The 67628-nt window shown below is 43.5% G+C and overlaps 2 protein-coding genes across 2 annotated transcripts; one reads left to right on the top strand and one right to left on the bottom strand.

Annotated features, from left to right (window-relative positions):
* The first annotated feature begins 16305 nt into the window (after window positions 1-16305).
* On the top strand, window positions 16306-45671 carry SPDEF (SAM pointed domain containing ETS transcription factor). Its single transcript, XM_056845255.1, has 6 exons — window positions 16306-16395; window positions 40161-40652; window positions 43485-43682; window positions 44639-44686; window positions 44946-45086; window positions 45493-45671. Exons 2-6 carry the CDS (start codon window positions 40187-40189, stop codon window positions 45669-45671), a joined length of 1032 nt encoding a protein of 343 aa, XP_056701233.1. The 5' UTR covers window positions 16306-16395; window positions 40161-40186.
* A 10514-nt stretch (window positions 45672-56185) lies between these two features.
* On the bottom strand, window positions 56186-66768 carry PACSIN1 (protein kinase C and casein kinase substrate in neurons 1). Its single transcript, XM_056844329.1, has 9 exons — window positions 66638-66768; window positions 65016-65172; window positions 63336-63571; window positions 62469-62624; window positions 60766-60941; window positions 58806-58926; window positions 58585-58709; window positions 58194-58387; window positions 56186-56329 (listed from the first exon to the last, which is right to left on the bottom strand). Exons 1-9 carry the CDS (start codon window positions 66698-66700, stop codon window positions 56220-56222), a joined length of 1338 nt encoding a protein of 445 aa, XP_056700307.1. The 5' UTR covers window positions 66701-66768; the 3' UTR covers window positions 56186-56219.
* Between the last annotated feature and the right edge of the window lie 860 nt (window positions 66769-67628).

The following is a 67628-nucleotide window of genomic DNA, read 5'->3' as shown; positions in this document are numbered from 1 at the left end:
TGGGGTTGGACTAGATGACCCTGGTGGCCCCTTCCTACTCTGTGATTCTATGATTTTACTGGGCAATTGAATCTAATGAACTGAAGTTGAGGGAAGGGACAACACATTTCTTGCTCACAATGGCACCCAAATTTGATTGTTTTAATTTCATTTCCTGTTCAGATTCCACAGAAGCTGGCAGCGCCATAGGGTGTGATCAGTTAAACACATTCAGTTCCCATTAATGTAAATTAAATCGATTCATTTGGCTAATTGTTCCTGAATACTGCCAAAAAACAATTTTGCAGGTGTTTCCTGGTTTCCAATATGCTGATATTACTCTGTCGAAATACAGTTGGTATTGTTTTAATGTATTTAATCTGTTTTGGATTTTTTTTTGTTAAACTCATATTGTAATTTTTAAAAATTCTTGTTTTATACTTTGCTTTGTATGCACTTCTGGATCCACAAAAATCTAACAAATAAAACAACAAAGGTATAGAGAGTAATGTTAAGGGCTCTAGATATTTAATGAGAAATGGCCTACGTGAATGACAGAATGGGATCTTTGATGGAGCTGGCCGTTTTTGGAGAAGAATCTGATGATGTATTGACAGTTTTCAGATATTAAACAATATGTTTAAAAAGAGAACAATTGCTTACAATGAGTTAAGCTACTGGAAGGTATATGGAATCTTAAGAAAAATATTTATAACGGCGAGAGAAGTTCAGCAATGAAGCAAGCTGCTGTGGGAGACTGAAGGTTTTTGCATTCCTTAGTATTTTTCAAAGAAAACCTGGTTAACAATTTGTCAGGATGGTTTATAAATTTGATATTATGGCAAGATACTGGATTAAATGATCCATACGAGTAACTCTGTGCATGACAGTGGCCTACAAAGGTTAGCAACTTCTCCTAAGACCATTATATTGCCCCAGTTAGTGTCTTAGCTCCTGCAGAGATAGAATCACAGGTATTAACCTGCCAACATCCCCTGTTACCATAGCCTTGTTTCCAGATTAGTTTATGTTAGCTACCTCAGGAAATCTTCCAGCAGCAATTTACGTAGGCAGCCAGGAAGAGGGTGTTTATTTTATGCAGTAGATTTTCTCCATCATACCCTATCATAAGTTTCCACGTTTAGAGACACACCTACATTTCTATTTGTAAACTATGATAAAGTTAGTTTTTGTTAGACTGTTTGCCAGTGGAGGAGATGAGAATTACACTCACAAAGAGTGGTGCTTCTTACATGCTGATTCCTATTAAGAATATCAGAGTTTATCTGGGATAGTAGAGAGAGTCCCCTACCTTAACATCAATTGTGGGGGTATTGAGCTTCGTATATAGTGGGATTTTGATGTGCCTCTTTGAGAACTCTTGCCCAGACCTCTACATAGCATTGGCAGACCAGTTAACAGTGCAATCCTAAACAGGGTTACACCCTTCCTAGTCCATTGAAGTAATTGCTTGGGATTGCACTGTAAATTGACTGGTCAGATATTGTCAATTGATCACCTATTATTCGGCCATGATCAAGTATTCATTGAAACCACTGCATCATGGTGTTCGGTTGTTAGGGGACTGCTTGCTCCCTAGCCCTGTAGCAGTCAGAAAGAGGCATAGCAAAGCTTCTCCATCTGGCCATAACTGCAGGCATCTCTAAGACAGGAACAGGAACACAAGCAATCATCAGTGGCAAAGGCCAATTGCAGTACCATTTTAAAAGTTAATTTCATAGTTTCCCAATTACAGGTTAACTTGTTTGTTTTTATAATTAGTGTATGTCTCAAACCTGTCAATGAATAAAGAACTTTTTTGTTGTTCTAATAAAAGTTAATGCTTTAAAAAAAAACACTTGGCTCTTATTGGCAACATTTAAAGGGTCAATCGATTAACTCATTTTTGACCAGGCAAATGTCCTGCCCAAATTCTGCCACATCATTATTTTGCTACACAGGCTACAGCGAAATGTTTGCACAGACAACTTGTTTGCTTAACTGGTCTTTTCTTCTCTTCAGTAGGAAAAAATGCTTTTGAGTGTATAAAGATAGGTTGCAGGGCTAAAACTTAAAGTCTAGTTATGAACTCCTTTTAAAAGAAAAGGAGCATCTTCCCAAACTATAGGTCTGGGAAGTTATTATGTATACACTGAGCCTAATTTGTTTCTTTGAAATATTCACAACCCATGCTTTCAATTAAAAACATTTCCAAGGCAGCTAAGGTAGAAGTATAAAGAATGATACAAGAGGAATGCTGCAAAGAACATTAGCGCTCCAGGTCTGTATTTCTGCCTTAGGCTAACTGTGCAAAAAGGCATACAGAAGAACACTCACCAAGGCAGAGGATACAATATGAATATGCAAACTGACAAAGTCGTATCCATGAAAAATGGATAATCAAAATATATCTTCTACAACTTTTACATTAAATCAAACGAAGAAGCTGCCTTGAGAGTGCATTTCTGCTTACAGTGTATCCCTTCAGCAACTGGATAGTTTCAGCTTGACTGTTCAGTTTGAGAATTACTTTCTGAATGGATTACAGAAACAAAAAGTCAACGAACAGGTTCTAGTAAGTACGTAAAGATGTTTTTAGTGGACTCTTAAAGGGCCTCACGTCTGGATGTTCATCCTGCTACATATGAAGTAGAACAGGAGTGTCAAACATAAGGCCCGAGGACCGGATCCGGTCCCATGAGAGCTCTTATCCGGCCTGCAAGGCAGCCAACCCTCCACGCCCCCGCTCTTGATCTGGGCTGAGGAGGCATGGCCCGGTCTGACCAAGTCACATTTATGTCATATCCAGCCCTTGTAACAATTGAGTGAGACACCCCAGAAACAGAATCTTCATGAGGAAGAATCCAATTTGAAATGGGTTAGTGGACCAGACAAAGTTGGTGTCAGAGATGACATGCTCAGGTAGCTGCCAGGGACCCAGTGTTCCAGGAGGGCACACAGACCATACAATCACCTCTACTGTCACACACCCCTTCTGTGTGTGCAAGTGGCAAAGAAGGCTGATCCACCATTGCCCCAGGTGGAGGCACCATGGAGCAAGGGAGCTCACTAAAGGGCATCTCACCAGACAGGCCTGCAGAAATATTTCTGGTCCCTTTAAATGAAGCTTGATGTGTGGAAAGGGGCAGCTGAGGTAAATTGCAGCACCTGCTTAATAACATCCCATTAAGCCTCTATTAAAGGAACAGGGCACATTTTCTCCAGGCAATTGGCAAAACATGGAACTGGCCCAAGGCTCAGCCTCCTGTTCAAGTTGATTCTTTTATGGGGTTAATCCCGGGGCTGCCAAGAGCCACCATGCCCCACATGACCCTGATCCAAAACAAATATCATAACAAAATAAATAACTTGACTTTCTTTTACAGTGAACAGAATAATAATTTTTACCTCAGCAGAATTGTTACCTGGGAATAAGCCCCATTGAATTAAGTGAGACATCAGCCTCTCTCAGTCGGTACTACATTGAAAAAGGCTTTAAAAATATTTCTTCTAACCCCCTCCCCCCAAAAGTAGACCCACAGGATGCTTGGCAGGGGAAGAAAAACTGGGGAGATGTGCAAAGATCTCACTAGGTCTTCATCGAAGAGTTTGTTTTCAGCACAGGCTGAGTTCTGGAAGAAAAATACTTCTGGGGATGCACAGAATACCTTTGCCTCAACATGAACAAACTGCGGCCTCCTTTCTTCCCACACACTTTAATAATGCAGCAGCATACTTAAAGATGCAGAGGAAGCAGAGGGATCACTGGGATAATAGTTTTTAAACTCTCTGTAAAAATGTGGATAGGGTAACTACAGGCTGTTTACCTTTCATAAGAATAAAAGGATAAAAAAAAAAGAATAAAAAAAGAAAAAAGACTTCCTGGATCACACCAGAGGATTCTCTAGTCCAATGTCCTATTTTCAATGCTAGCTAGCCAGCCAGATGCTTCTGGGGATCCCATCAGCAGGAAATAAAGGCAACAGACACCCCAAACAGTTGCCCCCAACTGCATTCAAGAGTATAACGCCCCTGAACATGAAAGTTCTATTTGATCATCATAGCCAATGGCCACTCATGGGCCTTTTGCACCTCTATGAATCTGTCTAATCCCCTTTTAAAGCCTTTCTTAACCAGGGGATGTCGCCTCATAGTAGTTTATTCAATGAATTAATTATGCAGTATGTTTTATAAATGGAAACTAAGGCATTCACCTAAGGCAGCCACTACTTATAACCTCTAATTCAGATTAATACAGATCACAATACTTGTAATGTGTGTGGGGGTGGTGGTCACCCTTTTACAACTTTGATAGATTCTTGGGAAATATTAACTTGACACAGAGGTTTTCTGTTCTACTGTTAAGTATGTTTTAACTCCTCAGCCAGGGTTGGCATGAGAATCAATAAGGCTGGAAGGGGGGGAACACACTCAGAAGAATTAGACGGTGGGGGAGACGGCAATGAAGGCATACCATATTTGTTCATGGGTTTAGGAATAACTCACAATAGGAAAATATTTCCTTCAGCTTTGCAGTTCAAAACGTTGGCAGCCATGGAGAGCTTTCTTTAAAATTGTGGCTACAAAGGGTGGCAAACAGCACCAACTAGGAAGAGCATCTATTTCCTTTGCTCTGCCTTGCTGTGCCCCTAGTGGCTGCAGTGCAGAACTGCACTAAAAGTAAAATAAACTGATATGCATTTATGGAATGCAGAATAATTCTAGCTTCACTGGGCCATCAAGCTGAATTGGGCCCCAGGAATTTTGTACCCCCGGTCCATTGGCAGTCATGGCTAATCTGGGTGACCTTGGGCTAGTCACAGCTCTCTCAGCCCCACCTCCCTCACAAGGTGCCTTTTGTGAGGAGAGGAAGGGAAGGAGCTTTGAGTCTCTTGAAAGGTAGAGAAAAGCAGGGTATGAAAGCCAACTTCTTCTTCTCCCCTCCCATCAGGTTCTACCCCCATATCTCCAGGAATGTCCAAACCTAAAGTTAGCAACCTTTGGGCTTGCTCCAGAGAGGTCATGGGCCTATCAGGCTCAGCTGAAGAATTCACTAAGCCTGATAAATCTCGTCTAACAAAACTTGAAGAGCAATGAACATTTGCAGTGGGTAACAATTTGTACTGATTTACAGACCAATTTGTATTGGCATCAGTATAAACAACTAGTCATGTGCATTGGTTCCTATTACAATGCTGAGATGGCAACTCAGTTGTTTTGGTGCTGAATAAGTCTGTGGCCCAGTTTAACCTTCATATGTGTTCCTTGTTTTTCTTTTCAAGGGGTGAAGTGGAACAATGTAACACAGATGGGCAGACTAGGTATGGGTGAAGGTATACTGTCCCACATACAGTAAGATGGGACTGGTAGAAGAAGCAGCTTTATTTTGTCATTTGTAAGTTCATCATGGGTGACTGGGGAGCTAGGCCATTTATGCATGGGAGGTTTTGCCTTGGATTTGCTGATCTCTAGATGCACATTTTCCCCATCGTAATTCTCAAAACTCAAAAACAAGCCCCCATGCAGAGTTCTGAGAATTCGGATGGGGAAAATGTGCATCTAGAGAGCGGCAAATCCAAGGCATAAATGGCCCTAGTTACCCCTACGGGGACAATAGGAAATGTCTATGCCATTCAGGACACTTGTTTTCAACCTACCATTATTGAAAGAACAGCTTGTTCCTTTGGACCATAACAAAATTTTGCCTCCAGCACTCAGAAGCCACAACTCTCATACACCTTTTGCCATGCATATAAAGCATGACTTGGGTTTATAAAGCACTTCTGAAAATGCGAAAAGAAAAAAGCCACCCGCAGTGTCAAAGGAGGTAATTTAGGAAAAATTGTTCCTCTCTGATAAGATAACATTGATACATTTCAAAAGGGAAGCGTAACCCCCTTAAGTCATTGATAGCACGGGAATGTACATGAAGTGCTTGTGCCAATGCTTGTGAAATGTTAATGTGTAGGCTTCCTTTAATTTTACTAGTAAAACAGTGTTTTGATTGTGTGCTTATCTCTGTTGTGGGTTTCCATTGGAAAGAGACTAGTGAAGAAAATGGGGACCTTTCCCCTTCGGATCAACCAGATGAAGAGGAAGTTTTTTTTGTAAGAGCTTTGGGCTGCTAAGTGGCACTTTAACATTCTAAAACAAACAGAGCTTGCAATTTCCTCTTTGATAACCGAATTGCACTTATTCAGTACTACATTGGCAAATCCATAGATTTGCCTCATTTGGAAACTAGAGATGCTCTGCTGCTTTTCCATGAGATAGGAAGGTAGTTTTTGCTTGGTCTTTCTGAAAATCTCTTTTAGAAGGGGTCTGGCTTTACTTTGCTTTACTAGGCGCATTTCATCATTGTAGAGAAGGTGTAGAATACTACAGTTCTGATCAAACATAGACCAGAAGAGGTAATAAAGGCATAAAGATTGCATACTGGATGAGACCAATTGCCTGTGTAGTTCATGTATTGTACTGTTCAACAGCTGCCAACCAAATTGAATGAGATACATTCATAAATAGGTGAAAACATTCATCTCCTGTTGTCTGTTATATATAACTTGTCTCCAGAATCTCTGAATATGGAAGATGTAGTTCTGGAAATCATGGTTAATGACCATTGACTTTCATTCAATTATATATCTAACCTAGCAGTCCCTACAATATCCTGTGACAATGAATTCAAAGGCTGACAGCCCATTCCTGAGCAGCGCCGGTGGCTTGACCCAAAGGCCTTTGGAGGCCAATGAAGGCCTCCGCCGGCGCAAAGGCCCACAACGCCGGCGCCCGGAAGGCGCACTCAGGCATTAGTGGCCCCAGTGCCCGCGTGCAGGTCTGGACGCCACGGCAGCGCTGGGCCCAGACACCATTGGAGCCTCCCGACGGCATCCGGCCGCCAGCACAGGCTGCGGTGGCGCCCCAGGAGGCATTCCGGTGCCCCGGGAGGCGTTTTGGCTCAGGAACGCCCCCTTTTTTTGCCGAGGGTTGCACGGTTGTTTTGCGCAGTGTAGAGGTTTCGATGGTGCCAAAACCTCCTTAGGAGGCAATACCGCTGGGTTGCCTCCTAAGCCCAGTGCAGGCATTCCTCTCAGGAATGTGCTGTAAGTATCTATTCACTGAAATGGTATCTGCTTGGTCTGAATACTGCAGTCTATTTCCTTGTATCTCTTCATGTATTTTAAAATTTATTTTTACCTTCCTATATTTTGAGAATTGATTATTTCCTTCCCCTACTTTATCTATTTATGGTCTTATAAGTCTGTATTATTTTTCTGCCTACAGTCAGTCAACAAGTGAAAAGTCCCAGCTTTTTAACCCTTCCTTTCTATAGAAGATATAATTTTAGTTGTCATCATTTTAGTTGTTATTTCTCAGGCAAAAAGTATCAACAGCTTATTGTAGAACTTTTATGCCCTCCTCCCCCCTTTTTAGATTGCTTTTAATCTGTTCTCACTTCTCAGGCCATACTAGTGAAAAGATTCTCATCCTATGTTTTCTCAGAAGTTCTCAGTGAGGAATTTGGTCAAAAACTTTTTAAAAATCCAAGTACAATCTATTGATAGAATCTGTAGCCCTTTTCAGGTGTTACAGTTTTGGTGCTCCAACCTTGCGTAATGGGAGGCAGCTGGCTGAGGCCTTTAAAAGCCAGTTCAAGAATGGTTAGGAGTGGTCGGGAAGGAGATGGGGCAGCAGGCAGTCATAGGGGTGCAGGAAGCAGGAGGGTAGCTGGTGGGGAAAGGGGACTGATTGGCTGGTGACCAGAAGGGGAAGTAGGGGGTGGGACTCACATGGATGTAGGATTTAGATGCAATTCTTCTACTAGAATAGAGGGTTGGGGCCCATGGACTGTAGGAAGGGGCTGTGACAAATGGACTATGGATGCTGAGTTGGGGGTGGACATTAAGAGAAGGTGCAGGGCAAACATGTATGTATATTTACTCTGTGTGATGGTACACTGGATTGGTCTGGGAGGATCACAATAGGGTGACCCCTCCTGGATACTGCAAGGGGATCCCCTGGTTTGAGCCCACATGGAACATCACAGGAGGAAACCAATTCTTTTGGGATTCTCTGTTTTTCATCTTACTACCTCCTACCAAACAGCAGGTAATAGGTTAAGGGACATGATGAACTCATAACCCAGAAAAATACTCCTTTATTTTGTTGGTTGCCTTCTGGTATTTGGTTGGGATATTATCCAGTGAAAGATGGGCATGATGCTCCTGCCCCCAGTGGCTGCCGCAGAAAGTAGCACCTGCTCCAAGTACATTCTTTCCCCACACTAACTGGAATGCACATGAATATAGGCATGTTAGGTTTTCTACACCTTACATTCAGTAAGCCACTTAGCCAGAATTGTGTAATACACAAGAATGCACAAATGTTGCAGCATGGGGTCTGTAATCCTGGTCTCATCCAGGTCATCCACAATGGCAGGAGTCCTCTGGGCAGTGGTTGGAACAGCCTCTCGGATGTCTGTAATTTGGAATAACACATTATAGTATTGACAACCTCTAAAAGAGCAACTGAGGTGAGAGGGATCATGATGAAGAAGTGAGCTGTGGCTCACAAAACCTCATACCCTGCCAGAAATTTTGTTAGTCTTTAAGGTACTACCAGACTCTTGCTCTTTTCTACTGAGGTGAGAGGGGGTGGTATACAACAGCCCAGGACAAGAACAACTCTCACCCAGATTTGCAAGCATCGAATGACAGATGTCTGTTTGGTGTATTGTCACCAGATTGTTTCTAAAAACAATCCTCTGATACACTCATCTCTTCCATGGATGGCCTTGGCATCTCTTCCACCATCTGTAGATACAGGCTTCTGGCTACATGCTTTGGTCTAATGCTTGCCTCCCCTCTGAGTATGTGGTGGAACTCATTATAAAATGGGCAAGCCGCCAGTGCATTACTGGATCAGTTGTTATATGCTACAACCTGCTTGTATTCCTGTTGCATGGCTTTTGTTTTAGTGCCACACTCCGCTGTAGAGCACTTGTGCCCCCTGGCCACCATTTGCTCAGAGATTTGTTCAAGTATATCAATATTCTGGTGAGAAGTGCCAAGCACCTCCTGCATCTTCTTCTCATTCCACAGCAAGAGCAGATGCATTGTCTACTTGTGCCAAGACATGCTGCATTCTTGCCTTGTCCTGCCATATAGCCTTGAACGAAACCTCCATTGGAACCCGCACTGAAAAGAGAAACCAAGAAGTGGCACTTTTCTGCAGCTTGTAAAGCACGGTTCCCCCCAGATCAAAATTGCCACTTGCTACCAGAGTGATTTTGATTCGATATTGAAGTTTGCACCCCACAACAATTGGCTGAACAGTCAATACGAGATGATTCTCTCATCAGTGGTAGGTTGTTCTAAGCGCATGTGCAAGAATCACTATTTTCCACCAAAGGAGAATGTGAAGCAATGGAAACAAAATGGCACCCTAACTTGTGTCAACAAGTGCAGCAACCCAGAAAACATTTCCATTAATATAAAAATTTGCAAGAAACTCATGGTGGAAAAATGAACTACACAAAAACATAGCTACATAGTGCTGTAATATCAATTGTAGGATGTAACGGTAAATCAATAAAAAATAAGCATGGGGGATAAACGGCACTTTCAGGAATTTATCCTTAAACACAACTCTTAGTTTTCAAAAGAGATGATTACATGGCCTAGGACTGTACAGAAGTTGTTTTGACACTACACGGCAATTGAATGATGGCGGGGGGAGGGTTGCCCAAACACAGTAGTGCTATTCTGCTGGAAAAATTTTAAAAACCTCTTCAGAAACAACGTCCATGGGGATGGGTGGATGAGAAGGACTGCTCCCTAGTTTTGGTGACACACGCTGGTGCCAAAAAAGGCGGGGAAATGGTGGGGCGCCCAAACAGTGGGTGGAGGAAAGGCGAGGGGGCAGGAGGGGAGGGATAGGAGGGAGGGTGTGGATTGATGGTGGGCATTGATGGGTAGAAGAAAAATCCAATTGGAGCATTATGCATGAGGAGAAACAGCCACTTTGTATTGTCTTGAAAAAAAATATTGCGGTTAAAAAATGGTCTAGAGAAAAGAACACAGAAAATCAAAGAACCAAATTAATTTATGCGAGAAGAAATTTGCTTAAGGTACATAAAAATCTTATGACCTGACAGTGTATATATATAAGGAAGTATATCCTCATAATTTATTGAATAATGATTCTTTAAACTGATAGCTTCATTTGTCCCTGGCACTGATCCAAGAATCTACGCATATGAACTCATAGATTTTATGTCCTTTCAGATTCGGTACCTGGACCAAAAATTTATAGGCCAAACTGCCAAACAGTTTTAAAGCTTGAGTGAGTTTAAAATACGCTTGGGGGATTTGGCAGATAATGTGAAGCTGCTTAGTTGAAAAGGGCACAAAATAATATGGCTCTGGATTTGAATGTTAAAAGTTTTGCTTTTTGGTGCTTTTGTCCATGGCTACATCTAAGTAGGGAAGTACTCCATTTAGTATCATGAAGCTCACTTGGTGATCTCTGATCTCTGTTATCTGGAGAGCAGTTGTAATTCCAGGTCATCTCTAGCCCTCACTTGGAGGTTGGCTGGAAGAAATGGCTGATTGGTAGGTGGAGTCAATGGCATTATACCCCTCTGAAGTCCCTTCCCTTCTCAAACTCCACTCTCCCCAGGTTCTAGCTCCAAATCTTCAGGTATTTTCTAACCTGGAGCTGGCAACCTTCCCTTCTTCCCACCAAACAGCCAACCTACCTTTATCTGCCCCTTTGTCTTCAGCTCCCCGCCCCCTCGCAGCCTCTACCTAGGAAAACTGTGGCCCAATTGTGTGGTGCTGGCTACTGGGCCAGGCCCACTTGCATGGTAGGGACTTGTGGGGTGGCACCTCACTTTCCTCCGTATCCCCCTCCCCACATTATTTCCTCTTTCCCTCCTCCTGGCAAGTCACCCAGGCCTAGGGTTGCCAATACAGTATTGCAACTGATCTCCAGACAACAGAGATCTGTCTCCCTGGAGAGAATAGCTGCTTTGGAGGGTGGACTCTATGGCATTATATTCAGCTAAGGCAACTGATCTCCAGACAACAGAGATCTGTCTCCCTGGAGAGAATAGCTGCTTTGGAGGGTGGACTCTATGGCATTATATTCATCTAAGGCAACTGATCTCCAGACAACAGAGATCTGTCTCCCTGGAGAGAATAGCTGCTTTGGAGGGTGGACTCTATGGCATTATATTCAGCTAAGGCTTCTCCCCTCCTCAAACTCTGCCCTCCTCAGACTCCACCACAAAATCTCCAGGAATTTCCCAACCTGGAGCTGGCAACCCTCAAAGGCCAAAATAGGCTTGGAAAGGACTCTGTCACCTCCTCTTTGCTTTTAGTGACAGAACCAAGCCTTGGAATGCTGTGGTTGCCTAGCAACAGCCACTGAGGGACTCCTATTGCTTAAAGTAACTGACACCCCTTTACTCATTTTTTTTTAAAAAAACCAATGTATATATTTTTTAGATTTTACAATTTCTAGAAAACCTGGGACCCTTTTCACATTTGTAAAAAGATCTGTGTTGCCTGTTTCACAGCTCCAGTCACCAGATTTAAGCATCCAAAAATTTGACCAACTTTTTCTGATCCATTTTCCAAGGAAATATACTTTTATATGAAGTATATTTTGCCTATAAATAACTACAATCACAAGTTTGAAAGAGACTGTGGCTCAGTGGTAGAGCATCTCCGTGGCATGCAGACGATCCTAGATTCAATAACCAGCACATCCAGCTAAATGGATCAGGTGGTAGGTGATGTGAAAGACCTCCACCTGAGACACTGAAGACCTGCCTGTCTGCATAGACAATACTGACCTTGATGGACCAAGGTAAAGTTGCCAACCTCCAGATGGTGACTGGAGATCTCTTGCAATTACAACTGATCCCCAGGCAATAAAGATCAGTTCACCTGGAGAAAATGGCTTCGGAAGGTGGACTCTATGGCTTTATACTGCATTGAAGTCCCTTCCCTCCTCAAACCCCACCCTCCTCAGTCTCCACCCCTGAAATTTCCAGGTATTTCCCACCCTGGAGCTGCCTGCCAACCCCAACTAAGGGTCTGATTCAGCATAAGGCAGCTTCGTGTGTTCATATTTGTACCACAAAAATTACATTTGGGAGATGGGTTGGGTTATGTTTATGACTGCATGTAAAAAGGCCTGCTTTTGTTAACATTTTGCTGTCTTGCTTGTATGTGATAAAGTTCATTTAATGGCAAAAGACTTCTGCATGTATGAATATAAAATGTATAAGGAATGAATACCTAATGACAACATGAACCTCAAAAAATGTGAAACGTTGAAATCCAGCCTCTGTGCGCTAGTATAATTAGGGCATTGCACAGTTTCCTTGAGAGGAAAAAATCAGTCTCTGATGGTCAAATCAGGTAGTTAATGAGTTCTAAAGATATGAGAATTATTGAAAAGAGGATCATTAAAAACTCCCTTTAGCTGGTTTTAATTCCATTGATGATTCGTATATTTATTGTGTTCATTCTACCTAAAGGCCTGTGATGTAATGTCTGTAAATAATGCCCTAAATAGTTGTTGACAGGCAGTGTAAAAGGCATGGAGGCCAGCTAGGAAGGGGGGAATGTGGTTGTATGAGAAGTGGAGTGACTGGGGGGGGGGTGCTCTGAGTAAAGAGGAAATAACTGAGAGTGGATATATATTAGTGAGGCGGAATCAGGGCTCAACTAGACATGATGCTGTTCCTGGATTCACCCCAGGGATGTGCCTCCATATTCTAGTGCTGAGGAAAGCCATTTAAGAGCACGGTTGGGATCCAATTCTCGTCGGGACCACCGCAGCACAGGGGGAGGGGGGGCTCCTGCCTCCCCATGTTGTTTTTCTGACTTGAAATGGTCCTGCGTGTGTGTGTTGGGGGGTCTGAGAATGCAGGGCCACTCCTCCCCCATCCCAACCAGAAAGGGGCCCCTGTGGTGCTCTTAAATGGCTTTCCCCCTCCGCTAGAAAATGGAGGCACATCTAGGATTGCCAGGTCCTTCTTTGCCACCGGCTTTTGACAAGCTCTACCAATTAGGGAGACAATGACTTTCTCAACAGGGCACTAGGTGATATCATTAATGCCATGAAAATATCAAGATTAGTTTACCTTAATTTGTTCTGGTAGGCGAATCACCAGAAGGGTATTATGCCAGTGTTCTAGAAGGTGTCTTCTAGGCACAGTTTAAGGTGATGTATTTGATGTATAAAGCCATTAATTGGTTGCCTTGACCTGACAAAGCTAGGAGATTATTGTGTCTTATTGCATTCTTCAAACTGACAGTGCATTTCTGAGTAGAGCAACTCTGCACACTATATTCATAATACAAAACCAGGCAGAAGTTGCGGTTTTTTATTTTAGTAGTTCTGCTGTAGTTGTAAAATTCCCTTCCTCTGTTATCCACAGAAGACTTTGTGTTCTCCACATGTTAGTTTGGTTTAGCTTTTACTGGCAGTGTTTTTTAAAACAAGAAATACTTCAATCTTTTAAGAGTTTTGTCCGAATATTAATTTTTTAGGTTTTGTTACTGTGTTTGAATTTTGCATCTGTATCTGTCTTTTTCCTCCCTGGAGGTCATAGAAACTTTTGAGGCAGGGAGATTTAGATCAGGGAAACAATATGCAAAGAAACAGTTAAACATCCCATTCATCAGTTCTGCTTCCCTGATCAAATTAGCAGTCCCATGCAGCTGTTTTGAAGTAAAAAAAAAAAAAAGTGTGATATCCTAGACTTTGGGGTAATCCTAATTATTTTGGTCAATATTTCAACAGTTAGAGCTTGGAGAGGTTGCAAATTTGGATGTTGCAAAGCTATGATCAAATCTGCGGGGTTGGCATTTGAGAGGAAATGTTGTCACCTTATGAATTGTTTCATTATTTCCTATTTCTCATTATGGTTACTATTTTTGAAATCATGTGTGAATTTTAGGAGCATGTTCCTGAACCCTCAACACAAGGAGGAGTTGGGAAGCACCTGATATGCTTCAGCAGGCGGAGCAGTGAGCCAGATATCATGACACTGCCTCCTTTGTGATGCATTTGGGGGGCTGAAGGCCATATAAGAGAGGGCATGTGACCCGTCCCCTTTTCTTTTTGACCCCAATAAGGGAGACAGGGGATAGAAGTTTCAGAGGGTAGCCATGTTGGTCTGCAATGGAACAGCTAGATTGGAGTCCAGTAGCACCTTAGAAACCAACAAAATTTTGGGGGTATAAGCTTTGGGGGAGGGGGGGTTGATCAAGCAGCAAGCTGCCCCCCCTTGTGGCAACAGCAGTGTGGGTCAAGTTGCTTAAATGGTGTGCAGAACAGCTCAGGTGAGCACCCTGGGGCATCATTTGGATGGTGAAGGGTTAATCTTCAGACCAGGACTGGGGCTTTGGTGCCTTCATGGTCCTGGGACAGGAAGCCCTTGAGGGGTGTCATTATCCTGGACCCATACACCCTGACACTAGGGGGACAGGTAGTGGCTCACACTGGGACATCATGAAGGTGTGGCAAGGAGGACCCTGAGACGTACAGATGTGATGGCTCAAGACTTGGAGCCAGGGTGGCCTCCCCACAGATCCCCTTTGATCAATATAAACAAATAAAATAAATAAATTTGGCCCTTGGCTTTCCTTATTTCATGTTTGCATGCAATGTTGGTTTTCTTAGGTATGAATGCAAATAGTGTATTCTAGCTGAGTATGAAAACTCTCACTTTCAGTGAGAATTAAGCACATGCTTAATGCTTTCATGCATGCTTAATACTTTCATCCTAAAGCACAGTTTGACTTCAATGGACTTAGCAGGGTGTAACGTTGCTTAGGATGGCACTGCACATTTCTCACATTGAAACCAATGGGACATAAAGATGCTTAACTCTGGCTAGATCTTGTCTAGGTTCAGATCTTTCGCCAGCAACCACCTCTCAGCATAACCTACCTTGGAATTGTCGTGAGGACGAAAGTGAGAGGCTATGTATACTGTCCTGAGTACTTTGGAGAAAGGGTGGCATACAAGTATAATAAGCAACCAGGCAACATACGCTTAATTCCAGTTTTACAGAGAATATTATGTGAAATATCACACGATCCGTGTGATGAGAAAGTGCAATTTTGACTCATTGCAGTGGTTTCCCTTTCCATGAGAGGTGCTGTCAGTGTTCAGTTAACAGAAAGCCTCAGTCACACCACTTCTGAGTTTCTGCTCTGATGCCTAGTAGGCATTCACCCATCTAGAATTGCTCCTATTAAAATATGTCCTGTAACAAAGCCAGTGGAATGGGATAGTGAAGTGCACAAGAATCATGAAACATGAATTTCCCATGTGGTGCTGAGCAGTCTGTATCAGTAGGACACAGAATGCCCTGTTCCCCAAGAAATGACTCAGGACTCTCTCATATTGGCCTTCCAAACCTCTGCCTCGAGAGCTCTTCCTCCTAGTGCTGTTTCCCCTGAACCTTTCCTTGCTGGTCCTTATCCTAACCACCATGTTTCCTTATAATACTGTGCATCCATACAAGCCGGTGCCATGGGAGCCGCAACTGGGGTTCTAGCAGCCACCACAACCAGCAGAGTAGAGGCCCTCAGGATAGTGGGTAAGGGAGTGGTCGGTTTTGCCCCACAGTTCCAGTAATATTGCCCTAATAGGAGAGCAGTGCCTGCTTTGTGGTGTGTGCATGCATACATGGAGGAGGTTCAAAAGCTGGACACCCTCACAAGTTCTTTCTCTGTGACAATGCTATGCCAAGGAACTGTTGGTGCAGCTGGAATGATCAAAAGGTACACTGTGGTGTGGAGAAAGGGCAAACTGCTGGGGCATGAGGGTTTGTTTGCTTGGCTTGTATTTTGGATTATCCCTGAAAGGGTTAACCTCAGGCTGGGATATTCAAACACCTCCAACTGAGGTAAGCACACAGCATGTTTGTTCAGGTAAATAAGGAAGGAATTAGATATAATGGGCAAAGGAGCCTTTAACTGAACACAGTGCATTCCTAGTGTGAGCTGCACAGCTACCCTGTACATAACTAGCGTTAGAATTCTGTGCACTGAATGCATTTCTTCACATATTCATCACCCTGAGCCTAGCTGCTCCAAACACAGTGGTGGCTTCTATGCATGCCACAGTCCATGGGACAACGTTTGGTGGCACCCCCACCCAAAGGTTTAGTGTGCCTTTGATCACCTGGCCCTTTGCACACTGTGCTTTGTTTTAGAGGCAGGGATATACCCCAGTCCCAGCTGTCTTTCTCCATCAGCCAGTTGGGCATTTACATCCCCATTTCTCTTTATGGCCAGTGGAAGCACTTAAGATTGGCAGGGGCATTTTCCTAACCACTTTGCTGGATTGATGCTGCTGCTAACCGACACATCTCTGCACACCTAAAGGGTAAGTGTAAATGTTTTTAACTGGTACACTTAAAAACCCAGACTCTTCCACCAGCAGAGCTTTTGTTCTGTTCTAGGAAGGCCAGTGCTTTTTTTGTGACAGCACTCACTAGTACTGGGTACTAGCACATTTGGGGGGGGGGCTGTCTTAGAGGGGAAAATGGGTGGAAATCAATGCAACCTTATATATGAGTGCTGGCACCTAAAAAACACCAAAGCAATAAGAAGGGCAATGGCTTTTAATCTTTCCCAGCTGTTATTTTCTTTCTGGCTCTATGAACAGTCCATTCACTGTCAGTGGGTGCCAGCTGGCAGAGTACTTACGATTTTCCACCTGTGCAGTTGGGTGGGGTGGGGGGAGAATCCTTACTGAAGTGTCCAGGAGGCTTTTCGGTAACTTTTCCATATGGGTGATTCTCTCACGATTGTTACTTTGCTGGTGTGGCGTGGCGGCATCTTTGAAAAGAATCCCTTTTAGTATTGGCACAAATGTACAGGTCGGTCAGCTTAAAGCAACGTGTCTCGGTTGACAAGTGTTGTTTTTAAGGAGATACCACGTGATGTGGAAACCTTAGATTTGCTGCAGCTGTTTCAGGCATGTTTCAGACAACGCTTGATCTGAATGTCCTTAAGTGACAAGCACGCGTGTGTGAACTCACTTGTTCACACTGGTGATTCCTACACTCAGAAATTTAGTATGAAGTAGAACTTTGAAATGCCGTAGTACAGGGAGAAAGTGGTACCGCAGGGGGAAAGTAGTATCCTTTTGCATGGAAGTTCTGTCATGTGGACTCTGCTAGCTGCACTGACTAGGATTTTCACAGTCTGTACAGTAATAGAGGACGGGATCAACACACTGGAGACCTGAATCAAAGCAGCATAGACCCTTTTTATGATCAACACATAACTGGGAGTGTGGGGACTAGAAAAATATCTATATATGACCATTCTGTATTTTCATTCTTTTTTTCCCAGCAGACTAGTAGCCTCTTGCACTGCGTTTTACGCCCTCACCCCTGAGTGAAAGGCAGATTGGCACTAGGTCTGAATTGTGTGTGTGTGTACATGGTTATGCTTGGTTAGTGAAACACAAATGACACCTCACCTGCCAAATCCCTTCAGGACCATTTCTCATGGGCAGGATTCTCAGCAGGGAAAGCAACTTCCCAGGAGAGGGAAGAAGATTTATAAGCAGGGGCTTCCCACCATTTTTAGGGGAACACCAAGCTCTGCTGCTCAGCTGGCCCATTGTGCTCAACCAATGCTTAGACAGCTCCCGGCACTGTTCCCATCATAGTGGGGATCAATAGAGGGCAGGTGGAAAGAGGGCAGGCTGACCGCGAGCCATGAGGACCTGCACGCCAAGGGTTATGAACATCAAAGCCAGCTTAGCATAGGGGCCATCACCACCCAGGCATTTCAGCCGAGATCTAGGTAAACGCATCAGTTTCCTCCAAATATTTAGAGGTAGTCTTGTTGAAGCTGGCTATTTCAGGGCATTTCTTTAGAGGGAGCAGTGGGAGTTGGTGACCAACACAAGATGGAAGAAGGAAGAGGGAAAGAGAAGGAGGAGAACATGTGCAGGGATGTTCCTACAGCCTTCTAAATGGAATATCTCCCTGGATATATTCTCCACTTCTTTTCAGGTAACATTCCTTATATTTGATACGTTATTTGATTATATTTGATATGATATTGGGAATGAATTTTGACCCAGAATACTATATATGAGACATGCTTCTGTAATGAGGGGAACACACACAAAAATGAGTCATTGAATGATCTGATGTGTCCCCCCCCCCACTTGTTTAGAGCCATTGAGAGCCAAAGAGGAAGTTCTTATCACAGTGCCAGGGTGGATCTTCTTCTTGCATACTTCTGTAACATAGTCTGTGAGAGTCATAATGACTTTCTGATTTCCTCCACAATGTTGAGCAAGGTGGATAATATACAATATATAACCCTGATAAACTGCAATCGAAATGGTATGGTGGATTACTGTATCTGTGCTGGAAGCAATAACAGCGTGAGTAGCTGTTTGTTGCTGGCAGCCTGTCTGTGGCAATTGTATAATAAAAAAAAACTTCCGTCTATAGTGCTGGGACTCTGCACAGGAAAAGCAACATTCATGCCCGGTGATTAGCCACATGACCGAATGATTTCCCACTTATTGCATTGCGGAGCTGGAGAAACATCAAGTTTTGAGTAAAAAAACAAAAAACGAGTTCTTGTTGGCTTGTAAGAAGAAGTATTTGGAATCTAAGCCCTTCCATTATTTTTCTTCTCCCTGAAAATTTGGCTCCGTCTTTCTCAGTTCCCCATCTGCAAAATGGGGACAACACTGCCCCCTACCTATAAATGAGGGATGCCGGGGGGGGGGGGGGAAACATACCGTGCTTCTGGGATGCCCTCCATTGGTTTGATGCTGGAAATCTGCTGAGTTATGTCTCAAAAGTTCTTTTGGGAATTATGAGCAAATGGAAGCCAAATATGAAGCAATGGCAAGGACAAAGAGGCTAAATTAGATCTACCAATTCAAAATGTACCCTAACATTGGGCCTTGACATCTTAGGTCCTATAATAGCAATAGCCCCGCAGAATAGTATGCTTGCAAGCTGAGACAAGAGCAGGCCAGATATGGATGACTTCAAGGTTTTTTATGTGCCTGTGAATCTCATAATCTGTCTTGGTTCAGTCCCATTTCGCAGTCTCAGAGCTTTTCTCCTTGCTGGGTTTTTCTCAAGTGGAATAGGAAATGTCTTCCACAGTGGAAAAGTGCTGTTCCATAAGGGAGCTGACTTCAGCCTCTACTTACAAAAGGGAACATGCTTGGGAATGCCCTGAAAAGGTGCTTGGATCAGAACCAGGGACAGTTCTCAAAGGCTTCAGTACCCCTGTTTTTGCAGTATTCTGAGGAGATCGGATCAGGCAAACATTCTCTATTGTGTTAATCAACTGTGAGAGATCTTAAATATGGCATATATGATGGGCTGGTCACTCTAAAACATGAATGCAAAGAGACAAAAAAACAAAACTTTTGCCTAATACTGCATTTGAATTTTAATGGAAAGTGTTCAGCTTCGTACAAGTGTATATTGTGTATGTTGGCCTAAAATATGTTGAACTTGACCAATTTGATAGATCAGATTTTTTTCATGGGATAAAAATTCTGTGTGCCTGAATCTTCACACACCATTGGGGCTAAAGAAGCAGTAGTTGTAATTTTATTTTGGAGGTGGGAAGGCCATCCAGGAGTATTGTCTTTGAAACTTTCTTGTTATTAAATCCATCTCATTACCAAAACAATGTTTTTCATGAGCTCAGGTTCAAAATCATCCTAAAAAAATTAGGTATGAGTCTTTTAAATAGACTGGTGGATTAAGGGCACCTGTCCTATAATGCTGATGCCAAATATTCAACTCTTAAATTCAAATACTCAGTCTAGCCTTAATAATATGCCCCAAGCAGAAACATAGAAATAGGTAAAATAAACAGGCATACTGATAGTCTCACCTGCCTATCTCTAGTTCCACGTTCCTTAGCTTTATTTGGTTCCAAGTATCTTTCCTGCCCAGCCTGGCAGCCCCCAATAAAAAAAGCGCACTGTATTGCCTTCTCCTTCTCAGCAGATGTTTGACTGGCAAAGCAAATAGGTCTTCTGTTAGGCAACCAACCTGCTAGACTTTGACAGTTTCTGTTTCCAAGTATTTAAAATAAAGGCGACTTTTCTTCTTGGCTTGTGTTAGCTATGAGTAGCAAATAAGGCAGGAATGCTGGTGGGAGTCCAGGAGGACCACTATCTATTGTCTCCCCTTCCCCGTGTTGTCAGAGAGAGTTAGCAGACATTAGGCAACAGGGCCAGCCATATCTGTTCATTAACTAATGTATGGCTATCGAAAATAAAGTCCCATATTCTGATCAAATAGAGGGAGGGGCTTTGGTAGAGCATCTGCTTGGCATGCAGAAGGTTCCTGGTTCAATCTCCAGATAAAGGATCTGGTAGTAGGTGATGGGAAAGACTTCTGCCTGAGACCCTGGAAAGCTGCTGCCAGTGTGAGTGGACAATACTGATCTTGATGGACCAATGGTCTGGTTCAGTATAAGGCAACTTCATAAGAGAGAGGCTGTAGCTCAGTGCTAGAGCATCTGTTTGGCATGTTGTAGATCCCAGGTTCAATTCCCAGCATCTCCAAATAAAAGGATAGGTTAAGAGGTGATGTGAAAGACCTCTGCTTGAGGCCCTGGAAAACCAATGCCAATCTCAGTAGACAATACTGACCTTGATGGGCCAAGGGTCTGATTCAGTATAAGGGCAGCTTCATTTGTTCAACTTCATGTATTTGAGAATATACGCCAGCTTTTTATGGAGGTGGTGTGGCTCTGTGGTACAGCAACTGCTTGGAATAAAGAAGGTCCTAGGTTCAATTCCTTACATCTTCAGTTAAAAGGACCAGGCAGTAGATGATGTGGAAGACCTCTATCTGAGACCCTGGAGAGACACTGCCAGTCTGAGTAGAGGATACTGTCCTTGATGGACCAAGGCTCTGATTCAGTATAAGGCAGCTTCATGTGTGAGCAGTTGGACTCACTCCCTGGTTTGCAGAGAGCCTTATTTCCAATTACCATCAAACAAAAGAGCCACCTGACAACTGTATGCCCTGTGTGTCAAACCACCCCCCCCGAACACACCCATACAATAATATAAGATGTAACTATTAATATTAAATATACAGATGCCACCTTTTAAATGACCAGATAACTTCTGAGCATGTTGGCTTGTCTCTCCTCATTACTGTTGAAGTCTTAGCCAGCCCTTGTGTATCTGGAGGGAGAGGAATGGTTTCCTTTTCTACATGCTGGCTCTCCTCAGCCTGAAGCACAGCAGCTCAGGGGAAAGAGTGACTTTGCCAATGCTGCCAGAGCAGAGCAAGCTGGGCATGGAGAAAGGGGAGCAGTAGAACAACCCCCATCCCACTGTAGCCTCCTTGATCTTTTCCTGGATGGCTACTGTAGTGGTGGTGGTGACATATGCTGGCCATCTTGTTCTCCCAGCAGCCACCCAGGTGTTTGGATGAGAGTGCAGAGGGTGCAGACGAGGGGGAAGGGTAGCTGGAGAAGATGGGTCCTTTCCTTCTATCCCTGGCACAAAGTTCACAGTCAGGGAAGTTCACAGTTTACCTGTCCCCCCACTTCCTCTAGAGGCAGCTGATTCCTGGGGCAAACCTCTTGCCACCCTTTGGGCAGTGGCCTTGCTCACTTTCCTTGAAAGCTACTTTGGGAAAGAGCTGTGGCTCAATGGTAGAACTCCTGCTTTGCATGCAGAAGTTCCCAGGTTCAGTTCCCGGCCTCTCTAGGTAAAGGATCTCAAGAAGCAGGTGTTAAGAAAGAACCTTCTCTGACTCTTTCGAATAGAAAATACTGAGCTAGTGAGATCAGTGGCCTCACTTTGTATAAGACACTTTATCTATGACACAATATCATGTAGTGGTTGGAGTGTCAGACCAGGATCTGGGAGAAACAGGTTCAAAGTCCCCATTCTGCTGTGAAACCTCATTGTGCACCAGTCATATCCCCTCAGGCTAACCTACCTCAAAGAGTTTATTTTTTAAAAACCTTTATATCCTGCTTTTATCTCCTGGGACTCAAGGCCGTGTACAGTGTAGCAACCAAGTTGCAAAGGCATAAATCAACAAAATCAAAACAGATTAAAATATACAATTTACCAATTCAAAAGCATTCAGACCTAACCCACCCAATAGTTAAAACACACAGTATCAGCAAACTCACAACTGCTGGGAAAGTTCAGCCTCCACCAAAATGTTCTCTGGAAGAGGACTGCCTTACATACTTTCCTAAATGTAGCAAAGGAACACACCCTCCTCACCAGCTCTGGTAAGCCTTTCCTAAGGACTGGGCCCACCACAGAACAGGCCCTTGATCTCACTGTGGCTGTGCAGACAATCCTGAGAGGGGGCACCTTAATGAGTAGGGTTGCCAATGCCAACCTCTAGGTGGTAAAGCTGAGGTGGTGGCTAGAGATCTCCTGCTATTACAACTGATCTCCAGTCAATAGAGATCAATTCACCTGGAGAAAATGGCTGCTTTGGCAATTGGACTCTATGGCACTGAAGTCCCTCCCCTCCCCAAACCTTGCCCTCCTCAGGCTCCACCCCTAAAACCTCCTGCCGGTTGCCAAGAGGGACCTGGCAACCCTATTAATGAGGAGACTGTCTGAAGAGTGTGAATGGCACAGGAGAGCATATTGGGAGATGTAGTTCAATAAGGGTCCTAGTCCATGAAAGGTTGTGAGGATAGAATGGAGAGAAGTGTAAGCTGCCTTGGTTCCCCTTTGGTGAGAAAAGTCGGTATAAATATCTAAATAAATAATATGTTCAGTTGCACAAGAAGCAGTGGTCAATCTGACTTTATGGGTGTCGTAAGGTAAAATCTGTACCCTACAGAAAACTAAAAACTCTTGAAAAGATGTAGTTGATTTTTGAGAGGGAAGCTTTGGTGATTGAGAGGCCTGAAGGTTTCTCTACAGAGAAATAAGCTCTGCATGTGAGGAAAATATGCATATTCTTTCATAGTGAACCTTGCCTGTGAAAACTAGGACATGCACTCTGTGTGTACATATAAGCTTTCCTTTATTGCATGTAAAATGTTATGTGTGAAGATCTGTTGACTGAGAAGAAGGCTATGATGGTTATAAAGACAAGCAAACTACTCTGAAAGAAAGGCCAAAATTAACTCCCATATCTATACCTGGATTCATACATCCATGCTTTACATTTTTCTTAAATGTACATAAGGCAGAACCGAATTATTGGTTCCACAAGGTGTAGCAACCACTACTTTGCTCTTCAGAGGGGTACAATGCCATAGAATACACCCTCCAAAGCATCAATTTTCTCCAGGGGAACTGATCCCTGTAGTCTGGAGGTAGTCCAGGGGATCCCCAGGTCCCATATGGAGGCTGGCATGCCTAGTTTAGTAGGAGGTAATTCTGAAAAAAACATGTATAGGATAGCACTGTAAATCTTCTCTCCAATGTTTGATGTTGCAAGGATCATACAGTGTAATCCTAAATCATTTTTTTTTGTTGCTGGTAAGTTCCATGTTTTTTGGTCCGATTTCAAAAAATTAAATGCATGAAGTGTCTGGCAGGAGCCACCGCTCTGCACTCCTCCACCTCGCCGTCCCCCAGGTGGAGGCGAGGGGAAGCCAGCGGTGGGTGGAGGAGGCAGTGACTAATGTAAGGAGCTGCTGCCGCTCTGCCATCCCCCTGGGTGGAGGCCCTCCGCCTCCTCCTCCCACTTCAGCGGTGGGCCCGGGCTCTTGGCCCCCGCCTTGTCCTCCTGTGGTGGCGTGTGCAGCGGTGACCGGTCTCTCGGCCCTCCACCTCTTCCTTCTGTGGTGGCGGCAAGGCTCCAAAGTTGGGAGTCGGGCTGCAAAGGAGGGCTGGGAGGGGAAAGAGGTGTCAGGAGGAAGGGGAGTCGAGTCGCACACTGACATGCACCACATAACCCAGTGCGTTGAAGCGAATTTTTGTTTAAAATTGCAACAAGGCAAGGATTGTTAAACCCAGGAAAGTAGTGGAGGGAGGTGGGTTGATTGCACAGTTGGGAGGAAGCCATTTACAAAACGGAGATTTGCTATATTCTCTGGAGAAATGCAAGACAAACCAGCCATATGTTTTTGGCCATTGTCTTCTGTGGATTTAGAAGGGTGTAACTTTATTTAGGATTTCACTGACAAACTTTTAATCCAACTTTGAAGACCCACAAAATTCTGCATTAGGTTGAAAGTACAAAAAAAAAAAAAAAATCCCAAAAGAGATCATCTGGTTTCATGTTACTAGCAGAATGGAAATCCAGATGTAAATTCCTCAAACTTCCCTCTCCTTTGCTTTAAACACGGCTATCTGTTTGCGTATGTTTACTTATAGATATCTACATCCAATCCATCCAAATACAATCTATTTGCCCATGGAATTAAGTTTATTTAATGGGTTCATTGTTTGGGGTAAGCTCTATACTTTGCTTTCATTGTTGCTGATCTGGACTCTATTTATGTCAGTAACCAAGATGACAAAGAGCCAAAGCTAGGCTTTAGGATGATATTTGAAAATGCATGCTTTATGGTGAATAGTTATTCATTGTAAAACTGAATATGAATTCTAGACAAGCTGAATACAGAGAAGACAGTGATGATGCTGGCTGGGAAATCCCTGTGCTCTAGATGATATTTTGGGGTACCAACTTCCACATGTTTCACAGATTAGGAGGCTGGAAACACTCTTGGACCTTGCTTTGCTCTTGGATAAGCAGAAACTGGCATGGCCAGGGTTGCTTTTTATCCTGCTCACCTCTGACCCTTTCTGGAGTGGGAAGAGACTTTGCTATACTTATCCATGTTTTATAACCTCTAAAACTGACTACTGTAATGCACTTTGCAACTCAGAAACTGCAGCTGGTGCAGAGTGGGGCTGCTTGCCTCCTGAAGCATATTGGTAGGTAAGAACATATCCAACCAGTCTTGCTCCAGTCATACTTGCTGGATATGGCTTCCCAGTCCAACTGAAGATGCTGGTTCTTACTTTTAAAACTCTTCATGGCCTGTGGCTAGGATTGCCAGCTCTGGGCTAGGAAATACCTAGAGATTTTGAGGGTGGAGCCTGGAGAAGGTGGGGTTTTGGAAGGGGAGAGACCTCAGGAGGGTATAAGTTTAATATGAGCAGCCAGTGTGATTCAGTGGCAAAAAAAAAAAAAAGCTAATGCGATCTTGGGGAACATCAACAGAGGCATAACGTCCAGATCGCAAGATGTCATAGTTCTGCTGTATAGTATAGGTTGTTACTATACAAAAGACAACATCCAATAAATGGTTAACTATGAGCAGTTTTCCTAATGATTACTAGTCATTAGTAAAATTGCTCTTAGTAAAATTGCTCCTAGTTAACCATTTATTGGATGTTGTCTTTTGGTACAGTATCTTTTTAGCCACCTATGCTGTTGTTTATATTATGTTGGCTTTATTCAACATAGATCCTTCTTTTTTATAGTTCTGCTGTAAACAGCATTGGTAAGGTCACACCTGGAGTATTGTGTGCAGCTCTGGAGGCCTCACTTCAAAAAGAATGTGGACAGAATGGAGCGGGTCCAGAGGAGAGCCAAGAGAATGATCAGAGGCCTGGAGACTAAGCCCTAAGAGGAAAGGCTGAGGGAGTTAGGAATGATTAGTCTGAAGAAGAGGAGGTTAAGGGGGGGGGACATGACTGCTTGTTCTCTTTAAGTATTTGAAGGGCTGTCACTTAGAGGAGGGCAGGGAGCTGTTCCTGTTGGCAGCAGAGGATAGGACTTTCAATAATGGGTTTAAATTGTGGACGAAGAGGTACCAGCTGGATATTAGGGAAACTTTTTTTACAGTGAGAGTGGTTCAACAGTGGATTCAGCTACCTAGGGAAGTGGTGAGCTCCTCCTCACTGGCAGTCTTAAAGCAGAGGCTGGACAAACACTTGTCAGGGATGTTCTAGGCTGATCCTGCATTGAGCAGGGGGTTGGACTAGATGGCCTGTATGGCCCCTTCCAACTCTATGATTCGTCCTCTGATACAAAAGGCTCTTTCATCAGGGGATGGCTGCTTGCACCAAAGGAAAATGTCACTGCTAGCAGAATGGATCGGGGGGGATCCACCCCCCCCCACCAGCAGAGAATAAATATCCCTGCCATAAAGAGCTCAGAGTCTTTTCACCTTAGCCGATATGATAAATACGGCAAAGATTTAAAGGCTTCTTTGATATGCTTTCTTCAATATTTACACCACAGTATTAGAAGCACCTGCTGTCTCAGCACACTCGCACACATCATACATACGAGTATGTATTTGTTCCTGACACTCCTCCATGCACAACCTCCCTGCAGTAAGGAAAATGCTCAAGGAGTTATTGTCAAATGCTGTGGAAAGGACTGGTGGTACAATTTAGCCGTTTGGTTTGGACGTTACAGGAACTCCTTCCATCACAATTCTTTTATTAGCAGTGGAAAAGCTCCTTTCTGTCTCTCTATTGCATTTGTATCCTGCCTTTCCTTAAAAGAACTCAGGGCAGTGCTGCACATGGTTCCGCCCCCTCTATTTTGTCTCCACAATAATCCTGTGAGCAAGGTTAGGCTGAGAGAGTCTTACTGACCCAAAGCCACCCAGTGAGTTTCATGGCTGAGTGGAGATTTCTCAGATCCCAGTCTGACACCCTGACCACTATAGCACACCGGCTCAAACTTTCTTGGTTGAGTTAGGTGGGAGAATGGGTTAAATGGGGCATATTTTGTCCAAGCTTGTAAGACTAACACCCCAATCTTCTTAGCTCCTGGTCTGGTCACAGTGGTCTTTGCATAAAGAATATGCTGGAGCTGTTTGTTAATAGGCATTAATTCCAATTGTTTATGTTGCCAAACGCTCAGCAATCTATGAAAAATTCATTCTATATTGATTTCCTTCTATTGCCCCTCTATACTAACAGTAAGGAGAATTTTAATAATAAAAAACCTTGCTTCATCTAACTGTCTGTCTTTTCATTCAAATCAGTGGTACGGTCTAAAGCTAAATCCTGGTTGCTTTATTTTTATTAGGATCTAATCCAAAACTGAATCAATAAGAAGGCATCTGTATGACTGAGATGTTTGGCAATGACCAGTTTTAAAGTTGCATCAGAAATATAGATCAGCTTTAGCTCTTGGAACACCAACATATTGAGTGAAAAGGTTTACTTGAGAGGTAGTAGGCAATTGAATGTTGTTCTGTCAGTTTTTAAAGAGAGGGACTGTTAATCTGCACAAATAGAACTGATATCCAGATTTTGTGTATTATAATAATAGTTATATTTCTTCACTCTCTCTCTCTGCCTAACCTACCTCACAGGTTGTTGTGAGGGTAAAATAGAGGAAAGGAGACTAAGATGCACCACCATGAGCTTCATGGAGAAAGAACAGGATTAAAACATACTAAATAATAAATTTCTGCACCAAGAAAAGTCACATCATATGACCTGCATACATTGTCCAAGCTTAGAAAATGTGCTTATTTTGTTATTTTGCTTCATTTATTACGACTTTGCTTCCCACGGGGAAGGGCAAAGAGCAATTTAGGGTGCTGAAGTACCATGGCCTCACCTCAGGAAGCCCTTCGGGCCTTCTTCTCTGGCTTCTGAGACTTCATCAGCCCTCATCCACATTTTTTCAAGCTTATCTTCACTGTCATATGGACCAGGAACTTTCTTTCTAACAAAATAAAACCTGAGATTCCCAAGACAAAGGTTTCTGTACCATCAACCAACTTCCACAGCTGTACCATGCACTTGTGAAATAACTCATACCCTTACTGATATCCCTGTTGCACAGGGTTGCCAAGTGCCCGGTGGCGGCGGGTAAAATCCCGCCGATCCACCGGGCTGCCTGCTGGCCTGCTGATGGCTGGCGGGCACTGTGTGCATGCGCACGCACACACACATCACTTTCGGGTAAACCCAAAAGTGAAGCGGATGCTCTGGCAATCTTGGATAAAACTCTATGGAAACCATAGAGTTTTAGCCGAGATCGCTAGAGCATCCGCATTGTGCGGGGTGTGCGCGTGTGCATCTCGCGCCCCAGCCACAGCAAGCTCCTGCCGGTGGAGCTACGGGGCCTGGCAAGCCTACTGTTGCAGAATGTAGCTTCAGTGTGTTGCTAGAGACAGGTACCTGCTAGGCCAATCCCGGCTTCACCAAGATCTTTTATGCATGGCTGTTTCACTCGCCGTCACCTCTCCGACATCTTTGATCTTTGTGCTGATTATGCATGCCGTTTCTGACCATCAGAGGTCGCCTCGCTCTCCCTCTGCTTTTCCCCATGTTTTGCCCGCATTTTCAGAGACCTATTTTATCTCGAATTTAAAAATGCAGACAAAACACGGGGAAAGGCAGGGGGAGAGCGAGGCGACCTCTGATGGTCGGAAAGGGCATGCATAATCAACCCAAAGACCCGAAGTCACCCAGGGGTGATGGCGAGTGAAACAGCCATTCATAAAAGACCCAAGATTGCTTTAATTTGGCCCCACAGCTTCCCACGAAGTGCAAGGCTGCCCACAGCATGACAGTATGTTCCTTTGATACGCAAATTGGAGTAAAAAAAATGGCTATTTGACTGGAGTCTCAAGCTCTCTCCAAGGTGCTGGGGCTGACAATGAGGAAGCAGAAAAGCCACACCTGTGCCATGATTAACAACTGTTTGCTTAAGCCCTGAGCAATTAAACTGCCTCTGCAAGCTGCTGGCTTTTGAAAAATTAATAAGTGCAATGAGGAGAAGAAACAAAGATTTCTACCCTCCCCCTGCAGCACACTTGGGGAGTGAATGCTACAAAACCAGGCAGCCCCTTGTTCCTCCTCGAACCATTTACACGAATAGGATGCATATTATCGTGAAGAGTTTGTGTTCATGGTCCCAAGTGTATAAAAGCAAAAGACAGCAGAGAGAAAACATTTGAAGAGAACAGATGTATGAAAAGGGGACCAGTGATTGAAAATTGTAATTTTGAGGATGGGGATGTGAGTTTGTAAGGAAATAGAAAAAGGAAGGTAAAGGAAACAGGAAAAGGAAGGTAAACATGCAGAATTAAACCAACACATGGAGGATAGACCTATCAGAGACAGCTAAATGGAACCTCCTTATTCAGAGACAGTATACTAGAGATTACCAGCTGCTGTGGAGCAACAAAAGGAGAGGTTTTAGACTATGTGCCCTGTTATAGGCACTCCAGGGACATCTGGTTGGCCATTGTAGGAAGCTGGCAGCTGGACTTTTTAATGTTCTGATGTACTGAGCCATCCTTAAAAGCCGAAGGAAGAATAAGGTTTCTGGGTGGCTTTCCACTCCCAAGGCTTGACATCTTAAACAGGTGAGGAGATGGAAAGGGGAGTTTGAGAGGGAATAACTGTTCTATTTTCCTCTCCCTGCTCTGGACAATTGCTCTCTCCTTGTCTTGCTGTTGCAGTGATTCTCCTCCTCATTTGGAGCAGCTTCCCCAAGTAAACATTTCCGCACCTATCCCATAAAGGCCGCAAGCACCCTGTGTGCCAAAGCCAGAGAAAACCAAACAAAGGTCCCCACCCTAAGAGTACAGCACATTTTGTTAGAAGATTACTCAGGCTTGTCTCTCCCACAGAGTCAGATGAGAGGTTCTGCTCCTGGCCATGTTCTCTTTCCCAGACCACAGGCTGTTGGTTTCTCAAAATGGAGTGCCATTGGTGGGAAATGAAAGGGAAGAGATGGTAAATCCAGGCAGGATGGTTTATGAAACTGCCTCATAAAGAGTGTGGCCACTGGTCCATCTAGCTCAGTATTGTCTCTTCTGATTGTTGGTGGCTCTCAGATGGAAAGTGTCATGATGCTCTCTGACAAGCTCAGGGACTTGTACTCAGAGTGCTCAGGGGAAGAACCTGAGGAGCCAAGGCCTGTGGCTGAGGAGGACCAGCAGGACCAGGGAGGGCCTAAAATGGCAGAGGTGCCAGCTGACAATGTGCCAGCAGTGGCAAAGGCCACCATGTCGGAGCCTGGAGGATAGAAAGACTTTTCTCACTATCTCCTGCCTGAGATCTTTTAACTGGAGATACCAGGGACCAAACCTGGGCCTTTCTACATTTAAGCAGTTGCTGTATAAGTGAGCCATGACCCCCCACCCAAAATTTCTTCACCCATGACCTTCCTTCTACCATTACTATTAGGTCCTTAGACTCAATAGCAGCCCTTCAAGTCTATTCAGTAACATTTCTTCTGTTCTTTTAGTTCATGCACTTGTTCTAATTTCAGTTACATGGATATCAAGAATGTAATGTGTGACATTTATTTTTCCCTACAATAGGCCTTTCCTCAGGAGGCAGTTTAGTAGAAATCATCTATGTTGCTTTTCAGCTGTTGTGGCCGTCCTTTTTAGCAAGAGACCCATAAATCAAGTTCAGAATTTTTTAGGGCACATAGGGAGGGGCTGTGGCTCAGTGGTAGAGCATCCGCTTGGCATGCAGAAGGTCCCAGGTTCAATCCCCGGCATCTCCAGGTAAAGGAACTAGGCAAGTAGGTGATGTGGAAGACCTCTACCCTGAGACCCTGGAGAGCTGCTAACAGTCAGACAGTACTGACTCTGATGGACCAGGAGTCTGATTCAGTAAAGGCAGCTTCATATCTTCATATGTTCAAATTATGTGTGCTGCCACATGCTGGTACCATGATGAGTTTCACCTCTGGTCTAGCAAACCAGAGGGCATCCTTACTGAAGGAAGAGAAAAGCAGGGTGGAGGTGCCGTTCCATGCTATTCTGTATCCAAGCCAGCATGCCTTCTTGCTCTCAAAGTACCACAACTCCCTGCTGCTGCTGGAATTTGTTGCACATGTTGTCCAGCACTGCTTTGGAGAGCTAAGGTTTATCCTTTATTCTTAATAACAGAAGTTTCAGTAACCTGGTAGTCTTTAATATCATTCTTTCCTCTGTTCTCATAATGGTTTAGCAGGTTGGGTGGGGTTGGAGTATCACATTTGGAGTGGGGTTGGAGTATCACAGTCAGTGTCACGGTATTGCAGTGACAAAATGCCTGGCATAAATTATGCAAAGTAATTCACGAAGCAACGCAGATGTTTATAGAATCGAGCTCCATAACCAAAACGTGTGGTGGTGGGAAAGCAGCTCTGCCGCACCACATCCCAAACCATTTAAACTCAAAGAAAGTTTTTCACTTCTGGTCTGTGTCAGTGTGCACTGCTTGTGATCTTGATGTGCTGATTGTGAGGATTGTCCCTTTTTTTTGGTCCAGGATATGGAGGGCCTTGCGGTTCTGAGCATGGTGGATGACAGGGAGAGGCAGTTGCAGCACTGTTGACATAAGGTCCCCCAAATACCTGGCATTTTGTTTTGTTTATTATCTTCTTTGCTTGTGGTCAGGAGAGGAATAAAGTCTAATACCACTTCCAAGTAACTCCCCACTGTCATAATTTGGCAAAGACTTTTCTCAAGACTCTGGCCTTGCAAGCTGTTACCAGATTCCCTTTTGTGCTGAAAGCCGCAAGGGGGCTGGATTTAGGGTTGGTTTGTTAAAGTCTTAATTTAATCCAGAACAAATAAACTCGAGGTTTGGAGCTGGGCAACATCTCTCTGGGAAACCCAGAGGCACAAGCTCCCCATGGGGGTTTTCTAGTATCTGAAGCATTACAAAAACAACAGAGTTTCTGAACAGCTGCCACTGTCCCCGGCCTGGAAAGAGCCACCCTTCACAGGCCTCTCACTGGAAAAGATGCATGGCTTTTGCAGAGTAATTGAATTATATGCAACCCTGTATTTCAAAACACAATAATCCACATATCAGCCATCTCCCCTGTGCAACCCACATAATAGATCCACAGATAAATCCACAGAATTAAAAGAAATGCAAACTGACAGAATGTGGTATAGTGCTTCCAGTTTGTTGCAGATTTGTTTGGGTAAACTCTACAGGAATATCTTTCTTGAGTCATACCACCCATTTAGCCTAGTATATAGTCTCTTCTGAGAGCCAGTATGGTGTAGTGGTTAAGGTGTCGGACTAGGATCTGGGAAACTCAGGTTCGAATCCCCACTCTGCCATGGAAACTTGCTAGGTGATCTTGGGCCAGTCACACATTCTCAGCCTTGACCCTGGCAAGTATTTGGATGGGAGACCTCCAAGGAAGCCCAGGGTTGTGATGTGGAGGCAGGCAATGGCAAACAACCTTTGAACATCTCTTGCCTTGAAAACCCTATGGGGTAGCCATAAGTCAGCTGTGACTTGATGGCAAAAACACACACACACACACATTGTCTCTTCGAGAGACTTCTGCCCATATATCTTCATACAGAGCACTAGGGGAGACTTTGAGTTGATCTTGTTCAATCTCCAGTTTTAGGACATCTTGTGGAAGAAGCTGGTGGCTGAGTCTTTACTGCAGTCCTTTTCTAAACTCTTTTTTTTGCTGATGGCCATTATTGCATTATGTAGCAACAGGTTCCTTATATATTTTACATATAAACCAGGCATCTGAACATCTGAGCTTTTCTTTCCTCTTTGTGCCATGTGTGAACATCCTTAATGTTGGAGAGAATACAAATGCAAAATTTAATCAATGTACTGTTTTATACTTGCGATATAAGCAAATTTAAGCACATATGAATTTAAGCTTTAGAGGGGAAAGTGGCCTGAGTTTAACTCGGTATGTCTGCCTTTCCACATTGATCTTGTTTGCCAAGAAAACCCCAAGGGCATGTCACAGAATTCCCTTGCATTGGGGATGACCATATGAACATTAATGTATTAAAAACAAATCAGCCATATAACCACATTTTTAATGTAGTGATTATAACTAATTGGAATTGGAAAAAACTAAAGACAATGGGTAATACTTTTTAAAAATTGAATGCGACCATTATTTAGGGGCATAGCTGTCTGGTTAAGAGTTCAAGAACATCAGAGATAAGGGGGAGTATGAGAAGTCATTCAGCTACTATATAACCAATGGGGATGTTCAGCAGTCAGCAGGGGCTGAGGGGGTGGATCTTGCCACCAAGGGAGGCTTGCATTGATATAGATCTGCCTTTTCAAATTGTTGTAATGTCCTTCACATTGTTGACTTAACAGCTTGAGGGAACGACTTTGGTAGGGTTCTGTTTACAAAGCAGTGGCCTCTATTTGCCTGCTATCCTGTACTCTCTGGGGCTGCATTCTCTGGGCACAGGGGGGAAATCTTGCTCGCCCACTGGCATATAGGCAGGCTATGCTGCTGATTGCGGATGGGAAGAGAAGGGGAAATTCTATGTTTTGCTCACTAGAACATACACTCAGGTAATGTAGGCTACTGGCTAGTCCCACGGGAACCCTTTTACACCATCTGATTATATCTGAAACATATTGAACCTTCTCCTGCAGTTGTACATTGCCTGAGATCATCATTTATGTATGGATAAGGTGTTATTCAAGGAAGCTTATCTGTAACTACTGTTATTGCTGTCATCTTCTCATTGAGGAATCCTTTTTAAGCATCTGAGGAACCTTGGGGTTCTTGAACACTGCGTGGAAACCATTGGTCTGGTATTATGCAAAACACTAAACAAATGTTTCCTGCTTATTCCCCCAAACATGATTATAAATTGGTATCATTCCTTTGCACATCTCTCAGCATCATACTTATGTTATGGACATGTCACTGACTTATACAAGAGCATTATGTTACAATATCTTTTCCTGGCAAATCCTAATATTCTGCTTACTTTTGATAGTGGCATCACCTTGGGTTATTACTTTCAGAGAGCTGTTCAGTGACTCCATAACAGTTACTAAGCTGTAGTAACAAGATCAGAGCCCCATAGTTTATAAAGTCAATGAGGTGGTACTGAAGTTCCATTATTCTGAAGTTTATTTTTCCAAATAATAAGCTTCTTCAGATGGCAATGAACTGTAATGTCTTAATTGAAGTTCATGGGTATGCTAACTTAGATGCAGCAAGTCTTGGAATTGATGGGCATTAGACGGCTTAAAGAGCAAACCTATGCGGGTTTATTCAGCTCTATTCAACGGGACTTATTCCCAAGAAAGGGTTCTTAGGATTGCATTGTTATTTGTGTACCATACCTTCATGATACAAAAATGGACATTCATGAACATGCATGTGATCTCCCTATAGCCAAGTTGTGACGGACAGGAAGCTATCCTGCCCCTGAAGGGAAAATCAACCACTCAGATGAGCCCATAGGAGTGCTTCTCCAGCATTCAATCACCTTCAAGAAGAGGGATGAGATGTTGGAGGGAACACAGGAGTTCTGCCTCAAGGAGAGAGCAGTGACAGCTCAGGAAAAAGAGCAGATGGAGTGAAGGGTAGCTCTTCCTGGTAGTGTTGCAGAGTGGTTTGGTTCTATCTCTGGGAGAGAAGAAAGTGCTCAATCGTTAGGCCTGTCTCTGGTGATGAGCAGACCTTGTACAATTTAGTCTGACCTGGGGAAAGGGCGGGTTGGTGTCAGTGGAATCCTATGTGTGTCAAAGGATCCAACCTAGTGGCTAGTCAATAAAAGTCTGTTTGTGCCTGACAGCATAGCAGAAAAAGTCTAACTACTCTCTGAAGTCATAACCGGTTTAAATTTTTGTGCCTCTGCCAGGTTTCTACTTTGTCTACCTGGAAATCTGTGCTGTTGGTTTGTTCCTTTAAAACCAACCTGTAAATAAATAAATCTTCTTAGTTGTCTACATATTAATCCAGCCTCAGTGATCTCAATAATCTCCTTGTGTACCACAAAACTTACCTCACAGCAGCAAACCCAAAGCCTATACACTCACTACCTGTAGAACACTTGGAAAGTGAGGGGAAGGTTTATATTTCAAAACAAACCTAGATCCCAAAAATCTTAGGAGGCTGTGTGCGTCCCCTCAAGTAGGAAAAAAAACAGACTTGTCACACGAGTGTTTTGTGAAAATCTTCTTTCATGTAACCTCTTCCTGGACACATTCAAGGGCATATGCCAGTATTCATGGCTTGCACATAATCTACCTCCAGACAGGTTCCTGTAATGGTTTGATATCAAACTTTGCTGCTGCAGGTTTGTTTGTAGCTGTTGGAATTGATTGTTCTTTGTTCCATGGTTATTTTAGCATCACTTACCAAAGAAACAGCTATACCCACACTTTGGTTATTTACCATCAAGTTTGATTATGGATACTAAAATATATGTCATTGCTTTGTAAGAATTTGGATGAAAGCATCTTTAGAATACAGACTTGCGTTGGCCTTTTTATTTATTTTCTATCTGTATGCATTAGACTAACAGCCCGTTCCTCAGCCTAAAGGGTGAAAGTTCTTTGGAGGCCAGGAAGGGGCTGCACCAGCGTTTGGGCCCCCTGCACTGGTGTCGGCATTACTTATGCCATCCAGGATGGGCCGGATGCTGGCGGGGAGGCCCGGACACCGGTCTCCTGGTGCTGCCATGGCACTGCTGCCCAAGGACGCCTGCTGGGCCTTTTGCCAATGTTTCACTGGCGCAAAGGCCCGGGCTGGCGTCCCCATTAGAAATGTAAAAAGCCGGCGAAAGGCTTTTTAAAGCCTTTCAGTGGCCGGGAAATGGGTTTGGAGGAGTTGCAGAGGCGCCTCGGCCACACCATCCCTGGCCACCGAAAGGTAAGGAATGGGCTGTTATAGTGTCATCTTAAGCAAAGTTATAGCCTTCTACGGCCAGATAGACTTAGAAGGATTAACTCTGCTTAGGATGGTACCATAAATGTGCAATCATGCTTTCCCACCAGCTTTTAAACATAAAGATCCCTATTGTTTTCTTCTGAGGTAACTCAATGGATGCAGCCAGTCCTTTCTGATGCCATCCTGAAGGAACAGATAGTAATTTGAACTGGGCACAAAAGGAGTCTGAGGTATTAGAAACTTGTTGGTGACATCAGAGACACCATTCTCCATGGACCAGAAGTCACAGTATATTCTATCTGTCGTTTGTATTTTAATTGGAAACTCTCCAAAGGTCACAGTCTTCAGTTTTAATGGGAGCTATTGAGTTGAACAGTTCCTCAAACATCTGTTCTTGATTTGTGGGTGTTGTGTTTGAAATACCTGGCTATTAAGAATTTTACTGTGTCAGCAGGTCTGTCTTGAAATCAGCTTGTTCTGCCTGTGCAAAGAAAGAACTGAACGCTTGCTTCGCACAGGTTAAGCTGTTCTTGTGGATCTTTTTTGCAAGACGAGCCAAACTTTCAAAGATCTGTGGCACCAATATGGCTTTTAAAACGTCAGCCTCTGAAATTGTTTTGATGAGTAATGATTTCCTGATTTACAAATACAATTCTATTTTTTAAAAATTATCAAACAGGTTCTTTAAAATCTATTGGATTTTTATCCGGCTGCGGGTTTCAATTTCAGTTATAAGGTGTAAGTTACCATTTTTAAAGAATGGCATGTTGCCAAGAAAGAGAATGCACTACATAACAGTCAAAGCACATGACTGGAGTTTAGAACGTCTTCTGCATTCTCTGAAGTGCATATGTTTGTGCTACGTCAAGTAAATCCATTTCCCTCATTGGTGCTCCATTTTCTAAGTCTACAACACTGAGAGCTGCATATTGAATTCAGCTGGAGCGATGGCAGATCTGCATGACTTTTAAATGCACTTTAATTACCCTTACAGAGGTAATTAGGAAACCTTTGTAAGAGCAAACTGGAGACATCAATCTGTGTGATAAGAACAGGAATGAGTATTCCTAAAGTGTTTTAAGAAGAAATCTGACTGTATGATGCAGATCTTTCAGTTGTCTTTCTTTGGCCAATCATGGATAAGGAGACACTGGTTGCAGCAATTAGTGACTTAATTATCTCCTATTTACCATATATCATTCATGGTGGGGAGTAAACATGGGTCCAGCCCTTAGGCAGAAACCAGTGGGGAACAGCAGCAAGCAAAATTTTTTGGCACACTGAAACAAGCAGAGTTAGTAACGTACTGTACAGAACATTATAGTAAACAAAACCCCTCACAAAGGACACATTTATTCGGTCAGGAGGCCCTGGGCAGGCTTTGGAGGTTTGTTAACTGCTGTTCTTCAATGAGGGTGATGATTCCTCAGATATTGTGCTGAAAGCTTGATGCTGTGAATCATGGCAGGATTGTAGAGAACTGTGACCCCTGATAAAGGGACCATTCAGTGATATTGAAATCTTGAGAGACTTGCAGTGCAATCTTAACCAGAGCTACACCCTTCTAAGTCCATTGAAGGCAATGAGCTTAGAAGGGTGTAGCTCTGTTTAGGGCTCCATTGTTAGAAACACAGGGTTTTAAAAAAAGGAAATCTTCACCTTCATTTTCTCCCAGCGTGCTTGCTGTTCTATTTCAAAAGTCTAGAACCTGATAACTAAGCTTTAGAGTGTACTATATGCCTGGAGCCCCAACTAAAATTAGTATTACATGATACAGCAGACAAACAAACACAGTAGGGAATCCCCCTGAAGGCGCGCGGGGGGCCGAATTTTCCCCCAAACTCCGGATCCCCCTGAATTTCCGGGGATCCGAAGCGGGGGAGTTCGGACTTCGGCACGGCCCGAATAAAAATGGGCTGATTTTTGCCGAAGCCGAACTACCGTATACTGAATTTTTTTTTCAACAGCCCTACACAGTATGCTTGTGATTGCTAAAGAAATGTTATAGATACAGTGATTACTAAACTAATTTGAGGCAAGCACAAGAAGAAGAAGAGTTGGTTTTTATATGCCGACTTTTTCTACTTGAGGGAGACTCAAAGCGGCTTACAATCACCTTCCCCTCGCCACAACAGACACCCTGTGAGGTAGGTGGGGCTGAGAGAGTTCGTAGGGAACTTTGACTAGCCCCAGGTCACCCAGCTGGCTTTGTGTGTAGGAGTGGGGAAACAAATCCAGTTCACCAGATCAGCGTCCGCCGCTCATGTGAAGGACTGGGGAATCAAACCCGGTTCTCCAGGTTAGAGTCCACTGCTCCAAACCACTGCTCTTAACCACTATACCACTCTGGCTCTCCTACACCAACAGGAAAATCTGGGAAGAGAATTATGTTAATCTATCCATTAAATACTATGAATAAGATATCTAGCCTCTTAAAACAAAATTTTGGATGTTAAAATGTCTAGCCTTTAGGGAAGAGACTCAATAACTGGGTGCATGCTTTGTACACAGAATCCCATTTTCAGTCCCTGCTTTCTCCAGTTAAAGGATCTCAGGTAGCCATGTTGGAAAATATATTTTCCACCTAAGACCTTGGAGAGCCCACTTCTACTGCCCTGGCTATTGTTGAATCACTGTGTGCTCACAGCCATAGTGCTGATTTGATGATACCCTAAACTCTGACATCTCCCATGTGAATTCTAGAAAGAGAAAATATTAATTGGATTTTCAGAGCAAGGGGGAAATACCCATAAAAAGAGCAGCCCACATGAGCAATAGTCTCCAAATTGCACACTGGGTGACCTGACCCCAACAGCAGCCTTTTAACTGAACTCTCATTTCAGAAGGATTTTTTCCTTTAAAGCCTCAGGGAACATCAAGCTTTCTGTTTGGTTACTGACAGTTCAAAGGTTGCCATGGAACTTTATCATGTTCATCCCCTCCTCTGTCAAGTCCAAGCTTCTCTGTATGCAAGCCAGATGGATGCGATGTTTTAAAATGCAGATTAAAAGAATACAAGTTGGAAAGTTCCTTCAAATCATGATTTCAGGGGTTAAAAAGGCTTGGGAGCAGGAATCTATTGGATGTCATCTCTCCTGCTGACTTCATAATGACTTTTAAAATGTGCCATTCTTTGCAAGGGATCATGGCAGGCAAAACGTGGATACTGCAATAGCCTGGGATCCAAGAGTTCCAGATAGGATTCTCTCGTTTGCTGCGGGCTTCCTCTATGATTCTGGCCCATTTCCCTATCCTGTCACTCCCGCACTTCTCATTTTTGCCTTTCCAGAAGGGTTGTGAAATAAAATGTTACAAGACTGCAGTGGTAGTGGGAATGTAAGTGTCTCTGATAGGGCTCTCTCAGTCTACTGCTGCCATTTTGTTTGGTCACCCAAACTGTGGAAATGAAGCCTGCTGATGCTAATGGGACTTGCTTCCAAGTAGATGCATTTAGAATCACAACCCAAATATAAATTCTACCCCCTGCACACCTGCTCTGGACTTCTAAAAAAGTGAAACTTGCTGTCTGTGAACATATGAAACTGCCTTTTACCATATTGGGCCATTTGTCCCCGTAGCTCTGTTTTGATCAGCTGTGGTTCTTCAGAATCTCAGCAGAGAAAGGTCTTTTGTAATACCCATCACCTGAGTTAACCGGAAATGCCAGGGATCAGACCTGGGGCTTTCTGCCTGCAGAGCATGGGGTCTACGGCAGTGCCGCAGCCCTTCTACACTATGCTACCTGTTGTAACGCTCACCCTTGCTCAGCCTTTAAAAAAAAAGATTAGAAAAACACCAAATGACTGGGGGGAAACACCAAATTGACTTTTGCCAAAGAATTTGATCTTGTTACTGGCAAGCCTGTGATGGTTCAATACATCAACCTTCCTGTATGAGGTACTTTATAAGGTTTTCCTGAAACAGAAGTGCTCCTTTAAGAAAAGATGCACAGCAAGTGCACAATAAATGGAAACACACACACACATTGCACAAAAAACAGATTGTGCATAAAGACTCCCATCTCTGAATGTTTGGCACTTAACATTATACATGATTTCAACACATTTCAGATTTATTTTTTGTCTACACTTTGATAAGAATGTATTTTTGTCTACATGTGTCTCTGATGAGTCCCTCACATTAAAGATTCCAATCTCTCATTTGTGTCACCCCAATTGCTTCGATCTCAAGAGGTTAAGAAGATATTTGGTCTCCCTGTCTGGAAAGTTATCATTTGATCCTAACCACGGGCCTTCTGTATTTGATTATCTCCTCACCCTTACTGACAGGATTGCTTCCCTTGCCCTCTTATTGCCAAATGACCCAGAAGGGAAGAGTTGCCTGGGTCCATGAAGAGCTATTTAACCTGTTTTCATCGAGGGGTCTCTTTGACCATGGAGTTACTCTTTGCCGGTTTCTTTTCCCTTAACAGGCTTAGCTTGCCTTCATTGTGCCTGATCACTGGGCCGAAATGCAGAAATCACTATCAAACCATCCTTTCTAACTGATGCGTGTGTTTTTTCTCTCCTTCCTTCCTTCTCCCTTTATTTCATGACAGATCTGGAGTCAAACCTGTGTAGAGTGATGGGCAGTGCTGGCCAAGGCCTGACTGCTCTGCCTTACAGCCGGGTCACCCTTCAGGATACCGTGCTGCTTTCTGGTCTGGAGAAGCTGCCTGTTTCTCAAGACTCAGACAACCAGAGTTGGAGGTCTCTTGACAGTCCCAGCCCACCTGCCACCCCTGAACAACCTCTCCCCACCTTCTACCTGCAGCACTTTGATATGGTTTACCCAGAAGACAGCAATTGGGTCCCTAAGGCTCTGGGTGAGAGCCAGCAAGTCAACCATCAAGGGAGCAGGACTGAAGTGCCCAAAGAACCCGAGCAGTGCCCTATCATTGACAGTCAGGGTTTGAGCCTCACACCTGATATGGACTACCAAGCCAGCCTTCACCTGGAAGAGCACTCCCTGGAACAGGTGCAGAGCATGGTGGTAGGTGAGGTGCTCAAGGACATTGAAACGGCTTGCAAGCTTCTCAATATTGCATCAGGTGAGTACCTCAATCACTTTCTTCTTTTACTGTTTGGGAGGTGTATCTCCCATTCTAGGGAAACTTTTATGGTGCAGGATGATGCTAGGATTGCTGAGCTGAGATGTCTGGTAGTATACAATATCATCATCAGTTATTGATGGGTGTCTGGCCAATATTCAGGTTGTCGTAATGGTTGTGTGAGCTCAAACCTCACTGTAATCAGGGGTACAGATGTTGAATATATGCTCAGAAGAAGAAGAAGAAGAGCTGGCTTTTATATGCCGACTTTCTCTACCACTTAAGGGAGAATCAAACCAGATTACAATCACCTTCCCCTCCCCTCCCCGTAACAGACACCCTATGAGGTAGGTGGGGCTGAAAGAGCTCTAAGAGAGCTGTGACTAGCCCAAGCTCACCCAGCTGGCTTCATGTGTAGGAGTGGGGAATCAAATCCACTTCACCAGATTAGCGTCTGCTGCTCATGTGGAGGAGTGAAGAATCAAACCCAGTTCTCCAGATCAGAGTCCACCACTCCAAACCACAGCTCTTAACCACTGCACCACGCTGGCTCAGACCCTAATCTACCTTCTTGCTTGCAGCCTGAGATGGTGACAAGTGCCTTAGAGGGTTCCATTTAGTGATATTATGGGGTTGATATGTACATTGATGGAGCAGCCTGTATGGCACCTACTTAACTGAATCATAAACTTTAGGATCAGTATTCAACTCTATCAAAATACAATCCCTTGTTGACTTAGTTGCCAGTCTTGCCTTTTGGCCCATGACAAAAAGGACAGAACTGTGTGGCCAAAACCACACAATGGATGTAAATTCCATTTATCAAAAGTCCTGGTCTTGTGTTCCAAAAGTGTTACCGGACCAAAAAATAAATAAATCAAAATGATGCAATGAATCCTAAATTCACTGGACTTGCATGCATACTTTGATCTGACTCAAATCTCTATTTTCCTCACTTTTACTGAATGGCAGAGAGGATGTTAGAGTTTACTAGATGAGTGGGAAATGCTGTGTACACCTAGATAAAATTCTTATGCTGCCAGCAAAAAATACTCAAGGTGGTAGATGCAGGCAGGCAGAGGGGCATAATTCATAACAGCCCTTTGAAATACATGGGAGCTACACAAGAGCACATGGTTAGTAATTGATACCCTCTTCAGATGCTATCTAGTTATTAAACTGGTAGAAGAAATCACCACTATTACATTTTTTTCTTGGCACACAGAAGAGGGAAAAGGTTTCATTTTTTAATACTGTAGGAGTAGAGGTGTTAGGAAGAAATTAAACTGTGTGTACAAAATAAGACACACTAGCTTGATTGTATAGCTTTCCCCCTATCCAATAAAAGACTTAATAAAAACACACCCATGATGTTGTTTTCTTTAAAAAAGCAACCCTCTTTCTACAAACCATGAATTGCTACTGAGCTAGATGTAAATCCAGCAAAATAGGGCTAGCATGTTTGTCCCAAAGACCATTTTTTTGGATTCTCAAGCGGGATGTGACAGACACATGGCTGAGAGAAGAAATACATTGGCTTGTTGGAAAACAAGAAGGTGGAAGAGGCATGGAATTTAAAATGAGGCTTTCCTTCATTAGCTCTTTGGGTGAACTTTACCCTCCCCCTTGATATAAGGGGTATCAGAGAAATGTCTGGGAATGGATATGAGAATGCTTACCAGAACATTGTACAAAAACTCTGTAAGAGCCAGTGTGGTATAGTGGTTAAGAGCAGTGGACCCTAATCTGGAGAACTGGGTTTGTTTCCCTACTCCTCCACATGAAGCCTACTGGATAACCTTGGGCCAGTCACAGTTCTCTCAGAACTCTCTCAGCCTCACCTATAGGATTGCTAGGTCCCTCTTTGCCACTGGTGGGAGGTTTTTGGGGTGGCGCCTGAGGAGGGAAGGGTTTGGGGAGGGAAGGGACTTCAATGCCATAGAGTCCAGCGGCCAAAGCGAAGATCAGTTGTAATAGCAGGAGATCTCCAGCGGGTACCTGGAGGATGGCAACCCTACTGACCTACCTGACAAGGTGGCTGTTGTGGGGGGGGGAGGGAAGGTGATTAAAGCTGCTTTGAGACTCCTTTCGGTAAGAAAAGCAAGGTATATAAACCAATTCTTCTTCTAAATGTTGAGTGTTTTATTCTTAGGGTTTCCAGCTCTGGGATGGGAAATACCTGGAGATTTTGGGGGCAGAGCCTGAGGCGGGCAGGGTTTGGGGAGGGGAGGGACTTCAGTACCATAGAGTACAATTGCCAAAGCAGTCATTTTCTCCAGGTGAACTGATCTCTATCGGCTGGAGATCAGTTGTAAAAGCGGGAGATCTCCAGCCACCACCTGGAGGTTGGCAACCCTATTTATTCTAGATTTAATGCTGACTTCTGTTTCTAGTCTCTTTGAAGCTAGTTGTCTTAAGCTCGGATATCCCGAGAGATCTGCAGCATCTTTCCTTGTTCCACTCTGTTTTGGTGCTTTAAACCGCTGCAGCAGTTTAACGTGGCTCTAAATCCTTATCTGGTGTCCAAAAGCGCTGTGTTGAGATTGGTGGTTGCCTGGATCATAATCTGACATCAAAGAGAGTGCCTGGAGCTATAATCAATCACATGTCAAAAGCTATAGGCAGGGAGCTCTCACTAGCTATATATCAGTTAATGAGCCAAAGCTGTGTACTAGGCAGAGAGCTTCATTTTGCTGGTAGTAAAAGAAAGAGAAATTCTCCTATCCCAGAGTGGGTTGCCCAGAATGTTTCCTTGCAACATTTATTTTGAAGTTGCATTATGCTTGAGCCATTGTACTCTGCATTTGGAATATACCTATGTCTGTCTTGTAGACCCAGCAGACTGGAGTCCAGGGAATGTCCAGAAGTGGATCTTATGGACAGAACACCAATACCGGTTGCCTCAGATTGGGAAATCATTCCAGGATCTTTCCGGAAAGGATGTGTGTGCCATGTCTGAGGAGCAGTTCCGTCAGCGTTCCCCAGCATGTGGCGATGTCTTACATGCTCACCTGGACATTTGGAAATCAGGTGCCTTTTCTGATACCGTTGGGAGATGACCACAGCTAACATGCTTGCCTCTGAAGAAGTACCTGCAGCCTGGGCAGCAGCAGAGACATGTCCTTGCTGTCCTGTAGCACCCAGGCATACCCCAAATATCCCTAAAGACCAGGATTATTATCTGCATGTTACATATAATTTGTGCTGGTGGACCTGTTTGCAACTACTGGCTTCTTTTCTTGTTTCACAACTTCATGCAACCAGTTATCTTGTTGGCACAACGGTTGGGTCATGGCTGTATAAGTGTGTCTGTGGGCTTTTCCATATCAGGTTTTTGCTCCAGCCTGATGTCTTAAAGGCATCGGGTTTCCTCCTCTCTTATATACAGGATCACTTGGTTGTTGCTTTCCTGAGGTTCCCACCCCCCCTGAGATTGCCTGTTTTTTTTGTTTTTGTTTTTTAGATCTCCCAAAAAATGGTCTGGGGAAAAAAACCCAAGCAAAAAACAACTGGCAACCAAAACTGTGTGTGGGAGGGGAAAACCTGATGCAGTTAAGGAGCCAAGCCGGAGCAAATCTGGCTCAGAAAAGCCTTGTGATGTAAACGTTGGTTGGGTAAACAGCTAGGGTTGCCAGGTCCCTCTTCGCCACCGCAGGAGGTTTCTGAGGCGGAGCCTGAGGAGGGCGGGGTTTGGGGAGGGACTTCAATGCCACAGAGACCAATTGCCAAAGCGGCCATTTTCTCGATTGGCTGAAGATCAGTTGTAATAGCAGGAGATCCCAGCTAGTATCTGGAGGTTGGCAATCCTATAAACAGCCCTGCCTCACCACAGGGGGTTAGACTAACTGGCTAATTGTATGAGAGACTTTGTTGAGGCTCTACAGTCACAGAATATATGTGGAGGTTTATTGGGGAGGGGGACTGTACCCAAGACTGGATTGGCCTGACTACGGGACTATCCTTTGACATTTGTGCTTGCTTTCCAGCTGCCTGGATGAAGGAGAAGACTGCCCCTGGAGAGATGCATTATTGTGGTGAGCTCACTGTTGCCATTAATAACCAAACCACAAGGAAGGGAGAGAATAGAAGCAGATGGGAAGCTATTATTGGGAGTACAGAAAGAGGTTCCATAAACCACATGGTGCTTTTAGCTGTAGCAGTAGTCATTTTTAGTTCTGCCTGTTTTAAATCATGGTATCAGATGAACAAAGAGCTACAGAAGAACAACGTGGACATCCAGTCCTTCATGAAATTGTCTGATAATTAACAGGGCCTTGCCTTTTCTTCCTATAGGGAGTGAAGAGAACTGGACAGAAAATGAGGTGGATTCATCCTGCTCAGGCCAGCCCATTCACCTCTGGCAGTTTCTGAAAGAACTTCTGCTGAAGCCCCATAACTATGGGCGCTTCATTCGTTGGCTCAATAAAGAGAAAGGTGAGCATCGTTTCTGGGAAATCCTAAGCAGCTTCCTTTTCTGAGAAACAGCCTTTTTTGTCTCCAATGCTTATGCACTAAGAGGTCCTATTGTGAAAGCGCTCGATCAACAGTACTTCCGTGCTCTTAGTATATACTGTCGGTGGGCTAGGCTCCCTGACCTGCTTTGCTTCCCTGGATTCAGAGCAGAATGTGACCCCACCCCTTGAAGCGCTACTGGAATGTTTAGTTCTTACGTCTCTTTGAAAACCTTTCTTCTTCTTTTTAATTCAACAAGCTGAATTGGTCTTCTGATCCAAGGCATTGTAACAGTGCCAGTAAATAGACTAGGATTAGGGCTGTCTGTGATATGTGGTTAAAACACATGATATCACTGGCTCCTTAATTTCTCATGTTCCCTTCCTAGGCATATTCAAAATTGAAGATTCTGCTCAAGTGGCTCGGCTGTGGGGAATCCGCAAGAACCGTCCCGCCATGAACTATGACAAGCTGAGCCGCTCTATCCGGCAATATTACAAGAAAGGGATCATTCGGAAACCAGACATCTCCCAGCGGCTGGTCTACCAGTTTGTACACCCTGTGTGAAGTCAGCTGGAACAAATTCTGTTAAACTGGGGGCTTTGGGACTTTCTGGAACCACAGCACCCCTTACCCTTGGCAGTACGAACTAAAAAAAAAAAAAACATGATATCAAGAGCTGGACAAGAGGCTGAGAACTCTTTGGACTTGCCTGCGGGACTTCTGAGATTTCTGTATTTCCTGATTGTGTACAGGAAACAAGGAAGCAAACAAACATTTGTTGCCAAGGTAAAATGGCAAACAGGAAGGAATACTGCTCAATGAAGCATATACATTTCATTTGGTGGGGCCCCTTGGTTTTGAGTATAGGACATTTTCTTATTCGTGTGCATCCAGGTGTATGCTGTGAGAAGCCAATAAAAGGTGGGAGATGGAAGAGAAGGAAGGGAGAACAGAGGTGGGGTCTGGAGTCTAAACAGCAGATGTTTCTTCCTTTCTAGTGAAATTACTGAGAAAATATTGTAGTATTTTAAATTTTGTTTTGCTTGTAACTTTGCTCAATTTAAGCCTTATGGCACTGGAAAATGTTTCACTCACAAGAAACGGGTTTCACCATAAATTTGTTTGGGAAGGATTTGGTGGCCAAAGCAGTGTCATGCCATGCTAAACTGTCTGAATACCCCAGCACCCCCATCAATCATTTGCTTTCCACTTACTAAGCAGAAAGCCTCAAGAGCAGACTGTGAAATGACTTTGGTGAACTTGCCTTGATGGCCTGCAGTCTGAGTGATTCAGTAATTCCCTCAATATACTTGGCACGATTTTTAGTAGCACAGGATTAGGGGTTCATATGGGACATTGTGTAAGCCAGTTCTTGGAGTTTCGATGCACTGGCGTAACAGTTTAGGGTCTGGTTGACAATACCACGTTAGCTTTATGATGATCAGAGTAGAACATAGTAGTAGGTGATCCCGAGGGAACTGGCCAGAAAGTCTGCCCAGGTTTGGTATTATTAAATTGGCTACCTTCTCTTATATGCATGAATGCAAGAAGCAACTGTTTTTTAGGTATTGTTAGCAGAAGGACAGAGTCACCCATTCTCAGTATGTGCACAGTGTGTGAATGAGCTTCACCTGAGAGGGAAGACAATAGGATCACATAGAGTAGCCTCCTGCCAGGGCTCATGTTGACCCAAGGCTGGAACACTGTGGCACCTGTATGCCTGCAGGGGCCAGTTGGCTGAGTGTCTGTGCTAAGGCAAGTAGAGTCCCTAGATTTTATGGGATGTAGTGCTGGCTGTTGCAATGTGTTAACATTACTGAGGCTCGTGAGCTGATCATATGAACAGACACAGCAGCAGTGCCCTGACCTGAAAATATGATATGGATTTTTGTTGTGTGCCAGAAGTCAATGCTGGGAATTGAAGACCACCTCCCAGCTTCACAGGGTGACTTTATTTGAATCAACCACGGTTGCTTGGATGCTTTCAACTTCCTGGCTGTAAAACAGCTTGTCTCAAATAAGGCCAACTGTATATGCATTTTTGTAAGCCGGTGATGCTGATTTATGGTAAAGATTAAGGTGAACATGGACATTCCATGCATTATTAGTCAGGCAAAAAACAGTTGATTGTGCGTAGTCCTTCTTCTGACCCATGCCAAGTTTTCCTGTTTTATTTGCAGACTTCCTAGCTAGTGTTGCCAGTGGCCTGGGGGGAAATGCCCTGCCCCTTTAATGGAGGCTTAATGGGCTGTCATTTACCAGGTGGTGTTATTTACCCCCATGCCATGAAGAACTTTAGTTGCCCATTTCCACACATTAATAAGTCTGTCTTAAGGGGACAGGGCATTTTTCTCTAGGCCTGTTGGCAATCCTATTCCTGGCAAAATCACTAGATCTTGTTGAAACATTTGTAAGGGCCACCATAAGATAGTGGCTGCCCCTAATAAGTGGCGAGACTGGAGCTGCTTTTAGCAGCACTGAGTAAGCATGGTACCAAGAAAGTAAATAGTCAGGAGCTTAGGGATTTTGTATAGGGAAAGTTGTATTTACTTAAATCTTAATTAATTCTCTCTCTGTGTGTGTATTTTTGAGCGTGCTTAGAATATGACTAGCGTTGTTCACAATTGTTAAACCTAGTATGAACATTTTCTGAATCTGAAGTAGTTGACTTCTCATGGTACCTGTCAAATTATTTACCAGATGTTATCTGAAATCATTAGCAGTCATTACACAATGGCTGACGTTGCTGCTGTCTTTTCTAACAGGGTTCCATGATAGATAGAAATCCAAAAGGAGAAGGGGAAGTTGCTTGCTCTCTCACTTTACAGTAGATTTATACTCCTGATCTTACAGATAATTCTTTAATTCTGGGTCAGAGGCATCGCTGGAGTACAAGACAGTAAATTCATCTTAGTTTTGCAGGCTGGTGGGGATAAAGGTATGGCTTTTTATTCTAGCAGAGGACTGTTACAAACGTTCTCGAACTTTGCTGCCCAGATTTGGAGGGTTGATTTAACTCAGTGTGAAGCAAAGGTCAAACATCTGATGGCACCTGGGGCAAACCTGGCCAGTGAGTGTTCTCAACTCATTGCTAACTCCCAAGGCAAAAGAGTGGTATGGATAAACAGTGGGACCTGGCAGTGGTGTTATGGGCTCCGACCAGACCCTGGCAATCCTGGGACCCCCCCACCCACATGGATCACTTACTAGTGGGGTATGGATTCATGGCTGCCCCCCCTGCCCCTGACACTTACTTGACCAAGTGGCCATACAGCAAAACTACATGCTATCTGAAGGCTTTAGAGAGTAGAACCACTTTGCAACATTCACTTCACTTGGATCCATGAAACTGCTACACCACCCTTCCACCAGCCTGTGTTTAACTTCTGCACGATTTGACCTTTTTGCTAAGAAGCAATACCAGTCAGCAGCTACAGCACCTGCAGAGGCTTGCCTCTTTCTTTCTTTCTTTCTTTCTTTCTTTCTTTCTTTCTTTCTTTCTTTCTTTCTTTCTTTCTTTCTTTCTTTCTTTCTTTCTTTCTTTCTTTCTTTCTTCTTTCTTTCTTTCTTTCTTTCTTTTTCTTTCTTTCTTTCTTTCTTTCTTTCTTTCTTTCTTTCTTTCTTTCTTTCTTTCTTGTTTTTTTTAAACAACAGAAACCTTATTTTTAGCAGAGCTACAGTTCACCTCAGAGGAAAAACAAACAGGTAGTTTTGGACATTGAAAATGATAGACATGGGGAGGGGGCTGTGCTCTAAAATGTTTTTCTTGAACGTTGTTGCTTCATGGGTTCAATGGAGAGTTTAGAGAGAAGGGTACCTGTGAAACTGCGAGCCTATCTAAAGGAAGATACATATTTCAGAACTCCAAGAACGGTATTGGTGGGCATATTTTCCTTGGTTTGTGGGAAAAAATATAGTTGCGCAATAGGTGGAGTCTTTTGTTGTGGAAAAAAAGTATTGCAAACTTCTGCCCCTTGGAATAGTTTTATGTTACCCCACCCCATGTAACAAAGATGCTCCTGCTTGTAAAATAGTGGTGTCCAGATTGGAAGGTCAATCATGTTTCTGTAGTGGGAGGTGTGTACACCTCGGGCACAAAATGTAGCTGCTGCCAAATATAATAAATGCTTAAATAAAATTGCACCCTGCGGCTCTTATGTGCCCCCACAACCCAAGCACTTTCCCTTCCTTTTTCTATTGCAGTAAATAACAAAACATGCAACAGGCCAAGTCTGGTGATGGTGAGAGACTGGTTTGGGGTACCAGCTCCTGGGGACATCTGCCTATTTACGTAATATGTGCAGGCATTATGGATATACATAATGAGAGCGTCAATCCTTGACTATAGTGCAGTCCTGAGAAATGTCAAATGGTAGGGGTTTGTTACTTTCAGACGACACTTGCTCCAAAAATAAAATACTGAACAAAATCATCTAATGTGCTCAACATCATTAATGCAGCTGTGAAAACCTGGGGGGGGGGGGGCGGAATAATGTCATACAATTCAGTATTTTCCAACATGCTCCCCAGTTAACAAGCTAAATTAAACTGTTAAGGAGAGATGCCACCAAGCCAGCTCATGTGTGTCTGTTTTACAGTGTGTGCTAAGTGTTGTCAAGTCATGTCCACCTTATGGCAACCCTATGAATTAATGACCTCAAAAATGTCCTGTCATTAAGAGCCTTGCTCAGGTCTTGCAAACTGAGGGCCGTGGCTTCCTTGTTTGAGTCAATTCATCTCATGTTGGGTCTTCCTCATTTCCTGCTGCCTTCAGCTTTTCTTAGCACTACTGGATTTTCCAACGAGGCTTGTCTTCTCATGATGAAACCAAAGTACATTAGCCTCAGTTGTCATTTTAGCTTCTAGGGACAGTTCAGGCCTGATTTGATCTAGAACCCACTTCTTTGTTCACTTGGCAGTTCATGGTATCCGTGAATCTCTCCTCCAACACTGTTTCACAAAGGCCTGCGTATTGTGCTCCAGAGGAGGCTTGGTTCAGTGGTAGAGCACATGCATTGTGTACAGAAGGTCCCAGATTCAGTCCACAGCTTCTCCAATTCAAGGATCTCAAGAAGCAAGGGTTGAGACAGACCTTGCTCTGCATGAGGCACTGGACAGCAGTTGGAGTAGGCAAGACTGAGGTAGATGAACCCATTGAACGGTCTGACCCAGTAAAAGATCCTACATGTGTCCTTTGGCAAAAAGGACCTAGGGAATTTAACTGCAAGTGGGAATGTGCAACACAGACATGCTTTGAGAAATGATTGAAATTCTTTAAGCTTCCCTCAAAATCCCCCAGTACCTCAGATGGTTTGCCTAATTCACTTCTGATATCATTTTTGTTGAATGTGACAAACAAGATAGGTGCCATTGAGAAATTGCACTGAAATTCTATTGATGTCTTTGAAAGGCCTTCTGTGCCTCAGCAGTCTGTGTAGAAGAGCATTTTGCCTGATGCAACTACTCACATCTCTCTAGGCCTTGTGACATTGGCCAGCACTGCTGAAGCGTCTTCACCTGTCAAAGCACTGTTTTCTGTTGCAGATTGTCATCCCGATTCATATCTCCTGTCTCATAACAAAAGTAGAACCCTCCCCACCATTAACAAGGTTAAACACACTGTGCATGAATAAAATAATCCTTTTATTATTATATTTCTTAAGTATAGTTTTTGCTTTTTATGGAAGAAGAGGCAGACCGGCATGACAGATACATTACTCTCCGTCAGCTAGTATGTAGCTTTGCTGAATGTAACAATACTCTTTAGCATAGGCCATCCCTCTCACACACCCCCAGCCTGACACAGTGCTTTAATCAGAAAGACTAGGCCAATGGGCCACAGCTTTTCTCCTCCCACCCTCCCAGCATTCACTATGTGGACCATGGGCCATGAAAATGAATACAGCCGACTCAGGGCTGATTTTTGTGACCATTTGCAATAACCACTGCACACTGGGGGCCAAACTACATGTTCGGGTTTCTAACAAGTTTGGACTGGTTTCCCCAACTTGGGTTTTTGGCAGCCACACGGCAGTGGCGGGGAATGGCTTTTAAAAAATAAAGGAGAGCCCAAATGGGTCTGGAATGCTGCCGGGCGGGGGGAGCTCCTGGTTTCCCTCCAAAGCTGTTTTCTAGCACCAAAACAGCAATAAATAAATAAATAACTCCCTCCAGGTGCTAATTTGGCACCAGAAAACAGCTTGGGGGGGGGGAAAGGCAGGACCCCTTCCTCCACCCACGACAGCATTCTGAGCCCACCCAGACTCTCCATTTTTAAAAAGCCATTCCCTGCAGCTGCTGTATGGCTGCAATGAGCCCTGCACCAAACACATTAAAAACCAGAATGTGTAGTTTGGCCCTCAGTTTCAGGCCAAGGGTGGTAACCATTGTGCACGGTCCAAGGTGTCATACATGGAGGCAGTCATGTGAAGGCTGAGTGTTCACCTGGAATGATGTGTGCATTGATTCTCAGCATGCTGTTGCAACTGCTCAAAGGGCCATTAGGAAAGCAGCAAGCTGAATGTCAACGCGCACAAACTTCTGCCAAGTGTCAGCCTCTCCATCGTGGCCTTTGTGTTTGCCAATGACATCCAGGAACTCAGTACTTGCAACAAGTCCAGAAAAGGGTGTGAGAGTTAGCCCTTCTAAATAAACTCTGTTTCCTTCTGCCTAACAACTGGGGGAGAGCTCGTTTCGGCAGGAAAATCTCTTTTGTTAAGATAAAGGCTTTAAATAAAATCTGCTCCCATTTCTATCTTTTAACAAAATATATATGCCATCAATTTCCGTTTGTATGTCTGTTCCCCATCTTGTTCCCTACCATGCAGGTTCCCTACCTATCTAAACCCAGTGCTTTCTATGCAGAACAAGATGGTGCCTAATGGGAAAGTTCACCATACCCAAAGGTCTATGCTCTGCATTCAAACGAAGCAGAAGTCCATTGGAAACATTCTGAGCACAACAAAAACAGAGCAGAACTTTGTCTGAGGTCGGTTCTTTGGGTCCAGTTAGTACTGGAGGTTACATTAAGCCTTCGGTTTGGTGGATTGGGAGAAATCTAATTTAGGAGGGAAAGCTCAGCACTGGATCACCACCACTCTGCTGGTCAAAATTACCCTTTCTTTCACTTTCCACCCCAGTGGCCCAATCAAGCCCAGCACAAAGCTCACCTTGTAAACTTGATAGCTACATCTACACCAGGAGATATTAAGAGTACGAGAATCAAACAAGAATTTAAATCCATATAACATTTACATAGATCAGTCATCTTTTTGTATACACAGTAATACAGTCACAATATATATATGTATATATATACCTTTTTTGTTTTAAATTACACAGTCAATATACAAAAACAGGTGCATTGCTGAGACAACAGCATTCCTCAAAGTTTTTCTTAAACTAATGGGAAAAAATAGCAGTTGAAGGTCGGAGAACTCTTGTCTATTTAATCCAGTATGCTGCTTGTTTCATTCATTCACGAACAACACTTGGTCACTGGGTCCAATAATTCATAAAATAAACAGATTGCAGTAACAGACTGCGGTGGAGGAGGAGTGATGGTCAGTGTTTACCAAAATCCAAGAGACTGCTGTGAAAGGGAATGACAGAAAAACTTGGGAATCTGTATTTCATGAAAACAGGAAAATATACTAGCTACTTTACACTACACTAGCCATAAGCCCCCATAAATCGGCTGGAGGTTGAACCAGATGTGAAATGGCACCCCTTAACAAGAGGAATGTTAATAAAGGGGTGCACTAACCACACACAGAAAAATTAGCCTTCTGGAAAACAGAAGTAAATGCCATATGAACTCTCTGAGGTGGGATATGTGAAAGGAGCACACATTAGTGAGTGGGAGATGCTTGGATGATTGAATCATCTGATGCCATTGGTCCAAAATATGTGTTGACTGAAGATGAGACAATCCCAGTTGATGTGTGCCATCACCTCAGGACATTGTGCCCCTATGGAGAAAAGACCTCACCCTAAATTATTTCACAGTTAACTGCCCCAGTTTCTCCAGACAAGAAAAGACTGGAAAATCTTTCTTGACTAAATGTCTTCTGTGATAACAAAATATGAGAAGACGAAGATATAAGGAGCAATATTTGGTGTTTAATCCAGCTTCCTTGTTTGAATAAGGGACAAGTTCTTAAAGGAATGAAACATTATTATTATTTTTAAAAAGACTCCAGAATAAACAGCACTGGATGCCGGTAGCTACTTGGCTTCTCTTTTGACGATATGCCACCATTATCGCTGATATACGAATTCCCTATTTATACTGGTTTCTCTTTCCTCATATTTTCATGTTGGGAATGGTTAACCCAGACCAGCATTCAGTCGGTAAAGAAACATAAAGAATATTGTTGTAATGGAAAAAAATAAATAATTTGTAACTGGCAAGTAATTAACTCACCAGCTATTTGTGTACAGGATATGTAGTTATTTATACTGACTGGAGACATTTGCATTGCTTATGAAATGCTGGGGTTTATTGCATGATTTCCCCGTAATAACTGACTTTAGGCATTAACACCAAATCACTGCTAGAGAAGAGCTGATCCCTCTCCAGTATAGTAGAGAAACTTTGTGCTGGAATTTCCCATCTCAGTATTTTTACATTAATTAGTACTATCGCACGATGACAGGTAAGATTTACAGCAATCTTAGAATACGATCCACTAATAAGTTCTCCTCCACTAACTCCACCAAAATTAACAGGAACTATGCTCAGTGGAGAAGGTGCAGCTGAATTTTGCCTTGGACAGTTTAGATAATAAAATGATTTGACTTGTTACTCATTCACCTTTTCAGATATGAAACTCATGTTCCGCACCCAGCCAGAAATGGGGGCTTGCTGAAAGATCCAGCTGATTAAAAGAATACCGGGATGGCTTTACACAATGAGGTGTTTTAATTTAATAGTACAAAAGATTGCTGAATTTGAGATGTTTAGAACCCAGTTTAAGAGTTCAAGAGTGTCTTTGGCCAGACATGGAGTTGAACTGTCATCCATACTTCTGCTTGTCAATTTTCATATAATAGCTTCTTCCACTGTAGAAAGGAGTTTCTCTTCTAATTGACAGGGAGCTGGATAGTGAAAGCCAGGTTCATTTGGTCTTGAAGCAGGCAAACCTCTCAGCAGTTTCTTGTTTATTAGGTCCATGCTATTCCACAGAACCGGTTTCTTTACTCCAATGGCAGTAAGCCTATCATTATTTCCTTTACTGACATTAAATGTTTGCATTTAACAATCTAATCTGGAATCTGGGCATCACATAACCTCAACTGAATCAAATCCAGGCATCTACAGATAAGGTCCTTATTCAGTGAATTAGTGCTCACTCTAGACCCAAGAATTCTTAACTTCAGCAGACATCTGCTGGCCCTCAAGTTCCTTCCTTGTATTTCTGTGCTGCTGCTAGGATCCTAGGATGCTACTACACACCTCAAAATGAACGACATAGTACTTTATTCAAAATCCCATCACAGACACTTCTCGCAGCAGTATATGAGTTACACTTGGAAAAGGGACACCGCATCTAACTTTACAACCAGCTGATATTTCTGCTATCACCTGGGTGTATCCTCTGCCTTTGGAACTTGGTTCAAAATCTGTGCACAAATTCATTGCAAAATGCTGTCCATGTGTGCACAGAAATCTAACTGGTTTCTTCTTTCGACTACTTTAATATAATTTTTGAGTGGCACTACTTTTAGCATTTACAACAAGCTGATGTCATCCAATTAATGCCTTTTGTGTCAGATGCTATATAATGATATCAGATTACCAACTGCATGCCTCTATTATGCATTAAGTGTGTTGACTCCAGATCTCAGACTCTAGTTGGTATAGAGATATGTCATCCCTATCAGAATTTGGGTCACTTATCCTGAGTTTCTTCACCAGTTCAGTGTGTGATACTATCAATCAATCTCTAGGTGGTTGGTGGAATACTCTCTTTGGCTGAAGGCTTGGGTTCCTTTTAAAGATATGCTTCTAGTAGAATTCCAACTATCTTCAGCAACTTACCAGGCAATCTTCATTAAGAGTTTCTAGTGAGGTTTTCTGGGACCATGTCACACTAGAAGCCTCTTCCACTCATAGCTTTTTTGTCGAGCTGGGTAGACTGCCAGTACTTTCCCTAGGTCAGCCTCTCATCTCACCGGAGGTCTTTTGCAAAGCAGAAATAGCAGATAAATCTTTACTGGGTTTGTGTAGAAGAAGAATGCATCTGATCAGCCATCTAAATAAGTCCTGGAAATGCAGCCCAGTTCCAAAAGAGAAGCTGGGAGAAACGAGCCAGTGAGGTATGCTTTGATGATTTGCATAGGGTGTCCATGTTTGAACTCGGAGCCCTAGCCTGATGAGAAACTACACCATGCTCTGATCTCATGAAAGGGGAAAACAGGACCACAGGGCTCTGCAGGGTGAGTCACTGCATGTGCACACAATACTTCAGTTCAAGCAATGGCTCAGGGTGATCAGTTGGAGGCTTGAATATTGTACCACAAGGATATCGGATGGGCCTTGGTAGTGAAGGCAAAGAGTACCTGTTGTTTTCTTTTCAAAGTAGGGAAAGGCAGACAGAAACTATATAGAAAGGGGATGAGAGAAATAATAAAATCAAAGATGGTATACTCAGTTTCCTCCTTATTTTTACCGGCTTCAGTCTATTCAAAGAGGGTGAATTGGATTGGCCCCAGTAGCTTAAGTGCCAGACGTTTCGGAACAGTTCAAGCCAATTGGAAGGCGGCTCATCATTATATTATCCTTAAAAACCAGCCAATCAGAAGCCTTGTTGGTTAGGCTTTAAGGGCTTGAGGTATTGACTTTCACATACAAAATAACCCCCCACCACAGTGTCAACCTTTCGTATCACATTATCTAAAAAAAAAAAAATGTTAAAGCGACTGCAAAATATTCTTCAGAGATGGCTATTAAAAAAATAAAAGATTGGTTGGAAAATATGTTTGGATCTCTTAACTGTGCTGAGTGAGTGAACGGACGGCAAGATGGCTACTTGGCTGGCATAGAGAAATGGAAGATGACAGAGGGTCGGTTTGTGTTTTGTGACAGCAGTGAGCAGAACACAACAAAAACTAGATGGCCTCCACATAGTTAGCCGGATAGAGACCAAGTTGCCCGTTGTCCAGACGACCTTTGCACCACCCTTGTTCATCCTCTTCACCTAATTTGGTTAATTCATCACCTAGAACAACAGTAACAAGTCATTATTGAGGGCTTATTGTAAACCAGTGTGTTTCTATCCTGTTCTATTAAACCCCTTCTTCTGTCACACCTCCATTTACATTAGCAGTCTCCTGAGGAAGCTTTGCTTTTAGAGAGGGACTGGGGTTCAGTGTTAAAACACATGGTTTGTATGCAGAAGATCCCAGGTTCAATCCTCAGGTGTCCATTTTTTAAAATATCTAGTAGTAGCTGATCTGAAAGAGTCTCTGGAGTACTGCTGAGGCTCTGTAGAATTGCTGCCAAAGTGGGCAATAATGAGCATGATAGACTAGTGATCTGATTCTTCATGGGCTCAAAGCTTGGGGCTGTGTTACATGCATCTGCTTCTAATGACTCATATATTAACATAGTACATATGGTGGATATGTGTTCAGATGTGACCCCCACTGGCAACTCAATTTCTAGGTGCATAGGGGACCTAATTTTGATTGGGGCTAGAGCACATATAGAAAAGGAGCTCTAGCTCCCCCCCCCCCGGATATTTTTCCTCCATTTGGGTGCCCATAAAATTGGACTCCTGACCCAATATTTACCAAACTTGGGGGTTCTTCTAAGGAGAGTCACTAGCAGTTATGCTGAAAATTTGGTGCCTCTACCTTAAAAATCCCTCCCCCCCCCCGAAAGACTCCCCATGGACTATAATGGAGAAGAAGGGAGGGGGATTTAAACTTCAAAGCACTGAGTGAGAAATGTTTCGAAGCAGTTTTTCTTCCTTTTAAAAGGGGTTGTAGCCAGCAATCCCCAAACGATCCCCAAAAAAGCCGATTTTTTTCAGCTTTTTTGGGATCGGGATTTGCCAGCTACTGTTTAAAAGTGCTTGTTTTTCCAGCTCCAAAAAAAAAAGCTGAAAATACTAATAAGGTGCTTTTTGACTTTTTTGGGGGTATGGCTTTGCCAAATATATACCCCTAGAACTGAGTTTCCAGAACAAAATTCCAGGCAAATGTCTGTTGACAGTAATGTGCAATTTGGCCCTAAGTAAAATGCCAGCTTTGGGGTTATTTGATATAATTAAAATAATGACGGTACATCTCTACACACGATAGTTATGTGCACACTGAGATAAGCTGTTACGTTTCAAATGCTTTCCTGTTTCAAATGCTTTCCTGTATTCAAATCTCAGACAGAAGTTACATAGGATTTGTAGCTCATCCCTGTAAAGAAGGCTATCATGACAGGTAAGGAATGCAAAGCAGAAGGGTGTGGGGTCGTAGAATCTGATTAATCACCATGTCTCTATTTCTGTTAATGTAACATGCATCACAACCATTCCCTTCCTAGCACCACATCACACATATTCGGTTTTTACAGAGATTACTTTTCTCAGCCAGCTCTGAGCATATATACTCAGGTAACATTTAAGCAACGACTTTGTGACAATCAGTTACAACAACTTCCATGATTCTGGGAGCACCTGGCCTTTGAAAGCAAGGAAGTTGTTATGGCCCAATATCTGTGAGAGAGGCACTAGCAGCAGCAACCTCTCATCCTTTTAGGGGACCTTGCAAGCATCTTTTATTGCAATTAGGAGATAATTTATTTAAGTACTCTCCAGCTGAGGAACAAGAACTTAATAAGTAGGGGAGCTAAGCCTCTGAAAGCAACAATAAAAGATTTCTTTGCCATCCTTCATTCTGCTGCTGTAGACCCACCTGTGTATTATTTTTAGAACTGGTAAGTCACATGTGAGTTGAAAGCCCTGCAGAAAAGCAACCATTCCTGGAAGAAAACTCTTGAAAACAGGACAGATCTTTCCTCTGCACAGCAACCAACGGACTCTTTCCATTCCTCCTCCTGGCTCAGCAGTACATTTCATGTCTTACCTGCTTTGAAACTCAGCTCATCCTGCTCCTGCCCATCATAATCATACAGAGCTCGCACACGCACTCCTTTCCCAGCCGTCTCTTCCTCAAAGGGGTTGGCACCACCATTGGCTTCACTGGAGTTGTAGGTGTTGCCACCCTCATCATCTGACCACTCCGTAGTGTAGGCTTGGCCCCGTTCATAGCTGCTCACACTGGGAATAAAATGTGGTAGAGGGCATCATCAGAACTACTGCTCCAGCCGAGGTCCTCTGATGCCTCCAACACTGGGAGATGTCTGCCCATAATGGCCTAAGTAGCCACGAGGCATTATGCCCACAGTGTTCTACTCCTTCTCATTTGAACAGTGCACCTCGCAAGGCTCAAACTGGAGAAGGTTCAGGATACTCACCTGCCACGGTCCCCAGACTGTGCTGCTGACTCCCCAGCTCCACTGGCATTGGGTGTGTTGCTGCCTTCATTCTTCTTAGGCTTCTCTCTCCTTGTTATTGTTTGTGCCGCATCTGGATTCCATTCCTGAAGGGGAAAAATATGTCTCTGAACTGACTTCCTCTTTCTAAACCCCACCTGCAGTGCAGTCCATGCAGGCAGTGCGGTGGGACAACTCCTTACCTCAACCTGAGGCCAGTTCATGGGCATCCCTGGGCCACAGTTGTTGCGGAACCATCGGAGGTCCTCCTGAGCATCGGCCGTGCGAATGGTCTGCTCCAGCTCGCGATAGACTTTAGTATAGCTGCAAGTAACAAATACACAGCCTTATAAACAAAGGCATTCCTTTTAAAACTGGACTCGACTAAAGCTGAAAACTGCTGGGCAGGGGAGTTGAATTAATCCATAAACCAAGACAACTGCAAAATTAGATTTCCCTAACCAAACACAAGGGGGCACCAGTAGCGAAGAAAAGCTTGGCCAGCAAGGACTCTCACCAGTTTAAAAGCACAATGGTGTGCTGTATCTTTTCTGTTACCCTATCAGTAATATGTACCAGTGTCTGGGCATCTTGACCAAAGTTCTGTCCCTATAAGATAGATGCCTAAGTACAGTTTATTTCCTTCCACAATCGCGTTTCAGAGATTACTGCAAGGGAACGGGGAAGGCCTCAGGACAACATTTGCCAGCAACTCCTTTGTTCAACTTCCAACGAAATAGATGCTAAGGAACAGACAATTCCTCTTCTCACAGAATATTTCCATGGGATTTGCAAGGGACAATGAGATCAAGCTCTTCATATCACGTTGGCTATTAATTCAGTTAGATTGTGCCAATCATGAAAGCAGCAAAAACAGACCACTCAAAATGTAGGTAGAGTCTCAAGATAAGCAGAAAAATATGACTTTGAAATTAACCAAGAAGTCTCCACCCATCCCCTGAGGACTATGCATGCCTCAGAATGCATGGAATGTTGAGGGCAGTTGGAGTGGTGAAAAGGGAAAAAACCCCAGAGAAACTGACCTGCACAAGAATTCTAGAAGAAGAGATTTGGGTGATTTCTAAATAATTCTCCCCAACTGCTTTAATTCTTCATGGGCCGGTGGCTGTTATTACCAGAATTTCAGAAGGGGAGGATAATTTTGATTTATGTGCTGCCATTTATTTGGGGGCTTGTTTGTATGGTCCTTTAGGGAGCTCTTCAAGAACCATGGTTCACTAGATAATGAAAATCTTCTGCCGCACTCCTGATCTTTAGCACTTTGATAGTTTTGGGACTGCTCAGTCCAGGCCTCCATTCTTTCTCTCATGGTTTTATGATTGACTCATTGGGGGCATTTGAGTTGCTAGACACTGGCAGTTTTGAGAAAGGTACATCTTCATGGGCCACTCTTCCCCCCTCCCCGCTTTATTTTGATGCTATACAAGTGCATCCAGTCTTTACAAGCCAGATGTAAACTTGAGCTGAGACTGTGCCAGTCTTTTACTTGCCTATATAGCAGACAGAGATTAAAATGGGACCAGTGCAGTCTGTCTGCAAGACGCAACATGCAATGTCAGTATGGGATTATCCAACATTACACTGTGGTTACTTTTACACTGACTGTTCAGTCTGGAATTGCCATCATACATGCACTCACTCAGCTTTAGTGGAAAGTATATCGTTGGCATCCCACTGCATTCCTTATCGTTCTCCAGTCTTTTTCCAGACCTGATTTGCAGCAAATTTTAAAACTTAAAACGCAGGTGATAGGCTTTCCAGAGTGGACCGCCAAGTTTCTCAGGGTTACTGTCCCTTTAAATTTTCTTCCTTTTCTTCTGTCTCCCATTTAATTATTTCCTCTACTCTTGGAAGTTGTGGCATTCCTAAATTAATAACATGTTATTAGTTCTCAGATGGGTAGTGATGGTGGTTCAACAGTGCAATCCTAAACAGAGTTAACCCATTCTAAGCCCAATGACTTCAGTGGACTCAAAAGGGTGTAATTTTTCTTAGGATTGTACTATATGTACCGCTTTTCACTTTGGAAAGGGAGGTTACAAGGTTGTGAGAAAGCTCCCAGTGCTCACTGAAGGAGCCCCTCTGTCGCATCATTAGAGCTGCTTCATTCTGCTGCCACCGGGTTTCAGAGGAAAGTGATACCTGCTGTTCTCTGCCAGATTCAGGTGCCTCTTGATGTCCAATAGCACCTCCTTCAGGAAGCTGAGTCTCTTCTCTTCAAACTGCTGGCACTGCTCAAAGACCTGCTCCATGCTCTCCATATACTGTGGGGTGCACTTGCTTAGCTCTTCCACCACCTTCTCATACTTCTCCTGGGCCTACAAGTGCAACAAAAGTTAAGATTAAAATTCCTGGGAAAACACTTATAGTAGGAATTAGACTTTTGGGCAAAGGCACACTTTTCAGTGTGCCTGGTTCCACTGGCCTACCTCATTTAAGGACTTATCTATATCACTGCTCAGAAGACATATCTGGGTATAGTCAATGCATGGACAGGGGCAACAGGGTCATGCAGATAAACTGCAGTTGCAATGAGTTAACTCGCCTTTAGAGAGCCAGCGTGGTGTAGTGGTTAAGAGCGGTTGTTTGGGGTGGTAGACCCTAATCTGGTGAACCAGGCTGGTTTCCCCTCCTCCACATGAAGCCAGCTGGGTGATCTTGGCCTAGTCACAGCTCTCTTACAGCTCTCTCAGCCCCACCTACCACACAGGGCGTCTGTTGTGGGGAGGGGAAGGGAAGGTGATTGTAAGTCGGTTTGATTCTTCCTTATGTGGTAGAGAAAGTCGGCATATAAAAACCTGCCCCTTCACTAGAGAGGCTTAATGTGTGGAAATGGGCAGCTGAAGCTTTTCATGACATGGAGATAAATATAATCACTTGCTAAATAACATCCCATCAAGCCTCTGTTAAAGAGACATGATTTTTTTTTCTCCAGGAAGCTGACAATCATAGAATCATAGAGTTGGAAGGGGCCATACAGTGCATCTAGTCCAACCCCTTGCTTAATGCAGGATCAGCCTAAAGCATCCCTGACAAGTGTTTGTTCAGCCACTGCTTGAAGACTGCCAGTGAGGGGGAGCTCACCACCTCCCTAGGCAGCTGATTCCACTGCTGAACTACTCTTACTGTAAAAACATTTTCCTAATATCCAGCCGGTACCTTTCCTCTCGTAATTTATACCTATTATTGCGAGTCTTAGCCTCTGCTACCAACAGGAACAGCTCCCTGCACTCCTACCTATCAATGATACACACACTATGAGAACAACCCTAAGCAGGTCTACTTAGAATCCTACTTAAGTCTATTCAATGGAGTTTACTCCCAGGAAAATGATCTTAGGATTCCACTGTATGTGCCCTAAAAGGGGGATGCATGTATTTGAACCTGATGTGTGGGTATAAAGAAATCAGAGTGCATAATAGCAGGATGAGTAAGGTTCATAAGAGTGAAGGCACAAAGATGTGTAAGGATGTATGTGTAAGCACATGACAATATAAGCCAGAATAAATGGCAAAAGAGAAGATGAGGATCACTGTGTGCATCCAAGAGATATTTGTGTGTGCGTGCGTCTTTACAGAAATGTTGCAAAGGACCTTGTGTATAAGGATGGGTAAGTGTGAGGGAGAATATTTTAAATAAAGTATTCACACAGTGTGAATTTGTAAGGGAATGCATGCACATTTTCTTATATTGTAAGCAGCTTTGAGTCCACATGCAGTGGAGAAAAGCAGGGTAAAAGCGTCCAAATAAATAAAATAAATACATGTGCAATGGCTATATTTCCCATGTGTACAAAGATGCTTGGGTATGAATATGTCCATTCCCTCGAGGGAAGTCACTCGCACCTTTTGTACGTCCTGCTTGCACTTGTCCACCTTGTCCTGCAGTTTCTTCTGCTGGTCTGGGGTGATGGACTGCTCGGCCTTGCTGTTGGCTTCCCGGGTCATAGCCAGCTTCTCCTCTTTGCATGCCAGGTGATAGGTTTTCTTGGCTGCTTCCAGCTGGTTTGAATTGGTAGAGATAGAAAGGAAGCAATACAGATGAGCACTTCTAGATGCTCAGTGCCCGAATCCAAACCCCCTACCTCTTTTTGAACCCTCTGCACAGGAACTGCAGTTTAAAAAAATCTCCACCCAAGACTCAAGCAAAAAATCCTTCCCCTTCACATATACTCCATCCAGTGAGGCTTGTGCTCAAAGATTTATCTTACCTGGTTACTGAAATAAATCACATAAACTGGGACCGGTTTGCATACTTTAACTTATCCATATTTGCACATTTTACTGTTTACTCTGAAAGAATACACTTTGATTTTCAGGATTTTGAAAAGGCCACTAGGTACAAACATATTATGTGCTTCAAAGCAAAAGCTTTAGATCTCTACAAAACTACTGAATACTTTTGTGTGTGGGATGTCCTCTGGATACAATGGGTCCTATCAAGTAGGGAGAGTTCTGCCATGAAACCATGCAGGCAGGGCTTTACAGTTACTGTGGACTCAGTGCACAGGGTTCTCCTTTATGTGCCACACCTGGTATCCTCCAGGTTTTCCTGAAGTAATGGCTTGGTTCTCTTAAGAGACCCTTGCTCAAAGTTCTGCAGGGGCAATGGGACCTCTGTGTTAACCACGGCACGAAGGTGTCCAGGTTCTTTCCCCCCTAAAATGAGCGTGGCACTCTCCCCTTCTCCTCCCATGCTCCAGCCCTTCATACCTCCTTCATCTTCTTGGCCCAAGGTTTCTGTGCTTTCCGAAAACCATCCTCTGCTTCCTTAGCCTCCTTGAAGCCTCCTATGATTTGTTTGTGGAAGGCATCTTTCTGCCAGTTCTTCACCTTCTCGAAGTCGTCGTTCAACAAGCTATTCTTCACTTCCTGATGCAGCTCGCTCACCTTGTCCGCCTCTGTCATTATGCCCATCCATGCTTTCTCCAGACTGCCGTACTGTGGGCCTGTGCACCAAGAGTACCAGCAAGACCGGGGTGATCACCGGACAGCCTGAAATAAAACCCTGTTCTGCCCTTACAAAACTATCTATTGTCAAAATGTCCCCACAAGGTGACATGGGAAAGAGCTGGGAAACAGAAGCTTTGCAATGGGCAGAGCCTCAGAGAACATGCAGACACCCTTAGGGCCTTTCTAGACTATTTATTTCAACAGTCAGGGTGCCATACTCAAATAGAACATGTTGATGCTCACTTGACAAAGATAAAACTATCGAGCATATGATCATGGAGTGCCCTATATTTAATGAGCTGAGGGCCAGTTTAATTATTCCTTTATTTAAAAATATGGAAGTATCCAACAAGGCATCTGGCAGTACGAGGGCGCTGGTGACATAGCTACTACCAGATACAGATGATTCTGTTACTCTGTCTGTGGCAACAGTTATAGGGGCAATAATTAAATACCAAAAGAATAACACTAAATAAGGCATTTTTATTCCTTTATTTCCTGCTCAAGGCTATAGCTGTATGAGCAGTGATAGATAGATAGATAGATAGATAGATAGATAGATAGATAGATAGATAGATAGATAGATAGATAGATAATTATTTCCCGTGAGGTAACACTGCAGCTGTAACTTATTCTTGCAGGAAATTTTACCAGCACAACTTCCCTCTCAGACATGCCCCACCATTTTATGGACATTTTCCCTTTTTCTCTACAATTCAGTGAAGACTGCGCTTCCCCTCTTCAGCATTGGAATGCAGACCTACCCTCGTTATTTTTAGTCAGTAAACAGGGGGTGTATCATCCCAGCAGACCAAGGCAACTGCCCCCCTCTGCTTTCCATTATATGGGAACAGAACATCAGACTTCTGGCACTGGATCTGCAATAGCACACCAACGCTGTAACTGTACACAAACTTAGCTGGGAGTAAGTCCCACTGCACGGCACGCAGCAGGACATGCTTCTCAATAAACAGTTGTTGGGATTGAAGAGAAAAGTGAGCTTTTCAAACTTCCCGTGGCTCAGGAGATTTTTCTGGTGTTTTGTCTAATTTTTATGAATGGTTCAGTATTTTAGATTTGGATGTTTATTATTATGTTAATGTACATACCTGCTTATTGTTAATTTTGTTGGCAAATATTTATCTGGAAAGGAAGATAATAATCTGTAAACTAAATAAATAAATGCCTGCGAAGGCCTGCATTCCCATCTCTGAGCGGGGTTGCGAGTTTCCATTTCCTCCGGTAGAGGGCAGCAGTATGTTCACAGATTCACCCAGCACTCCTTTCACCGTAAATGAACAGAATTAATCTCCAGAAATTCTTATGTGTGTGCAGGGTCATTTCTTCTTTGCATCACACACGTTGAATGCAAACTTTGTAAGTACACTCCCGCCTCCTCCACCCAAGTCCCGGAAAGCATGGTCAGAAGCAAAGGGATACCTTTCTCTATTAGCTGCCTCCACCGCTTGGACCAATCAATCAGCTGCTGGGCATATGCCTTCTCGATCTTGGCTCGCTCGTGGACACAGTTCATCAGGTCATTGCACAACCGATATCCATCATCGATCCGTTTCACAGTCCGTTTGTAGTTCCCCACCTGCCAGACACATGAATGCTGCCTGGGAACACTGACAAGCTGAAATCTCAGGCATAATCCTGGAGCCCAGAGTGGTTTACCACAATCAGAAGAGAGGAAAGAATTGTGTGTGGGGGAGGAGAGCAAGTAAGTCTTGGTTTAAAGTGGGGGACAGTGGATAGAGTGCCATTTTTGTGTCTCCTTGTCATTGTGTCTGAAGCATTCTAGTTTAGCAGTACCAGTGATTGTCTTGCTATGCATCTAACAAGAAATTAAAGTAAATATAAATTATATTCACATGCAATGTACACTAGCAATATGGGATGTTTCACAAAGCCACAAGGTTCTTGGATTTGGTATATTTTCACAATCACAGGGCAGAATTTGTGCCAAGGATCACCAAGATTTAGCCATGGAATCTATTTCCACACTTTGCCCTGAGATATATTAATATTAAAAAGGAAACATTAAAAGGTGGTATTATTTTCTTACAAATATTATATTTATAATGAGGGGATATACAATTGCATACAGGGCTACACTGAATGCTTTCCCATTTAAATTTTCAGCAGATGTGTTTTTAAGAGAAGGGGCAAAATGTTACCTAGAATCATAGAGTTGGAAGGGACCACCAGGGTCAGGGTCAAATACCTGAAAATATTTTTTTAAAAACCCAATAACCCTATGTTTGTTCTTTTTTTCATTGCCATTGTTGCTTTAACCTGCTGCTTGTTTGGTGTTTTCTTCCCTTGCTTGGGCTTTTCTCTCATTTACAGAGCAATCCCAGCCAATCAGGGATCATGTAATAAATGTAATGCTGTCGTGACACTAATTAGCCAGTCAGATGTAGTTACTTGTCAGTGTCACTGAGAGAAAATTAATCAACTGAAAGTGAGGACAGGGCTTCTTAGACTGGCAGCATGGATGATTCCAGCCAACTGGATCAGTGATCGCCCTCACTTTAGGGTTGCTGCAAAGGCAAAATTGCATTTTTTAAAATCTTGGGAAGGGGGCCTTTTGGTTCATCCCATCTGAGTAACTGCAATCTGCCTCTAAACATCTAGATGAGGAGATCTGAACTCCAAGTAAAGGAGTGAAACTTCCAGCACTTTGTATCTTGCTATGAAAATGAAGCACTGAAATCCAGTTATCCAGGTTGTCAAACAATGCATTTTAGAGAGAAAAGCAAACTCTGGAGGACTAAAACCTCTCACTCCCAGAATAGGCTTCCATGATCTCACTTTCCTTTTCATCCTGCATAATTTAAGGTGTTTTCATCAAGAACCTTTAGTATAGAAACTCGTGGCTTCTTTTTGCTAGAACTTTGAGACATCTTTCTGGATCAATAAACACCATCAGTCAGAAATCCCTTTTGCATTAGGCTAACAAGGAAAATGTTGGTGGGATTACACTGACAACCTGCTTTGCCAGACAGAGCTGCTTCAGAAGATGTGTGTGTCTGGGAAGGGGAGGGCAGGGCTCTTACCTCCCAAAAGCTGTCAGTTATTTCTTCAGCAGATGCTGCAGATTCATCATAGGAGCCAGACATGGTTTGTGGCCCTTGTGGTTAACTGCCAAATGTTCAGCCCCTCTGCCAGCAGCACCAGTCCTCATGCACTGCAAGAAAAGGAACACGTAACAATAAGGAGACGGGTCACCTGACCTATGACATGCAGGTGGAAGACTCCCCAGCCACAAAGCCACCACTCTTCCACTTTACTTCTGTTTATCTGCAGTCCCCAAAGTAGTCAAACCTGAAGTTCCCCATCCCAAGACCTTTACTAATGGTCAACAAGTTTATCCTCCTGTCTTTGACCAAACCTTTGTGTGTGTGTGTGTGTGTGTGTAAAGTGCCGTCCAGTCACAGTTGACTTATGGCAACCCAGTAGGGTTTTCAAGGCAAGAGACTTACAGAGTTGGTTTGCCATTGTTTGCCTCTGCATAGCGACCCTGGAATTCCTTGGTGGTCTCCCATTCAAATACTTATCAGGAGTGACCTTGCTTAACTTCCAAGATCTGATGAGATCAGGCTAGACTGGGCCATCCAGGTCAGGGCACAAACTTTATATCAACCAACATTTCCATGATTATCCACAGCTGGACATTAGACTTTATTAGCAGATGAGCAATTTGTCTATGGCAATATGTATAATGTTGCCCATTGCTATAGGGCAGTGATGGCGAACCTTTTAGAGACCGAGTGCCCAAACTGCAACCCAAAACCCACTTATTTATCGCCAAGTGCCAATAAGGCAATTTAACCTGAATACTGAGGTTTTAGTTTAGAAAAAAAAAACTCATACATTCACATATTTTGCGTTAAAAGAAAAACACAATAACAGAGCTTTCAGTGATACAAACAACTTTTTATTGAAAGGTAAAAGTTTGTATTTGGCATGCATCTCTCCAGGACTCGTCCTCTGCTCAGCCACCGGACATTATTGTACATAAGTAAACAATTATACTGTGCCTGAACC

Source organism: Euleptes europaea, chromosome 2 (assembly GCF_029931775.1).
Source record: "Euleptes europaea isolate rEulEur1 chromosome 2, rEulEur1.hap1, whole genome shotgun sequence".
NCBI classification, from domain to species: Eukaryota; Metazoa; Chordata; class Lepidosauria; order Squamata; family Sphaerodactylidae; genus Euleptes; species Euleptes europaea.
This window is presented reverse-complemented; position numbering and strand designations above follow the sequence as displayed.

Bases quoted from the DNA above. Each gene is read 5' to 3' on its own strand.
- SPDEF (XM_056845255.1), top strand. From the start codon at position 40,187: ATGGGCAGTGCTGGCCAAGGCCTGACTGCTCTGCCTTACAGCCGGGTC. The intron at 43,683-44,638 runs GTGCCTTTTCTG...CTTGCTTTCCAG, and splicing joins CCTGGACATTTGGAAATCAG to CTGCCTGGATGAAGGAGAAG. The intron at 44,687-44,945 runs GTGAGCTCACTG...TTCTTCCTATAG, and splicing joins TGGAGAGATGCATTATTGTG to GGAGTGAAGAGAACTGGACA.
- PACSIN1 (XM_056844329.1), bottom strand. From the start codon at position 66,700: ATGTCTGGCTCCTATGATGAATCTGCAGCATCTGCTGAAGAAATAACT. The intron at 65,173-66,637 runs GTAAGAGCCCTG...TGTGTCTGGCAG, and splicing joins TAACTGACAGCTTTTGGGAG to GTGGGGAACTACAAACGGAC. The intron at 58,388-58,584 runs GTGAGTATCCTG...TTTTATTCCCAG, and splicing joins CAGTCTGGGGACCGTGGCAG to TGTGAGCAGCTATGAACGGG.